The following is a 61632-nucleotide window of genomic DNA, read 5'->3' as shown; positions in this document are numbered from 1 at the left end:
ACAGTCTTGACTGTACATTGATGCACGTCGATTCGGGGAGGTTAGTTTGAAGGAGATACTAGTCTTAACCTTACATTGACAGAAAGTTGGTGTGAAGGAGATACTGTCATCTTCACATATCATCATCCGAAGTTGATTCGGAAATGTTGGTTTGAAGAGCTACTATGGTCTTCACCCATCATCCACGCAACTCTATGTGGAAAGTTGGTTTGAAGAGATACTACAGTCTTGACCTTACATTGATGCATGTCGATTCGGAAAGTTAGTTTGAAGGATATACTGTCGTCTTCACCCATCATCCACGCAAGTCTATTCGTAAAGTTGGTTTGAAGAGATACTACAGTCTTGACCTTACTTCCAAGTCGATTTAGCTTCTAAAACAATCAATGGAGCTAAGCTGCGGTTCATACTTCAATGCTGTTGGGGTTCTGTGATCTTCTATGATAACATTTTAGATTGTAAAATATATATTTCTCATTAATGATGTATTAATTCACACACCCACAACCCATCTGACTTTGGATTCAGAATACATCAAAATGATCATTTTTATGACTCAACTGTGGATATAACTGCAATCAGCCGTTGGGGAAGATATTTTTTTTTACTGTGCATTAGCCAACAATTGTAATTGTAAAGTCATTTTTACTTCTGGATGGAAAAAAGTGATGGATTGAAACTTACTATTTTTTGTTAACAAAATTAACACTGTTCCACCCTGTACTAGTCAACAGGCTCAGCAGAAAGTTTACCTTATATCCATTAATGTTGGCTATCCAGTTTTTTAGATATACTCTGCAGGACTAGGCTACTATAGTTGTAGTACGTTGTAGTATGTCTTTCTTTACTGTTAGTACCATTTCATGATGTGGCATCTTCTGCATTACAGTTTATGCTGGAACAAGGGACTATTTTCTTTCATGTTAAATTATAAATGACTTGACACAGTATTGCTTATCATTTTTGGATGATACACAACTCATCTTTCATTCAAACCCAGTGAGGTCTTCACAGTAACTATGCCCTTGGATTATGTCACTGCAATCAGTGACTGGACAGCAGTAAGACAAAGGTTCTTGTCATTGCACCTGATGAGTTTGTCCCTACGAGTGTTGGTCCACTCTCCTCTGCTGCTGAGAGGAGATGTGGCGCATGGAGTGTGCTTGGGACTTTTGCAACATTGGGATTTTTTTTGATTGATGTAATTTGACCCCCATATTAAGCGGCTGTGTAGATCACGTTTTTTCCACATCAGAAATATTAAACTCAGATCTGTGGTCTCAACTGCTGAACTTGAGATGATCATACATGCATTCATAACGTCACGCATTGATTATTGTAATTGACTTTTCTCATTACTTAATGTTAGCTGCTCTAAACCGTTTGCAGGTCATACAAAACGCTGCAGCCCGTTTACTCACCAGGGCAAGTTGACAGTCTCACATCGCCCCCATGCTCACCTCCATCCACTGGCTCCCAGTAGCGATCGGGATACACAAAATTCTCCACCCACGTACACAGCTTTACACGGTGAGGCCACCGCCTTTGTAACTGATTTACGCTTCCACTACACACCCGCTCGCACTCTCAGGTCTAACGGCTTCGGCCTTCGGTCTGTACCTCGTACCTGTGGTGATTGAGCTTTTGAGGCAGTAGCTCCAAACTGTGGAATGCTCGGCCTGCATCCCCACGCCTGGCAGATTCTGTGGACGTATTCACTCAGCAGCTCAAAACGCACCTTTTTAAACTGTTTTAACGTCTTTTGTAAAACCCATGTTTGTGGCTTAAGAACGTTGCTTTACATTGAGAATACTCTCATGTGTCTGTTATTTAGTGGCTCTTTTGTTCACACAGTGTTTTTCTCTTGCCCTGCAAAGAACTTTGAGATCTTGGTCTGTGTCTATAAATACATTTGACTCACTACTTACTTATTTAAAGGTTGTAGCAACCATCATGGAAACTGTTCTTCCAAAGTCTGTGTGACGTTCCTCAGAGGGCTCCACTTTACTTCCACAGTCCAAAGACAAACAGCTTAGATCAACTGGCAATCAACAATCAACTATTGTTTATCTAACTGCTTGAAAGTGTGAATGTGCTTCGTCTTTGTGAGTTTTTTACATGCCTTTTAAGACTAATGAATACAATAATCAAAAATATGTTTTTACTTGAATTAACAGGAGAGCTTGACAGCACTTGACAGCTGCTAATTGCTATGGTAATGAGAATTGGGAAAAACTTCAAAATTGGAAGAGGATAGAGCTGGTGACAAATACAATGGTTAGCCATTAATAACCGCTTGGGTTAATTGCATCTAGAGGGACAAGGGCATGTAACTAGGAGACCATCCAGACCTTTTTCAAAATGTCTGGATTCAAAAATAATTTTCTGAAAAAAAGGCCAAATGAATAATATATATATATATAATTTTCTTTCTCTGCGGCGCAGTGCCAAGTGGTTGGGGAACCCTGCGCTATTTGTTCCCTTTAATTCCTCTTTTCCCTTTCTTCACCCAGGACTTTCAATCTTGTCAATTCATTCAGACATCTCTGATCTTCCAGCCACGTCATTGTACTGTACCTCTATAATATCATCCTCATTGTCTACAACCGTTGATGAACCAATGCTGAATGTAAAGTATGATTGGAAGCTGGCTGGAGGGGCCTTGGGTGGAGTCGCATTCTGATTTCGGGCTGAAATGACACCAGATAGCAACAACAGAGAGAACCTCTTTAAAAGTTTGACAGTAACAATATGATTGGTTTAGAGACAGAGGGCTACATCTGGTTGTTGGTTGGTTGTTTAAGCACGGATGTCCCCAATATCAGCTGGTAGCATAATGCTGGGAGGTATTTATAAATGACCCATGGTGTAAAGACAGTCTTCCTTTGTGAAATACCGCTTAAGCTCCATTACATGACCATTGTGGTCATTAAGTTCCACATTAATTCCCAACAGCAATTTAAAAGTCGATACATATGTTTTTGTTTCAAAACCAGAATTGATTTCTGAATGTTTAAATGAGCCCTTTAACACAAACACACATCCAGAGACTTTGTCTCAAAGGCTCATCTAGCCTGTGGCTTGTATAAAGTTCCTGCTCAACAGGCACAGCTCTGAATATGTGTGTGCGTGTGAAGACAGCTTCAAAAGGCCGTCGTCCTTTCTGCTAGTAACGTGAACACTCGGGTGAGTTCACACGACTGCAGGTGACGCGTACAAACACACATGCACACACTCCCTCCCGTGGTGTGCAGCAGCAGGTGGGCTAGTTGGTGTTGTCAGAGGTGATCTTGCAATGCTGTTGGTGGATATTCACTCAGACATCCACTTCATCGCCTTAGATCACAACAGGAGACACCTGCAGCTCTAATTTAGGGTTGGGACCTTTTTGGAATGTGTCACTCCAGCGCTGCACTTTGTTCTCACCCAGAATTATCGGGAGGTGTCAGGACTGATAAAGGAACATGCTCATCTTCAAATGGAAATAAGCTGCAAGGTGAGTGTGGTTAGCTGGTACAAGTGTCACCAACTGTGCTAATTCATCTCCTCCAGGCAGTGATTTTTCCCAGTGACATGCCCGAATGCAGTCGCTAGAGCCGAGGGGAACCTAAGAGCTGGTGAATGTTCTCTGCAGGTTCCTCACCAGAAGCCAGTCTGCAAAAGTCAAGGAACATGAGTGTCATGCGGGTTCAGATGGTGAAAACTTGGGGACACGTGCAACTAACACATTCAGAAATAGATTGCAAACGGAGTTGGTCTGGTGAAAAGAAATCAGGCCAATCCACCAATTTGTTTTCGGAACAGCTGTCGTGAATTAAAACATTGGTCAGAAGGTCCGGTGGCGCTCTGACCGGTCCTTACATATGGAGTAGTGTCTGTGTCAGCACAGCGGGGAGGGGAGGCCCAGAGCTCAGGATCAGGACAGGCTGGAAATCCCAGATGGGGAACGCTCAGGCAGCACAGGCCGGATTATAACTGAACATCAAATTGTCTTATGTAACACATTGTATTGCGAACGACAGCCACCAACAGCTGTTACGCAATCCACTGACCTGGCAAGGAAGGGACATGCCTGCACATTTGGACTCACAAACACAGACCAGCAAAAAAAAAAAAGATGTTATAGTGTGACAATTTTAAAAAGATTATATTGCTGCTCTTTGTGTAAAATGACTGCTGCGACCGCACTCTCTGGTTTTGTATTTGAAACAGTACTTGAATTATAAAACCAAAACTGAGACGAAAAAACACTTCAGTCAAGGGGAAAAAATGTAAAAGCCTAATGCAATCATTCCAGCTAGTGTTCACATTAGTATACTGGTGATAACCTCACACGGTTAGAACACATAATTAGATGCTTGTTTAACTTCATAAGTTCTAAATATTTTTAGTTTTTGTTGGATTGGTGGAGACAGTGTGGCTTTTTCAAAGCAATGACTGCATCCTATCTGGACCTGTCCTCCTCTGTGGAGATTGTCTCTAGTGTGGAGGAATTGCAGACATATCTTCCATATGTGAATGGTTGAAAAGGGGGGCGGGGGAAGTGTGAAGAACGAGAATCGTGTTCCCGATAGCCATCAAATGGCGGTCATGGGTTCAATCCCGCCCAGCACCTTTCCAGGTGGAGTTTGCATGTTCTCGCCGTGCCTGCGCAGGTTCTCTCCAGGTTGTACCCCGTCTCTCACTCAATGGGGTTGACTCGAGCTCCCCTGCAATCTCAAAGGATCAGCCGGATAGAAGAGGACTGACTACTGACTTTCAGTCATTACGTGTGTTGCACAAGATTTGAGAGCACAGGAAGGCGACTTATATAACTGCATATAAGTTAATCACTGTCACAAGGTAAGAAATCAGTTATGTGGTACGGTTTACAGAGTAGGTTTTAATATGAAAAATGTTGTTTCCTGTGAGGAGAGTAACTGTTGCAGAGCGAGCCCCTCTCTGGCTGAGAGGCAGGTGTAGGTGCGTCTCCCAGGCTGGAGGCGGAGATTTGAATGCACCAGGTGGAGATGATCTGGAGGTCAGGGGGGTTGGAGGCACTCACTCACAGGGCAGTGAAGAGCGAGCAGTGTGAGAAAGCGACATTGAAGAGCTTGGAAAGAGGAGACTGCAGGAATAAAGACTGAAGAATTTTGAGTGGTTGACTAGTTATGGCATCAAATGCAAGAAAAAATGTTATATATTTAATGAAATGAGTGTTTTAAAAAGTATTCAAGCTAAATGTAATTGGATAGAATTGATTTGTGTGAATTCACCGAGTTAAAAGCTGCTAAAGTTTGTAAGGTTAAAATCATCATTAAATAGTGTTTTAAAAATGTATTTAATTTGCTTTTGGGTTACTTTAAATTTGGGTTTTCTTTCTACTTATTTTGAGGTTAATTTCCAGTAGATTTTAAATTAAGTATGTGATGTTAGGTATGTGAATTGATTCTGGTTTCTTGGGTTATATTTCTTTGACCTTCTATTTGTGTTTTGTATTTCAAGGTTTTTCACCTGGTTTGACCTGGACAATTTTAAAAATAAAAAGCAAGAAAGCAAAGTCCAAATCTTGGCCATTGAGTGGAATCCAGTCTACACTTCTTAGCTTAGTTGCCCTTTCAAGTGGGGAGCTGCAATTTGAGCCTCACAAAAGTGAGGCACTTGACCGTGAAAAATCACCGCTGGTGTGAAGTATCCTGAACTGCAACTGGCCAGGTCACTGGCTTTCAAGCCCAGGTAGCACTCTTCATTATGGTGCTTGCTGTTTAGCCACAAAGATGTGATTGGTATGGTGACACCGAGACCGACACTGTGGTAGTAACAAATCCTGTTCTCATGTTGAGACTCAAGTTCCAAGAAAGGAGATGGGCTTTTTACAACCATTACTGGATCATCAGGTGTTGCCACCATAGCATGGTGAAAATGATTTGCCTAGTTTCCCAAACATGTGGGCCTCTGTCAGTGTGAAGTCACACCCACAACTGAACAGAATCTGCAGAGCACCGGAGTGAATGAACGTTGTCTGTTTTCAGAATCCTGCAATTTAATTCCAATGTGTTGCAGTTCTTTGAGCTGTGACACAAAAGCAGTCAAAAAAGTACTGTATTTTCCTATAAACGGTCTGACTCCTTGGTGTCAGGAGAAAACTTTCGAGAACTGCTTCTCAGGCTTTGCTTTGAACATCATTTCCCACTTCCTTGATGGAAAAACTACTGTTTGGACAATGCTTTCACCAAAAGACAAGAGGCCTTTTTTCTTTCTCCCCCTTTTTTCAACCATCTTCCAATAGTTTGCTCTCTAGCTACTATCTTTGTCCTGCAACTACATATACCATTGATAATCGCTAATACTAACAATTCTTCTGATAGCATGAAGGTTGGAAATAACGCTGTCTCATTGAATGTAAGGTGGTTAAATGGACTAGGAAGAATTGTCAATCAAGCCAGATGAGACCGGCTAGCTTGTTAGACTCTAAGAATCTCTTGCGGACATCATAACTTGGATCACCAGCAACTTTCTGATAAACAGACAAAATTGATGTTATTTCATGAGGCCCAGAGCGCCTTCGAAGTCAGCTGTCTGGTGATAGTTTCTCTGGATGGAATTGCTCTGGTAACCAGCAGAACTGTAAATAATCGTATGTCCCTTAAGGCCTGCTTTTTTTCATCTACGTATAAAATCCGGCACTTCCTGTCTCAAAGTGACTTCTAGATTACTGCAATTCTTTATTATCAGGCTGCTCTAAAGTCTCTTAAGCCTCTCAGGTTGGTACAGAATGCTGCAGCATGTGTATTAACAAGAACTAAGAAACGGGATCATATTGGTTGTGTACCGCTCCCTGGCACTCTGTTAAATCGAGAATAGAATTGAAGGTACTGCACACCTAAAAGGCAGTTGCTGGTGAGGCCCCGTCTTATCTTCCATCGGTTTTACATCCTTTAACCTTTAGGATTGGAGCTGAGGGTCACACAACCTGGGACTGTTTCCATCACGTGGGCAGATTTTAAACGCCACCTAAAATATTAAATTCATCTAAAATCAAATTATGATGCCTGTATGGAGGGGGAACCAAGAACCCGGGGAATTACCCCCCAGGAGGAGTAGCCTGAACAACCTAAAGCTGCTAGCTTTAGGTTGTTAAGGAAATGAGATGTTACTGAAAATTAGATAGACATGTTTTACAGCAAATTAACCAAAGATTATGCTGGAAGTAAATAATCAAATGTCCAGGGACGTGAGCTGTGTGAGAAGAAATAATTACTTTAGAAAATTAGGGATTTTAAATAAAGTCCTTTATTACAAGATAATCTAAAAAGGTCTTATTAAAACCAGAAAACTAACAGAAAAAACCCCTCATGAAAATAATAGACGAGGGAGAAGGGGGAACCCGTCGTTCTATGGAGCATTTGAACCAAATCTGCAAATATAAAGATCGCCAAAAGACATGGCTATTTAGGATGAAAGATTGCAAGCAAACTAATTGTATGCAGAATTATACTAAAGGAAAGTCATAAACCTGATGATCGGCCCCTGAGGATGCAACGTAAAAAAAAACAAAGCATCCAGGGGGGCCTTACATTTTGGGCCCAAAATAAGTCCTTTTAAGAGTCAAACAGACATAAACGTCCAGAAGATCATCAGGTTTATGGCTTTCCTTTAGTATAATTCTGCATACTACATACAATTAGTTTAATTTTATAAAGATATGTTCAAAATACCAGTACCTACCAGAAGCTGAAAAGCGTTTTGACGTCCTCCGTTTCACACTGAGCTGTAAATAAATACATTAGTTCTATCTATAGTGGAAGGATGGGATCCACTGTAAAACACCAGGATGTGGCTAGATGGGATTTCAATTTCATGAAAAATTGTGGATGTAAATATTACTTATGTGGGGGGGAGAAAAAAATGACCGCCATGTGCACGGCAGACAGAATGAAATCAAAGGAGCAAAAGCGATGTTAAAATCCCCCCACCTCTTCCAGAAAAATACATTCAAACCTTCATCGAGCATCACATGTTCAAAGTCAGGCGTCACAATACGGCACGCATTCCTGTAAACAAGGGCGGAGCCTCCGGCATGTGTCGGTACATCTGGCTGTATGGTGTGGTGTGATCGGTCCTTATTGGGGGTTACTGGGCCCCCCATTGGTTACAGTCAGTTTGCTCCACCTCCTCTGACTGAGAAGTTCTCTGTTCTGTTGAACTTCCACCCGAACATCAAACACCTCCTGTATGGCTTTCTTGAAGCAGTGGAAGTTGTAGTCGATCAGTCCTGTGACGGACAGAGAGAAGATACTAATATTTAAGACCTTTACACCTTCCTGAAGACCAACTGTCTGTAAATGACACTTTTGAAGAGGAAGACCGACCTTATCTGACAGACTAGGTATCGCCAATTACCAAGAGCGAGGCTGTAGCTTTGAAAGAGTCAGTCAACCACGGTTCGGACTGACAAGATGTTCATGGTCCTCAGAGGATGATCCTTACTGACCTTGGTGATCCTCTGACTTTTTATTCAAATCAGGACACATTTTCCTTTGCTTAGTTAAGACAAAGTATTGGACAAACCACTGGCAAAGGGTTTTTACATATCAGTCTGTTGTACTCATAGCTGGCGAGTTGGGGAAGGTGGGGAGATTACTTTGAATGTGTCTTGAGTGCGTGGGCCTGATGTAATAAGAAAAAAAGCAAAAGATAATCTCTTAGACTGTAAACTTTGTTAAGAGTGTTTAATTACTTAATGCTGATAATCACAATAATGAATATGTGATGAAATTAGTACAATCTGAAACACCGTTTGTAAAATCAGCTTCTGATGGGGACAGGATGCAGGAAAGCTTTCAGCTATTTCATACGGTGTCCCTGAACGGCAAATAGGAAAACACAACAAAATTAAATCCTAACGGAAAGGGTAGGGCCTTATAGCAGAGGACGGAGCCTTCTGATTGGACAGACGGACTGTCTGTCTGTCTTTTAACAGGAAATGATACAGGGCGCTTTGAGCGTGAGCAGTAGATAATATCTAGAAAGCGGCATTTCTCAGCTTTCACAATCCGATATATAAGGAGTCACGGCCATTTGAATCCTTCGTGTCACTTTCCGTCGCTCAAATTAAGACAGACAGTCCGTGGGGTGCAGGAGGGGGTGCGGAATGCCAATCATTGCCAGAATTGGCAACCTTCTCACTAGATTTAAAGATTTTTGTTTTAATGCAGGCTGCTGGCTTCTTTCACTGGAGTTTTTTTTTTTTTCTAGATAACTAACTTTGAAGGGATTTTTGCACCAAATTAGAATAGTTGATTGTTTGACTAGCAAGGGCATTTGTTTTGTTGTTGTTTTTATTGTATTGTATTTTGGTTTCTGAGGTTGAAGCGTTTCTATATTAGCAATGTTTTTATTCTATATTTTGTATGTTGAGTTAAAAAGATTTCTCGCTAGGGTATATAGCATAGTGACATAGAAGTATGTGTGTGTGTGTGTGTGTGTATATATATATATATATATATATATATATATATATATATATATACACACACGTAGTTGGCTTTTTATTGTTTACTGACTTACAACTGTAAATGAAAGTATAAGCAGTTGCCTGTTTGGAGCCGGTGGCTCTGTAATACTCACTTTGACCTTTAACATTATGTCTGTTTGTCTCGAGTTTCCAACATAAGATTCTGGGAGAGCAGACAGCTCTGTGTGCCCCACTGTAAGACACCGACTGTTCCAGGCTTCTCAATATGTATATATGAGCTGAGAGAACCGAACTGCTGATAGGTGTAACCGAGCAAGGATAACTACTGAAGCACACAGCAGCCAGCAGACATACACCCGTATGTCTGCTGGCTGCGGTCGATGAGGATAACAAGTGGATGCGGCTTCACACCACCACTCACACACAGTGAGACACGGGAGATGCTATTCATCTTTTGAAAAGTGCTACTTTAGGTTGTTATGCTGCAGAATTTGTGGCTCGGAAGTCAGTAGCTACAAACAAACCATTGCAATATAAGCCGTTAACTCATTGTAAGTATTTGCTGCTGTAGAGGTTGACCTGGGGAGAATGCCTCAGCCCGTGTGACAATGCTGGGAGTGAACACTGTCCTTTCTTTCATCAGCAGCCAGTGTGTGAGTACCCTTGAGAGAGGCAGGGAGCGCCCTATTGCTCCCAGCAGCTGACCGGCCCGCTACATCATTATAAAGCATTCTGTGTAATGGCAGAAGAGAATTCACACAAACCCACTGGGTGGTGCTTCACTTTGTCGGTTCGTCAGGAAACCTGTTGTGCAGGAGACCATAAAAAAAAGCATAAAAAAAAATTGATTTAAGTTCATATCGTTTTTGTAGCCTTCTTGTCAATCAGCCATTGGCTTTGCCAATCTGTTCTAATATTTAGTGCTGGTAGTACGTCAAATACTCATCCCTTCGAATGTTGACATGTTTAAGAAGTGTCTGAAAAAACTCACCATTTAGTCTGTATCAGGAGATACTTCAGTGCAGAAGTGTCTGAAGACTTGGCCATCAGGTGGCGACTCGTCTTTTCATATTCAAGTCAATGGGGGAATTATGCTACGTCTCTCCTAATTTACTCCTTTAGTAAACATTGTAAACTACTACTGTGCTACTGTGACTTATGGTCAGCGGTTGCAAAAAAGCACCGGGCTTTCAGCTACTTCCAATGAAAAACCACCTGTGTTATTACTATACACACAGAGCAATTGACGTGTGATAAAGAGCAAGGAAATCCACTTCAGGAGGGAGAGAGGACGATGGGATGAACAACTTTCACCAAGGAGATCGCCACTTGTGTCCTTACTGGAACTATGACTTATTTTACAGTAGTCGTATAACATAACTAAAGTTTGTCACGTAAGAAGTGCCTTTTTGGCCTAGTTTGAAGAGTATGACCACCTTTGTTTAATTTTAAGATTTGGATAATGTTTCTTTCTGAAATGCCCCATGTAGTCGTAGTTGACATCTTATATACACAAGGGTACACAACAGATATTTTTCTATTTTCAAATAGAGCTCAATCTTTCCACAGGAACACTCAACCTGTAAGTCCCATAACATTGCATATGCAAAGAAAATAACGGGCCCTTTGCTTCCCCAAACGGGGGCTCCCTCCTCCGCTCCTCTTAAGTCATCACTCCATGCTGGTTTACCTTTTCTCTCAAAGCTTTCCTTACGGACAAAGCAGACGATCGCAAGGAACTTGGTGACCTCCTTCAGGTACATGACCGTGGTGTTGTTCAAGTGGATGATGGCCATGGACTCCTCGTCGTAGGGTAAACCAGCTTCACTGTCCGTCAGGCTGGTGCAAGGGAGACAGGAAAACACACTTCCCTGAATTCCGGTAAGGAAAGTCATTGTGTCCCTATTTCAGAAACACTGAGGAAACAGTCCTAGGAGGTTGCATGTGTGCAGATTGAAAGGCTTTGTGTCAACTTTTTTTTTGGATTATATAAAATGAGTTGAACATAATGTTTATGATGAAATGGAAGGAGATTCTCTATTTCACGATATATTACACAATTCATAGCGTATTTGTCAAGGTTGGGTAGGAAGGCAGGACTCAAACGCAGACTTGAAAGCAAAAAGACTTTAATAGTCATAAACTCCAACAAAGCAAAAGGCCAACGGGCAAAAAACACATACAAGTACCGGGGGGGACAGGACAAAGGACAATGACGTGACAAACGACGCACTGCGTAAATACACAAGGGAGGTGCAGGTGATTGGACACAGGTGGAAACAATCCGACAATCACAGGGGATGACAGGACAAGGCAGGAAGTGAAGTTACCCGGGGACACGAGTGGCAGAAAACTACAAAATAACAGGAAGTGAACCACAATGTGACTGTATTTCAGTTTGTAACTGTACTTGCTTTTGATAGTTATTAAATCCTTTTTGATTTTTAAACGCAAGGCGGTTGATTCTTTTGGCTTTGCATGCAAGTCTTTGTTTTGGAAAGTTCGACCTCATAGAAGGGAAGATAGAAGAAGTAGAAGATACAGAGAGGGAAATGGTGGCGGTTTGAAGGAAGAGAAGAGTCTAAGAATTTACAACAAGTGAGCAAGAGGAAGCAGCTAGACGCTGAATGCTTTAGATGTGGAGGACATGCTGTTCTCTCTTGCTTTTCTCTATTGCAATTCATTTCGCTTCTGGAGTGAAAGCCAACAAATAAGGAATACTTGTTTTATTTCCTCCATTTGACAAATATGTTGTTTTCCTGGTTCACATCTAGGGGTTTACTTTTCTTTTGAAGTTAAATATAAGTACACATCTTGCAAGTTGCCACAGAATCCCCCCGCCCCCCCACAATCCCCCAGAATTTCTAAATCTGGGTCAGCACTCTGACAAGACTAATTTGCAAGTGTGAAGAATTGTTTTTTGCCGTGAAGTAAAGCAAATATAACCTGATGTCTTATTCATTGTTCACATCATCAACTGCTTTTATTCTTTACAGGCAAAAACATGACGTCAAGATGTAACCCAAAACGGTACCAAGGTCGCTAAACCCTGTCCAAACAATACAGCATTTCTAAACGTGTGTGCTGCTTTTAAAGGACACTTTAACCCCCTAATCACTGCTTTAGGTTCTTTACTGTGGAACTCATCAAAAAGTGGAAGAGGGAAGGAGCTACCTGGCCCAGAGGACGCCCTGGGCCCCCTGTGCATAGGGGCTTACCTCTATGCACTTCCTCGGCTCTAGAACCACACTCCTGGATAGAGGATGGACTCTGGAGTGGCCCATGGTGTGAGGTGCCAGGTGGGTGTGGGGATACTCAAGTCCCTGGCTGAGTGCTGCTACATTGGAGTTTACCCTGGTGGACAAAAGGGTTGCCTCTATGCCATCGGGTGGTGGGGGGAACTCAAATGTTGTCTGTGCATAAAAGACAGACAACATTCGAGTTCCCCCCCTGCCACCCGAATAGTTCCCCCCCAATAGAGAACATGGCTGCTCAGTGACTGCGGGACGAGCATGCCTCTCTGAATCTACACTGCTAAAAATCAAAGACATATATGTACCTAAACAGTACTTCTAATATAATTTGAAATGTGAACTTGTACTCTTACCCTCTCTGGTGTACCCACACTTTTCCAGCCAGCTCTCTAGAGAAATGTCCTTCCTGACGGATCACTTCATTCCAACACAACAGTCAAAAAGAAGAGTAGGTGGAAGATGATCTTTGCCCCACAGTCCCGATGATCAATTTTGTAATCGTATTGTCTGATCTGGACACTCTGGTAAAGAGAGTGGCAGAGCTGTCAACTGATCACCATCTGGTGATGAGCTGGGTCAGAGGATGGGGGAAGACTCAGGACAGACCTGGTAAAACCAAACGTGTAGTGCGGGTGAACTGGGAACGTCTGGAGGAGGCCTCGGTCCAAAAGATTTTCAACACACATCTCCGGTGGAGCCGGCAGTTTCGCCCACCAGCGAACACAGAGCGCGCGACTACTACCCGCCCCCCCGTCGGACCTTCTCGACCGGTCCGCGAAATATTGTCTGACATGAAAACGGTCCGTGAGGTAAAAAAGGTTGGGGACCACTGATGTAATGTGTTTTGTGGAAAGAAAGCGTATGACCGGGTCTGAGTGGGGCCTTATTTGGAGGCATCCAATCCCCGCACGGCCAAAGCGAGAGCTGTGTTCGGATGCCGTAAGACAAAGGCGTTTCCGGTGAAGGAGTTCAAGTACTTCAGGGTCTTGTTCACGAGTGAAGGGAAGATGGAGTGTGAGTTTGGCCGGAGAATCGGAGCAGCAGGGGCGGTATTGCACTCGCTTTACCGCACTGTTGTGACGAAAAGAGAGCTGAGCCGGAAGGCAAAGCTCTCGACCTACCGGTCAATCTTCGCCTCACCTATGGTCATGAAGGATGGGTTATGATGACCGAAAGAGCTAAGTCACGGGTACAAGTGGCCTAAATGGGTTTCCTCAGGAGAGTGGCTGGCGTCTCCCTTAGGGATAGGGTGAGAAGCTCAGCCATTTGTGAGGAGCTCGGAGTAGAGCCGCTGCTCCTTTGCGTCGAAAGGAGCCAGTTGAGGTGATTTGGGCATCTGGTGAGGATGCCCTCTGGGCGCCTCCCTAGAGAGGTGTTCCAGGCATGGCCAGCTGGGAAAGAGGCCCTGGAAAGACCCAGGACTAGGTGGAGAGATTATATATCTGCACTGGCCTGGGAACGCCTAGATATGGCCCAGGAAAGGGAAGTTCGGGGCCCCTGCTGGAGCTAATGCCAGCGACCCGACCCCAGCCGGTAGTGTCATCTTTTTCTCTCTTTGATGCAGAGCTGATTACCTTCACCTCCACTCTATCGAATTATTCACTGAATCGATTAATCGATTTATATTCCTGCGATCCAACTGAATCGATCCGTGCTCCGCAAATCGGCATTCCGGATGACATATATCGATTACAAATCGATTGAAATGGTACATAATTGATTGTATCGATACTTGGAAAATGCACATTGGATTTAAGCACAAAAACTGTATGGATGTGTTTGTTTGTTTGTTTGTTTTTTAGCACTTTAGACACGTTAAACGTTACTCGATTCAGTCTGCCTGTCTGTGACGTCATCAGTACGCAGCCGCGCGAAACTCAACAAAACACAGCGTGGAGGAGACGACTGCGAGCAAGACATTTACAAACCAACTTATCGATCCAGCATGTGGAAACATTTTGGCTTTTGCAAACACGGAGGTGTTCTAAATAAGTCGGTCGCTGTTTGTAGAATATGTAGAAGACAAATAAAAAACCGACGCCGACAGTCAGGACCTCTAGCAGCGTTACCGCTGCAGCAGCAGCAGGTAACTCCAGCTCTGCAGACACCTCAGGCCTCGCCAGCACCAAACTCAACATCACAGTAACAAGTTCATCTGTAAAGACCAGCGACCCTACAATGTGGTTGAAAATCCTGGGTTCTGTGAATTGATCCAAACATTGTGTAATTATTGTGTAATGTTTACATTGAAAATGGCTGGATGGATGGATGGATGGATGGATGGATGGATGTTAAAATTAATTGTCACACCCCTACCTTTTACCCATGTTCATCCCAACAAATTACCGAGTAGACAGTCTGCTTTTTGGTTCACTTCCTGCCATTGGGTGGCCTTATATTCTCACTGCAGTGGAAGGGCACTAGGCTTTGCTTGGACATGGTTGATTATCTGTGTCTGCACCAGAGTACGATAACTGTGTTCACAACTGCCCCAACAATCCGCAAGGGAGTTGGATTAAAACCAAGGGGTGGTGTTACAATGACTACATCCTCTTCTTTTTAGTCTGTGATTAAAACATTAAACCATGTAATGGTAGGGAAGACACTGCAATCTGCCTAGCTGTCACGCCTGAAACTGGGAATCTTAGGGGAAATTCTTGAGAAAGAGATCCTGCTGCTAGTGGTTGCGGAGGAAGCAAATTTTCAACGGGTGGCGCGCAGGACGCGAAAGACTGGGTCAGAATCAGGAATTACAAAGTTGTGTTCACACTGCAGCATTTATTTACAGACTAAACTCAAAGTTCACAATGCAGGGACTGAATAGCATGACTTCCTGATGATACAAGCTTACATTTCTTTGCATTTTTTGACATTAAGCCAATCGTACTGTTTAAAAACTAGGCTGCAGATTGAAGAGACACACAAAATAGATCCGAGACCGACATAATGAAGACTAGATAACAGTCAAAACACAAATGAGCCATATCAGACACCATTTGTGACCGGACCGGTACCCCCTTTACAACAATGTCTTGGTGTGTTTTTTTTGGTCAGCTGTAGTCCGAGACCACCAGAGAAAGGTGAAGTATCGCAGCACTTTGAGGCCACAATGCACTTCAACTATGTAGCTGGACAGGTCCATCCTTCAGTGGGAGAATGTACTTACAAGATAATTCTCCCCCATCAAAGTGTCAGAAGTAATTCATGGATTATTTGGTTTAAAGGGCAAAAACACTCACTCACCTGTGACTTTTGGCATACAAAATGACATTTGGCATTGGCAACAAAACCAGGCCTCTGGCCTTGAAACAAATGTTGTACTGAACTTGAAAAAAAGAGTTAGGCATGAATAAATATTTTATATTCTCTTAGAAAAATATTTGAATGCCAAGAATTTCTCTTGTTTGTGCTCAATGTTTCCTTTTATCAAGTCAGGTCTTATTTTCACTGTAGTATGGAATGATTGATTAAAGGTTGTCGCTCTCTTTCGTCAGAGGATTTGCATGACCTTAAAATTATCTCTGAGGACTAAATCCCTTTGCTGTTAGATTTGCAGATCTTCCATGACCTCTTCAGTGCTTTCTTGACCTGATACCACCACGGAGGCTGAGGCCGATTAGTATTTTATTATAGGCTGGTGAAAAAACTGAGTGAAATGAGCCAGAAGTATCTAAGTAGCCACCATGACAAGAGCTGTTCAAATGCCCGATCCATATCTGCACTCTTACAGACAAAGACTTTGAGGCGCGCTCCCGCTAACTCCGCGAGGGTTTAGGTCTGTCCAAATGTCAAATCGTGTTCGAGGCTCTCTGGTAGACATTTTGAGCTCTTTCATGAACCCTTTCCGTAAGTCAGCATTGGATGCGGACATGGCCTGAGGGAATTACCCACAAGTCATTGCAATGTGAAAAAAAGGGAACACCAGTGAACGCATGAAGGTGTAAAAAAAGTTAACAAAAAGGACAGCAAATGTGGGTTCTGACTCTCAAAATAAAATGCATACATTTAAAATGTTGAGGATCAAAGACGGAGAAAAAAACACATTCATTCATGAAATAATTTAGTCATTGAAGCAATTTTGACAAAAACTACACAAAACATCAATTGTAACATAATGGTGACGTGACCTGCGGCAGCAAAGTGCTGTTCCATTCACATTTAAAACCCTCACTCTCAACCACTTACCAGGTGACATCAGTTAAGACCTAAGTCAGTTAACAATATTAATACACTGTGCAATAATAGTTATTACCTGTTATTACTCTTTTGCTAATATTTTTAAATGTTTTTTTTTCAAGTGTACTTAGTAAATTGAAAACCAGTTGCCGGTGTTGCAGAGATGAGATTCCAATGGTCTCCTAGCATGAAAGTGTAACACATACACATGAATGCAATGAAGAATATCATTGGGCAAAGCGAGGGAGTCCCCCGACCCCTTTAAGAGTCCAGACAGCGCATCTCCTTAAGTCTATAACAGGATGACAATTCCAAAATAAGCTCCCCTTTTTATGGGGTACAACAGTTAGTTAGAAAGCCAATCATGAAATATTCATTTCACAGGTAGAGGAACACAGGAACACAGGGCTAAACAGCTGGATGAGATCCGCAGGTTTGACTTCTAGAAGCAAATAATTCAACACAGGTGTCTAGGAACCGACCTAACAAAATGAATTGAATTGAATTGAATTCAGAATAATTGAATTATTTAAGGATCTTTTTATCTCTTTATTAATATTAAATTAGTCTAGTTTGTTTTGGGTCCATACAGCTGTACAGCTGTTAACCAGCCAGCGTGGTGTGGTTTGCTGGATTCAGCAGATGTGTTGTCAGTCAAGACAATATGGTGTTTGGTTTAAGGGAATATGTAGGACATGTACACAAAAGCAAATTGAGGAAACTTCAACACGGCGTGAGGCCCCACTCCTCTCCAGCACCTCTAGAGTAAGTGATGACAATAGACCGATGATCCTGCCATCAAACTTCAGCTTTGTGTGAACAAAGCACTAGACAAGCTACCATTACAGAAAGGAAGGGGGTCTGGGGTCTCTCTGTTTGGTTCAGTTCCCGTGTGATGACGACACAGACTGTGAAATGTAGCATTGTGACTCCTCTCGCAGTTGCAGATCGGCGTAGAGAATGCTGGCTGTCACACTCAGATTTGATCAATGAATCAAATTCTAGCAGTGACATGGTCAGTTGGTGGTAGTGTGTCCAATAGAAAACATGGCTGCTCAGTGACTGTAGGAGCATGCATCTCTGAATCTATACCGCTAAAAAGCAAAGACATCTGTACCTAAACAGTACTTCTAATATAATTTTAAATGTGAACTTGTACTCTTACCCTCTCTGGTCTACCCACACTTTTCCAGCCAGCTCTCTAGAGAAATGTCCTTCCTGACGGATCACTTCATTCCAACACAACAGTCAAAAAGAAGAGTAAGTGGAAGATGAGTCCCGGCTTTGCCTCGGTATACCAAATACTTTGGTTTTCCGTTATGAAAATGTTTGTCATTATTTAATTAATTTTGTTATGTTGTTGCTACTCAACGACCATATAATTATTATATCCAAACCCCACAGTTTTATTCTCTAAAGTCTGGTGGCAAATCAGACCAAAATGATGCAGGTATTGTTCAGTGTTACTGTCATAACCACACAACATGTGACCCTCATCACACAGTTACGACGGCGTCGATATGTTTTTGTTTGACATGGCGCCTTCCTGAAAGCTGTTCTGGGACAGAGATTAGAATCTAATTATACTCCCAGCTGGAGTGATAATTGAGGGGAGACCCGAGTGGAATGGTGAGGATAGGCTGTGGCATCAGTAGCACAGACAGTGCGCTTTGGGCTTCACTTCACATTTTGCTCTGGACTATTACATCCAGTAAAGCAGTTCAAAGAACGACTGTGTGTATGTCCCCATGAGGAGGAAAATGATTTCAGCCACTTGAACAGCTGAAGCTTTATCTGTTGAGGGAACCCGGGAACCCCAGCTGTGTGGGCTGCCACTACAAGTATTCTCTTCCAACAATGGAAATACAAGTTCCCTGATGCGTTTGAAAAGCAGTTATAGTATAAACATACAAAGCTTTTAATACCTATGAGTCTTTGATCCATCCACACATCTCACAGAGTTACCTCATGTGTAAAGCTTCAGATAGCAAACCAGAAGGGACTCCATCATTCTGTCTTTCAAACATTTTCAAACTCTTTATTTGACTTAAGGACGTGGAGAGTAGGGTAAGTTTATCTCACCAGGTGTTATCTGCTTCAATAGAATACCCTTTTAGAGCTGTTACAGCACATCACTGTGAAGGCTTTAAGAGATTCACATCCTGTGAGTGTAGCTGGTATATATTTGGACTTGGAGGGACGTAGATGTTGCATACATCTCTGATAGGGTAGCAGCCTGTCAATCACAAGGTATCCCCTTCCTTAGTGACTTACAATAAGTACATTTTTAACCATAAGGATACAAACTCAAAAAGTAGAAGAAACAAGTGCAATTTCATGAAATATGCCCGATTTAGAACTTGCTATAGATAAATTCAACTTGTAATGGCTTTAACTGGTACAATTTGTTAGTGTTTTTAGTCAAGGTAGAGTCTGAAGAGGTCTTTAAACTGCGTCGGAAGATGTGAAGGCTCTCTGTGGTCCTGATGTCATCAGAGAGCTCGTTCCACAATTTAGGAGCAAGGACAGCAAAGAGTGGTGATCTCAGTGAGGAGGAACAAGCAGTTTATCAGATGCAGAGCGAAGAGTGCGGGTCGGGATGTCGGGTTTGACCATGTCCTGGAGCCCAGTGGGCTCCTGGACCAGTGGAGCTGCTGCATTCTGGATGAGCTGCAGAGGTGGAATGGTGGTAGCAGGAGACCTGCAGGAGGGAGTTACAGTGGTCCAGGAGGGAGATGACAAGAGCCTGAATCAGTACCTGCGCCGCCTTCTGATTGTCCCAGTAATCAAGTGTCACACTGAGGTTCCTAGCAGTCAAAGTGGGCGTTAACATGGAGTTGCCAGAGTCTTTTCCAGGAAAGAAGTAGTTCAGTCTTGTCGGGGTTGATTTTTAGATGGTGAGCGAACATCCACTGAGAGATGTCAGTCAGACAGGCAGAGATCCGTGCCGCCACCTGGGTGTCCGAGGGAGGGAAGGAGAGAATTAGCTGCTGTAGAGAGAGAGAAGGGGACTCAGGATGGAACCCTGAGGAACTCCAGTAGTAAGAGGACAAGGTTCCAACACAGATCCTCTCCAGGTTACCTGATAGGTGCGGCCGTCAAGGTAGGATAAGAGAAGCGAGAGAGCAGAGCCTGAGACACCAAGTTCCTGAAGGGAGGAAATAAGGATCTGGTGATTGACTGTGTCAAATGCAGCAGAGAGGTCCAGAAGGATGAGGACGGAGGAGAGAGAGGAGCGCTAGCAGTGTGGAGTTGCTCTGAGACAGCAAGGAGAGCAGTCTCTGTGGAACGGCCTTAAAGCCTGACTGGTGGGGGTCAAGGAGGTTGTTACGATGGAGATAGGAGGAGAGTTAGTTAAAGATAACAAGAGGTGAGATGAGACAGGTGAGGAAAGGAAGGAGGTCAGGAGCGATTGTAGAATATGGGATGGAATGGGGTGAAGAGGGCAGGTGGTCAGACGGGCAGAGGTTACTAAAGGTAAGAACTTAGGAGACGGGGTGAAAAAGAGGGAAGCGAGGGCGATAGAGGTGAAGTCAGTGGGACACAAGTAGTAGGAGATGGGTTTGAGAAAGGAGTGTATGTCAGCTTTTATTTTGGTGAAATAGTTGAATAGTAGTCTCCCGGAAGAAGGGTGGAGGGGGAAGGAGGACGGGGGGGGTTCGAGGAGGTTGGAGGAGATAGAAGATAGAAAAGAGTTTTTGGGGGTTAGAAAATGAGGACTCAATTCTGGATTGGTAGAAAGAGCTTTTGGCAGCAGAGATAGAAGCAGAAAAAGAGGACAGAAGAGATTGAAACACAAGCAGGTCATTGCAGGTTGTTTATATTTACGCCGTCTCCTTTCCGACGCTCGCATGGTGGCTCTCACAGCACCGGTTCAGACAGACACGGAGCCGGAGGGGATTTGCCAGTCCGTCGTGTTGTAAGAGGAACGAGAAAGGAGGACATATTTGAAAGTCTCTGCGGCAGCAGAGGATGTACGAGTGAGAAAGAGTCAGTTGAAGGGAGAGCTGATAGAACAGAGGAGGCAGCGAATGTTGTCCAAACAGGTTCAGAGTCAGTTGATGGGATCGTTAGTTATAGAGAACGGAAGAGAGTAGGAGATGAAGAAGTGGTCACAGAAGTGAAGTGGAGTTACAGAGAGGTTAGTGGTAGAGTAGTTTCTGGTGAAGATGTAGTCAAGGTGATTGCCGGGTATCTGAGTGGGAGGAGAGGGACTGAGTGATAGAGCGAAAGTAAAAGGTCAGATGACTTCTCTGTCTGGATTTTAAAGTCGCTCAGGAGGGGGAGCGGAGGGCCATTTTCAGGGAAGTTGGACAGACGGTCAGGACGGACAATATTTAATTGTACTGGGTGAGTAACTGTCACAGCATGAAATTCACCGTAGGCTGGAAGGTGAAAGCTCCATTTGGGTTAGATGAGTAAACCTGTGGCACCACAATTCTGTTTGACTAAATGCACCATAATTTACTAAATGAAAACTGCTGTATTAAAGACTAATTTTCTTTGTGCATTCCCTACAACCATTAGAGTCACCCCCTGTTTGTCCGTGGAGAGAATGCAGGATTTAAGACTCCATCCTCCCCCAGAACTGAGTTTTTGTCCTGAGCAGAACACTTGCTGACCGTACTGGCTGACATTTATTCCTCTTTATTGGCAGAAAACACAAATCCCATGGAGCCTGCCGATGATTGTGCTGTATCCTGAGCCACACAAGATATTCGAGGCTGACAAACAGCAACGTTATCGTGAGAAGCAGCAGGGGGGCCGATAGTGTTGTCACGATACCAAAATTATGACTTCAATACTATACCTGCCAAAATATTACGGTAACTGAAACTTACGATGCCACCAATAGGATACTGGAATATTTAACTATGATAATAAATAAAACATCTGTAAGGTTCCCTTTTTTTACCAGATTGTTCCTGCCCAGCTAAATGGATAAACAATAAAGCATATAAAGTTTAGTTCACATTCATATTTTATCTTAATTCATGGAATAATTATTTTTCCTTAAATAAAAAGAATTAGGTCAAGATCCACCAGCATGTAGCCTATTGCACCAAGTGTGTGTTATTTGGTACAATTCTGTGTGCATTCTGACCTCATGATCACAAAGGCCCACATGAGTGAAATTGTAGGTTATTTTGCATGTATGTATTTCTGAGGGACTATCCAGTAACTTATTTGCGGTCTTTGTCTTGTGTTGCTCGATGTTTGACTGTTAGGAAAGTTGTCGTCAAGCTAGCCAACAAAGCTACATGGCTGTCAACTCTCATGGTTTCACCGTGTGACGCATGTGTTTGCATGTTTTCACGCCATGCATCACACTTCTTCCACGCTGGTTCAGCTCCAACCTCGCCGACGGTAAACGGCGCATCTGTAACCCGATTCGCTGCAGCTCAGCCCGCTCAGCCCCAACTCAGGGGCCGTTAAAGCTCCAGCAGACTGGGGTCTGACAGAAGCCTGTTACTACCGGTTGGCCCTCAGGGCACCCTGCTGGGAGAGGCTTTATTTGAACCCAAAACATGGTGTTTTGCAGAAATCAAACAGGTTTGTTCCTTAATTTCTTCTTTATTCAGTTTTTGAGAAGCGTACAGTTACAAGAGGGATTTAATATGGAAAAGGGAGCGGACATGGACTAGATATAAGAAGGGGAAATGCATAGTAACGCCACCCATTGGTTGGCGGACTGATGTTTTTTTGCAACTAGTAAACAGAAGTGATCATAATTGAACCAAGAATGAGTGAAGTAGAGACACGGTATAAGTCGCTGGTAGAAAGAAGTCCCCATCGTAGTTGTAACACTAATTCTGACGTTTTCCGTTTTGTGACGGTACAGAATTCCCTCTGGCTGGTAAAGAGAGTCTTTAGGCTTACCCGTAGATGCAGGAGATGTCGATGACCACATCAATCATGTCACAACACAGCTCGTACGTCTGCATGTCCACTGGGCTGCTGTCCGTGGCAATGTTAATCTTACTGACCACGTCGAACAGGAAGGCCTTCTCAATGCCCGAGTTCTGAGGACAGACGCAGACACAAAGAGAAGCATCACCAGGAGCAGACCCTGCTGCAGGCAAGGACATGACTTTACCCTACACACGGCAGACACAATGTGTCTAAAACATTGTCTTGTACTTCTAGGAGGATCGGGGAGGGTAGACACATGTTGAGACATTTTAGGACACGTTGTGTTTTCATTTTCAGTTGACCTTTAACCACAACAGTTCTAAAGCTGGTTGAAGATATCAGTTGTGAGTGACAATCCCATGATATTCAGTAATGTACAGTGGGTACGGAAAGTATTCAGACTCCTTTAAATGTTTTACTCGGTTTTATTGTAATCATTTGCTAAAACAAAATAAAAACAAATCTATTTCTCATTAATGTACACAAATTTTTGCAAATTTCTTAAAAGAAAACCTGAAATATAAGTATTCAGACCCTTTTGAGCTAGTACAGCCATGAGTCTTCTTGGGGAGATTGTCACACCTGGATTTGGGGATTCTCTGCCATTCTTCCTTGCAGATCCTCTCCAGTTCCCTCAGGTTGGATGGTGAACGTTGGTGGACAGCCATTTTCAGGTTTTCAGCATCCAGAGATGCTCAATTAGGTTTACGCCAGTGAATGGTCAGAGTTGTTTCGAAGCCACTCCTTTGTTACTTTAGCTGTGTGCTTAGGGTCAATGTCTTGTTGGAAGGTGAACCTTCGCCCCAGTCTGAGGTCTTGAGCACTGGATGAGGTTTTCTTCCAGGATATCTCTGTACTTGGCCGCATTCATCTTTGCGGTGCAATTGAAACCTTGTCGTCCTGTCCCTGCAGCTGAAAAACACCCCTATAGCATGATGCTGCCACCATGTTTGTATTGGACAGGTGATGAGCGGTGCCTGGTTTTCTCCACACATACCGCTTAGAAATAAGTCCAAAAAGGTCTCAGACCAGAGATTTCTCATAGTCAGAGTCCTTCATGTGTTTTTTGGCACGGTCTTATATGCACTGAGGAGAAGCTTCCGTCTGGCCAGTCTGCCTTTAAGCCCTGACTGGTGGAGGGCTGCAGTGATAGTTGACTTTGTGGAACTTTCACCAGTCTCCCTACTGCATCTCTGGAGCTCAGCCACCGTAATCTTTGAGTTCTTCTTTACCTCTCTCACCAAGCCTCTTCTCCCCCGATTGCTCAGTTTGGCTGGACGGCCAGGTCTGGGAAGAGTTCTGGTCGTCCCAAACATCCATTTAAGGATTATGGAGGCAACTGTGCTCTTAGGAACCTTGAGTGCTGCAGAAATTCTTTTGTAACCGTGGTCAGATCTGTGCCTTGCCACGATTCTGTCTCTGAGCTCCTTGAGCAGTTTCTTCGACCTCACGATTCTCATTTGCTCTGACGTGCACTGTGAGCTGTAAGGTCTTATATAGACAGGTGTGTGCCTTTCCTAATCAAGTCCAATCTGTTTAATTAAACACAGCAGACTCCAATGAAGGAATTAAACCATCTCAAGGAGGATCAGAAGAAATGGACAGCATCTGAGTTCAATATGAGTGTCACAGTAAAGGGTCTGAATACCTATGACAATGTGATATTTCAGTTTTCCTTTTTAATAAATTTGCAAAAATGTCTACATTTCTTTTTTTTCTGTCAAGATGGGGTGCTGAGTACTAAGGAGAAAAAAAATGAATGGTTCAACTAAGTCGATCAACTGAACAATGATCAGGCTATCTTGGTTCCTCAAAGGCGGATCCGCGCTCAAACTGTCTCGTTAGTTTGAACCAGATGTAAATCATCAGGATAATCGCACATGCACGTGTACCTCATACATTATTATTATATCATACATTAGAAGGCGGACGAGTCGATCACTCGGATTTTTAACGGTATAACAGCAAATAAACTTAAAGGAAGAGCATATTTTTTCTTTGCTGACGAGCAGGAGATGATCATGAGGAGATAATATGTGTATTTGAATCACTTCACTCCACTTTGGCAACTCCGTGTTAACGCCCACTTTGACTGCAGGAACCTCGGCGTGACACTCGACAGCCGACTCTCCCAGACTCCCAACATCACTGACAACACGTCCTCTTCTCACTCAGGAGGCAGCGCAGGTACTGATTCAGGCTCTTGTCGTCTCCCACCTGGACTACTGTAACTCTCTCCTGCAGGTCTCCTGCTACCACCATTCCACCTCTGCAGCTCATCCAGAATGCAGCAGCTGCACTGGTCTTTAACCTTCCTAAGTTCTCCCTCACTCCTCCACTCCTCCGCTCTCTTCACTGGTACCGGTGGCTCATCCAGTTCTAACCACTGGTGCTCACGTACCGTGCTGTGAATGGATGGGGTCCAGCTCACATCCAGGACCTGGTCCAACCCGACATCCCGACCCGCACTCTCCGCTCTGCATGTGATAAACTGCTTGTTCCTCCTCACTGAGAGCAAAACACTCGACTAGATCACCACTCTTTGCTGTCCTGCTCCTAAATGGTGGAAGGAGGTCTGTGAAGACATCAGGACCACAGAGAGCCTTCACATCTTCAGACTAAAGACACACGTCTTCACACTCTACCTCCACTAACACACTAACTGTAGCACTTACATTGGACTTATAATGGTTCTCATCTACAGCAAATTGTAACTTGGCTTATTTGAGGAAATTGCACTTTCTTGTTTCTTGTTCTTCTGAGTTTGTGTCCTTATGGTTGAAATGTTCTTATTGTAAGTCGCTTTGGATAAAAGCATCAGATAAATGACATGTGATGTAATGAATAATTTGTGTTTATGTTTATTACGTTGTTGATTCTGTACGTCCATCGCAGTCTCCCAGGGTGGATCGTCCTCCGTCTCTAAAATTTTCTTCCCTTTATTCTCCCCATCGAAGGCCTTTTCATTTTTTAAGGGAGTTTTACTTGTGCGGGTTTCTGGACAGAGGACGTCACATGTGTACAGACTGTAAAGCCCTCTGAGGCAAATTTGCGATTTTGTGCTATAGAAAATAAAATGAATTGAATCAAATAATGATGTTAAAGACTGACAGCGCCCCCTGGAGGCTACAAGCCCCACAGTATCACACACAAGTTGAATGTGCTGGGAAAATGTAAGTGCCTCATCAGGCAATCCGATTACATTTCTTTAAATGTGTCTGCTTGGAGAAGGCTTCATTGATGCATCATCATCCAATGAGAATAATTATCCTCTAATCTTTCAGAATGTGTATCATATGTGTGTAGATGACCATGTAGAACTAGGAGTTGTATTACATGTGTGTGAATGTGTGTGTGAGAATCATTATATATCTGTTACGAATAACATATAACAGCAGTGAAACATGGAACATCCAGAAGTTTATTAAGCGCCAAATAAACCAATAGAACTTTACGAAGAGCACGACATGCAGCGGCTTTCCAGATGTTCTCTGCATCGCAAGACTGTCACACTCTGTACATGTTTGTACAGAGTGTGACAGTATGAGAGAGTTGGAGATGTCTCTCCCTATAAAACATTAATCTAACTGCCTTTTTTTCCGGGGGAGTGATGAACCTGCGCCGGAACATTTTGCTCAGGGACACTTCGACATGGGGCATGGGGCAGCCGGGATCCAAACCACCAACCTTGTGGTTCCCAGCACACCTTCTCTAACCCCTGCGCCACGACGCCCCCCAGACTAGAAGATCTCTCTTTGGACCTGAATAAGCCCTGGGTCCCTAGCAGCATGCATGCTGTTGGTTCTCATAGGGAGGGGCCGGGTGAGGTTGGGAGGGGGTCTACCAAACCTAATGCACTTGGCTTTGAGTACCAAGGTGGTGTTAGATGCATTGCTACCAGCATTCTGTTATGCAGCACTACCACCTAGTGGTTGGACATTATACTGCCATTTGTGGCAATTCAACGGGATGATTAGATTGTGCGGTTTCTATAGAGACTTAACTAAAGACTGTGTACATTTTCAGATTAGTGGAGTAAGCAGCAACCCTTGGTTCAAAGGTACGGTCACCCTGGTTGCAGTACTCACAGATATGAAGATGTTGAGCAGGTTTTCCAACGTGGGCAGCTGTGGAATCAGCTTCTGGACCACTTTACTGAAAGCCTCAAATATGGAGTGATCGTATATACTGGTTAAGTAGAAGCTGCAGATATCAGGGAGAAAGAACGTCAGAATGGATTCCAATTATAAACTGCTGCACGATTTGATTGTTTCCTATAATATTTACACAGATACAGATTGTTGGTAAGATGTGGACCTCTTTAATGTATCATGAAAGGCTGCTTTATCTGACTGCTTGTGCATTGATGAAGAGGTAGTGTAGTGCGGACACATACAGAAGCATCAGGAATCAATGAATTCTGAATGTTCGATGGGGGTAATAACGAGGCCAGTGAAGATTCACACCTCTAGTAGTGGGTCTATAACACTCATTGTGGATCCCTGTATTATTTTAGCCTTATTATGGGACGTCTCAGCATGTAATCAACACCGGCACCGTCCATTCATTCAGGTTCTAGCAGCCAGCATGCTCTACATATCCATAATATCTAGAGAATAAAAGAGCTCGTAGAACACTATCCATTCAATGGGGAAGCCCACCTCAGGTGTATGTGCTCCAAGGCGGCATCTGCCAGGTCATCGCTGGCCCGTTTCTGAATGTCCCGCTGCTTCTCGATCTTGTTGTCGTCTGACAGGCCGTCCACTTTGTGGATGAACACCTCGAAGTTGATCTCCGGGTTGACCTTGTAGGCCCGGGTCACGGTGAGATGCAGCCTACTCAGGGCCTCCACGTAGTCGTCCTGCCGCGACAAAAGGAAGGGGGTCACACAGCTTCAGGTCTTTCATGGGTTCTGGTATCACGACACATGAGTTTTACTCTTCGGAATCCAAGTTAACAAAAGACACTTTTGTGACCTGCGTGAGAAGAAACCACGCGGCCCCTCTACCTCTTGTCTTGCACCAGCTGGGATTAAAAGATTGACACCTCTCTCATATCAGTGCCGTATTATTCATCATGTTCCATGTTAGAATAGATTAGCATACACTCTGAAGGGAGGGTTACGGGGGCAGCTTGTCTCTTTTTTGTTAACAACAGTGTTGCTTGTGGCTGTGAGGGTTGTGCGATACGTTTACAATGTGGATCACAATATCTCATTTCAAAAGATATGTGGGCTAGTGTGCGTGTTTGTGCTATGAGAGGTGTGTATTTAATATGAATACTTGATTTTAAATGCTCCATCGGAGAATGAGCCTAACTTTAGTCGAGGATTCCTCCAGTAATTAAGTCTTGCTATCATGGGGAGGAGTTGTGGTGGTGAATAAAGAAATAAAAGATCTGGTGCAGCAGTCTACTGCTGTGTGGGCCTACTCCGATTTCCTTACTACAAGGTTAGTACACACTTTTTGAAGACAATGGAGAGATAAAGATGGCGTAGTTAGAGGGGCCTCGCTTTCATTCTTCAACTGAAGCACAGGACCAACTGCAACCGAAGTAAGTGAAGTGCAGAGGGTTTTTTACAGGTTGCGTTCCCGCTAGTCTTCTCTCCATTGTGCACGCATCATATCATCATATGAGAAAGTCCGACTGAATCTTTCAATGAAATGCTACAAATATATGGAGAATGATCATATTACGCTCATTTACAGCAGCCAATGTAGCATTAGAGCTCCAAGATTATCAAGCTGGCTAGCTGGCTGGATGACCTTCAGCTTTAATGCTAGACTGACTGAGAAGAATCAGGCCCCCAGCAGGCTGGTAGGTCTAATGACCCCTAACCCTAGATTCTTGCTGGGGCGAGCTAACTAGCCAGCCATCCGTCTCTGCTCTTATCACGGGGAAGCATTTCCTTTTTAACTACAACTGAAAACACTTTTAGTTTTCTATCGGCTCCGTTCCTGACGGGTGTGCAGGCTGACCTGTGAGTCGATGACAAAGATTAGCGCTCCGGTGCCTCTGAATATCATTTCATAATCAAAGGTGGGGTCGAAGAAGTCGATCTGGCCTGGGAAGTCCCAGATCTGGAAGCTGACAAAGGAGCTGCTGGACACGTCCTCTCTGCAGATTTTGTTGGTGCTCTCCAGGAACAGGGTCTCGTTGGGCGACATTTTATGGAAGACCACTTTCTGGATGGAGGACTTCCCGCTCCTCCTCATGCCCATCAACAGTATACGAGGTTTCACCTCTCCATTCAGAGAATCGCTGAAGCCCAACACTACGCAGCAAAGGAATAGAGACATGAAAGAGTCACTCAGTGCGCCTGCTCATCAGAGGTGGAAGATGTGGTGACATCATGATGTGGAATATCCATGACAGACGGATTAGTTTACAACCAAACGAGACCAGATCTTGGCGTACCAAGATGTCTATGTCCCCGTCTATTTGTGGAATGTGTTTGTGAGCGTGTTTCACATTCTTGCTACAGCACTAATGTTGAGTAATGTCAAAAGGTAATGCACAACAAGTCAATGAAATGTTTGGTTTCTCTACTCCAGCAGACTCCCTGTTAGTAGAAATGACAAACTGTGGTTTAAAGCCTTGTCCAGCTGTTTACTGATGTTATTTATGTTAAATGAAGAGAGAGGGAGACAGACAGAAAGGCAGTTTTACTGCTCTACAGATTAGACAAGGTTTAATTTGAATTCAATTATTGAAATGAAAGGTCTGGTGAGGTGTATTATTAGTGTAATGCTGCTTGTGCTTCAGTATTGATTGATCTCATTCACATAATTAGAAAGGGGACACTCAGAAGCAGAAGGACAGGGACCAGCAGTCATTTCAGTCTTTAGCGATCGCTGAAAAATCCCCGCAAACGCCGCAAAAGGTTTCGGTACGGACGGATGAGACGTGTGAGGAATCACTGGCGATCTCCGGCTCATCACCAGCAAACAAACGCAACGTCCCCGATGCAGTTTCCGTTGCCTGGCAACAACAACTACTCACTATAAATAGTACGTTTGAAGGTTGTCACCCAGATAAGGTCCAGCGTCTCGTGCCTTACTGCTAAAGTACAACATGGCCTTGTTTTGTCTCTTTTTACCGTTATTCATTTAGTTATGCGATTTCAGTTGGTTTGTCAACATAAATAAATAGGTTGAACATATCCTAAAGTGTTTATTCGGTATTATTATATTTAATGCCATGAATCATTTTGCGCACGTGCCTGGTGATAAGTCTTTCAAACTGCTTCCAACTGGGTCAGAGGAGTAATGTCAGCTGACGCGCACCGCCTACCTCCGTCCTCACCGCCCGGCGCGTCGTCGCAATATCCCGCCGCAGCCGAGTCCTCGTCCCCGGGCTCCTCCGCGCGCAGCGCTGCCCCGCGGCCTGCGGCTCCTCCTCGCATCGTTCGCTGGGTTTGAGTCCGAGGCGGCTCGCTGGCTGCAGCTTTGCCCACGTTGTCACCTGATACGCGGGAGCCATGCCGGTGAACCTTCACCCGCCGCACGCGACCGACCGAATCACGTGTCTCACGTTGTTGTTCAAAGGGAAAGGCCCCTAAACGTCTCCCCTGGGTGCCCACGTGCATTTCTTACCAAGTGCTGACTGACATCGTGCTGAGGTTATGGCAGTTGTATAGAATATAATATAGCGAACAGAAGTGCATCAAAGTGAGCTTAAGTAGGCCAGTTAGGAACCTTAAATACTGACATATCAGCTTCTAAGTCCAATAACGTTATACATGTTGTGAATAACTACAGAAATAAAATTAACTTGTCTATTTTGCAGTTTTTGTAGTGTGATTATAAACTAACTAAAATGTCTTTTAGGGATCCAGGGGAAGGAAGCTGACACACAAACATTCATCTACTGTCTCCAGGTGGCAGCTTTCTCAGGTTATAAGGCCTTCGGGCTACAAGCGCCGCAGGTTGCTAGGCAACGGGAGCAGAAGAGGAAAATGCCCCAAAAAGAGACTGCTCAGCTCAGCCATGGCGGTCTTCGAAGGACACGGCCCACGTGGGCTGCAGAGTCTGGACCTTCCAAAAATCCAGCCCTTGGATTGAGACACTGGTCGTTTTTCAATACCTAGAACGCCAGAAACGGTCTGGTGTTCTTGGGTTGTGTCCTCCCGTCCCAGGGATTTATATAATGTGTGTTTCCCCAACTGGAACAGCAGCCGAATCACCCAGCAGGCAGTCTTCCTTTAAGCACGTACGCGGAGACATGTAAAAAGGCAGCGGTGTTAACAGTGGTCGAAGGTTTGTGTGGAGAGGGCGTTAGTATGTAGAGATTGAGAAGCTATAAGCAAAGAAAAGCATGAAACAAACATATCGGCATCATTAGTTCATAAAGAACATTGCGGTTGCGGCCTGCAAACTAGCTGAAGACGAGGCTGCTGAACTCTGCAAATCTGCCAGAGAAGCGGCGAGATGAGACGTGCCATAACAGCACGCCTCTCTGCTTTGTTGGTTTAATGCAGTTAACTTGTTGATTTACCGTTTACGTAATAAAACTACAGATGTTACCAACGACAGGGCTGTTGTAACATGCATGTATCACAGCTAGCTTAATCCTGCAGGGTACAGGGGAGGTTTGGGACAGCAACAGCACATTTGGACATTTGGATTGGGCTACTGCAGCGTGTGGATCTTGTCACTCTCCAGGACCAGGAAGCTGTGGGGGAACGAGAGAAGCTCGCAGCCCATTTTGCTGCTGCTGCTGCTGCGGAGGAGGAGGTTTACTGTTCAATGAGAGCTGTCAGAGCTGTCAATAGATTAACTAATGAATCTCACATTTTTAAATTCATTAATCGTGATTAAAAGTTTTGTTTTTCTTTTAAAGACTAAATCTGATCAATTAAGAAGAAATGACTTTAGAAAACGTGTATTTTATGCGTTGTTGTTTACTTTAAAATACCAAACCTTTCACATGTGATCATCTTGGAGGAACATGTTGAACTAATGACTCTGCTGTCAACTCTCCTTGAAGTGCCAACAATCTCCCCACATGTTCCGGACACCATCGGTGCTAAAGTGCTCCGTTGCCTCTCTCCTGTTTGACAGGCGGAGGAATTCCTCTGCAGAATGCAGAAGCCTGTTTGTTTTACTTCCAATGCAGAAGCTTCTGTGTCCGTCTCTCCCGTCTAACTCACGTTTGGTGTCACCGGAAATAAAGTTAAAATATTTTATCACATTAATCTCAGCCACAAAATGTTGTAGATTACCACGTTCATTTTGACAGCCCTAATATATGCATATATATATATATATATATATTAGTGTTTATATTATATAAACACTAATATATATGTATTATTATAATATAATATAATATATTCTGCATACCAATTCAATTCATACAAACCAAAATATGAAATACTCTTGAGTAAACATGTACAGCGATGCAGTGATGATTGCTGGGTAATTTGTGTGTATGTTGTCCATTGCCTCATTGTTTGTTTGATGTCTGAATGTTGTTATCTTCTTTGTATAATTGAGGACACTTAAATTATAAATTGATCCAAAAAGGAAACTAATGCTAAATAAACATTTACAACAGTACAGGAAATCAAATAAGTAACAGTTTGTATTTTGGGTGAAGAGGAAATTGTATTTGCAATATATCGGTATGAACGTAACCCCCCATGTATGCGACAGGTTTCGTGGGGATCTGAGGGGCTGCGGGTACAATCATGCGCTGCAATCCCCCATCGCTGTGTGGTTTGGAGGAGGCAGGACTGCACGTGGCCGTGGTCTGCCTGCCCTCCATGCAGGACGTAAACACCTCCAGACTCAGGAAGCATCACTGCGGACACCTCACAACCTTTAACGACCGGCGTCTCCGCCTCGCCCCCTCTGGGGGGCGCTGCACAACACTCAGTGAACAGTCTGTCCTCCACCAATAAATGATACATTTCTGCTCTTAAATACTCGCTGTTACTGCAGAACATCGTCCAATACAAATACAAGCATCACTGCATGCATTGTCCGACCTCTTGACCTGCGTAAAGCGCCGCGTTACGTCCACCAGCCCTCCTGCACTCGTCTCGTTGTTCATGGAGTTAATTGTAGATGTCTACTTACTACTCACCTGTGTTCCTGTTCATGAAATCAGTGGTCAGACGTAAAGTAATAAGAAATTAGTGAGCCTGAACTTCAAAGATAAAAGGTGTAAAAATCCTTCAGAATATTTATTTATTCTACGTGATATCTAGTATATCGAGTACTCAAACCACGTAACTTAAAAAAGACCTCTAAAATGTAACATGGCTCAGCCACAATTAATAAACGCCGCCTCACATATGGTCCGTTTGTGTTGGTACTTCTTAGTTGTGTTGTGTTCACTCACTTATATCATTGCGGGTGTTGTTGTATTATAGTATTGTAGTATAATATAGTATTATAGTGGACTGCACTATGAAAAAAAGTGTCTCTGACATCTTCATGAACACATTATTCAATTATCTGATCTCACAGTGTTGATTAGAATATAAACATTATTATTATTATCCAAAAATACGTTAAATCACTAAATTCTATAACATTTTACGTAGGTTTCCGTTTGATGTATCATTATACAAGTAAATGAAATCTGTGTTGATGCTTCAGGCCCTTGTTTACTCACACTGGTCGGAGGACCCGGTGGGAACGAGTATGATGCTCAAACCTAATTTTGCAATATGTCTTTTTAATTGTGTTGTTTTCTGGCCGTCGCCTGTGACACCTGATCCCTCAGCCTCGTGCGCCTCCATCATGAAAAGCAGTGCAAACCAGATGGTAGCAGAGAATTAAGCTGTTGATTGAAGCCTTAGAGCGTGTTAGCGAGCAGCAGAATGAGGGAGATGTCACGTTTGTGCAGCGCTGCTGTTTTGTTTTGGCCGCTGTGTGAAGACGCTCAGCGCGCTCTCCTCCCCTCTGGTCTGATGAGACGCAAGTATTGAAATGAGGTTTTGGGCGTCGGAGCGTCGGGCGTGCAGCACAGGAACAGTGGGAGGGGTGGCACATAATTAAAAATATCATTTCAGCTCCCACTCGGCCTATTTCCATCCAGCATTACCGCTTCTCCACAGGTGAATTGCTCCCTGTACTCCTGCGCCGATGGTAATGAGCGGTGGTTAGGTCTGACACCACGTCCCTTTGATTTAACCTAAATGAGAAATGTGCCATCAACGGGGGGACTCAATCATAGCGACTTTAAATGTGATAGGAGTGCAGCTGAAGTAGAGGGGGGGAATCACAGTAAAAGTATGATATTAGGCTGACTGATGGAACGGGATCCCCACAGCAACCGGTGTTTGCTGTCGCCTGAGTCACGCCGACTGCTGGAAAGGAAAACTATTATACAGATAATAATGTGTCAGAAACACATCAGCTTTGCCGTCTGCTCCGTCCTCGTCCCTCCTGGACTGCAAGCTGTCTCCACATATCACTCACACTTTCAATTAATTGTGCTCTTCACTCAAACGCCGGCAGCGATACAATTTGATCTCCTCCAACAAGAAGTGTGGGTGCATGAGACAACGTGGTCACACCGTCACAATGAAGAGCTGCGCTCGAGGGAACCAACCAACTCGAGGACAAGACATTGGTACAAATAGTGGAGTTCAACTTATTTAATAGGTTCATTAATGCAATTTGCTTCTCAAATGTGTTCACTCCGGATCTGGGCATCAGGATCTGTTCTGTCATCCATCCTGTAAATAAATACGAGTTGTTTATTCTCATTGTGACACCACAACCGGCTGGAGTTCCACAGCTCCTCACCTCCCAAACACAAGAAGACACGAAGTTCACTGCTACGCTATCGATCACGTCTCTGCAGGCAGCGTGATCTACAAAACATGCTCGTAAAAATGTATACGGAAATCTGGAACATTCGTAACAATACATAGGAAGTGGCGGTGGTTAACCACGCCCCCTGAGTGAACAACATGGCGGACAACGTCTCTCCGCCATGTTGGATTTTTTGAGGGGGTTAGGGTTAGTATTCTATTCTTACAAGCTAACATTGATTTCTTGTTATTTTACATGGTTAGACTTCACAAAGGGTGTCTCCAACGTGCAGGTCCCCGTTCACTCTGAACAGGGTGACGTCATCAGTTGCAGTCCGTATTTATTTAATATGTATCACTACAAATTTGTATGTTCAAGATTTTCGTACACATTTTTACGAACATTTTGGGGATCAGGCTGCTGTCGGGAGCACAGCCCCACACTTCCACTGTGTTATTAGTCACTAGTAACTGGAGAGCAAAACGTTATCCGGGCCGGGCCTCTGTGATGGGGACAGTCTAAGTTGGTTGGTTGTTTGGGTCAGACGGCGGTCCTCAGTCTGGGGATAAACGCTGCTGAAGCACGCGGAGACGCGGACTGATTGATGAACGCAGTGTCGGACTTTGAGGATGAGCACTGAGTGCAACAGGAAGAGAGCGTCGACGGGACAAGTGGAACACGCTCGTTCACGCCGTCGCCGACTGGCGTAAGAACTGTAAGCTGTGGAGGGAAGCAGTCAGACTGCATTGCTCTGTGAAAACGCCCCCATGGCCCCGTCGCCTTTAAGCTAAACGTCTTATTTCAGAAAAGTGAAAGAATCTCCAGAGTTGGTGATGGACATGGATTTATTTAGTGTGTGTGTTTTACACTTTACTAAGATGAAGGAGCTTACAGGTCGAATGGAGAATCTTACCACATATGTGAAATGCTTTCCAGAAAAGGGAAAAAACCCAAATAAGCAGCTAGAAGAACAACCAATTAATCCAAGCGATACCGAGAAAAGGCAGAAAACGCCATCAGACACGACCCTGAACCACATCACATGACGGCTAAATAGTCAGCTACGGGCTGGTGGAATGTAGTTATGTCCCTTCACACATACAGTATATATGTCTACACACACACATATATATATATATACACATATATATATATATATATATATATATATATATATATATACACATATATATATATATATATATATATATATATATATATATATATATTGTAAATCGTTGCCCAATACTACTATACAGTAGGGTTAGGGTTTAAAAAACCAAAGATCTGTTATTTATTGAACTAAATCCCACACGCAGAGATGTGATTCGCTGTTTGAGTGAAGCTGTCCTCGTCCACACGTCGGCTGACTAGTAGATCCAGTGGGATTTTACGCTGACTCGTTACTTTAAGTGTGAGATGTACCATGAAGGGAAAGGAGAAGCGCTGCTGTTTTTAACCTTTACATCTGAGAGCCGAAGGCAAAGCCCTGGAATCTGCGCCACGCCTCTGAAGATGAGGGGGCGGTGTCGGCCCACATGCTTCCGTGTGCACTGCCATAGATACACGGCCACAGCCTCCCCGCTGCAGCCTGCGTGGAGCGGGTGTGATTGGTAATACGGCCCAGCTGTGACCATAAAATCAGGATTTAGTCTAATTAGTCACTTTGAAGCAGAGATTTAATACCAAAATACCAGGGGATCTGGTGCTACTTAATGATAATCTGATATCCAAGTCTCTGCTCTCATATATTTTCCTTCCTAACAACCGTGCTGTGCTGCAGTTGAGAGATGGGACCTGGGTTCCATTTGGAGCGTCTGTTCCCGAGCCAGACACAAATGCCAGGGTGCAATACCCCCTGTTCCCATTGGTAGGAGGGAGACCAATGCAAAATAAGTATAATATTACAGTGTTATTAGGGAGCCCCCCCCCCCTGCTCTAAATACCTCTGTAGGCTCCATAGGGCCTTAGCGCTGAGTGGATTTGTGCTGGTGTCCTTCCATGAAGCTGTTAGACAGACTTACGGGCCCTAACGTATCTGCTGTGTTTCCTTGATGCGTGTGTTTATAAAAGGACCAGCACATTTTATTTGGAAACGTGTGAATTGTGAAACAAGTGATGTCTTTTTACATGAACAATGGATTAAATGACTGCGTGTGATCAGACCGCATTCAATCAGATATTTATAAATGTCCAGTCCAGCCTTACCCAGCCCCTGCGCTGGCTCTTTCATGCCGTGGTCTCTGCTCGGGGGGCAGCAGCTCGTCAGGCAGAGACACTGCAGGTCGGTCAGACGCCACCAACGCTGCTCCCAGTAGACATACAGGCGCAATGACGATGCATCTCAATGTGCATATCACATCTGCACTAATCTGCATAACAGTGTATTATTTGCTCTCGTAGTTTTTTGCCATTGAGTTACATCTTACACCTTTTTCGGTTTGACTATTTATTTACTACTTATTTTCTTGTTGTTATGTTGCACTGTTGACTTCTTGCACTGATTACTGGGACAAAAAAGGGTTATCTTTATTTTAGCCGTTTGAAAAGGGGTGATTTTATTTCTAAAGATGCTCACCGAGGTTCAGGCAAGGTCACAAAATAATAATCAGGCATCTCTGTAAAAGAAACTTTAAATACAAAAGGAACTTTTGCGTCCTGAGGAAGGGGGGCACGGCAGGTTGTGATTTCATTCATGGGGAAATACGCAGACTGTGTATAAGAAGTGTCCTCGTCGGGACGTCCCCCACTGCTTTGCCCCTGATGGTCTGAGACACGTTTTAAGGCACTTGATGTTTAAAACTGTTAGCTAACTCTAGCAAGCTCCATTCACCACAAACTAGTTACATCCAGGGCAGGCGAGATTGATGCATCTGCAGAGGTTGTTGTGATGTTGTTGTGACATGTTGACGGGTTGGATGCATCTTGGGTTCAGGGTCATCACATCATTGTGGTACTTCACACACACAAACACACATACGACAAATGTCAAACCTCTCACATCTAACAAAGCATCCTATTTATAACAAAGCTGGACTTTAAAGAATGTGCATCATCAAATTGCCTTATTATTAATAATAATGTTATGATCAGTCTCCATTTGATGAGTAGACAGGAGATAGTTCTGATATGTATTGGGGCACACGTGGCAGACCTGGTTTGTTAGTTGGAGTCCGGGGGGGTCGGGGGGGGGGGGGGGGGGGGGGGGTTGCATGTTGTATAACTGTGACCTGCTGTGCTTTCAACACATGCATGCCCAAACACAGAGCGCAGAAACACAGAAACACAGAAACAGAAACACAGAAACACAGAAGCACAGAAACACAGAGCGCAGAAACACAGAAACACAGAAACACAGAGTACAGCAGGCAGGAAGGTATTAAAGCTGCAGTCCGGGCTGGAGGCCAATTCGGTTTTCTGATCTGCAAAGTGCTAAAAATGAAATAAATGTAAAGTGAATCGTACATGATATTTCAATCCAAGGGCTCCTTTTGAAGACATTATATTAAACGTGTCATCCTCAGGTGTCACTGATGCTATCGGCATGCAGTTTAACCGACGTGAGTTCAATAATATTCAGAGTGTTGAGAGAAAATGACTGAAACTATACTAAAACAAACAAAACAACTAAAACTAAACTTGAAACATTTTATTTGGGTTACCATACAATACAATATTCAAAACTTTATAATCTTAATGTGTAAATGACTCGAATATGAACATCAGGAAGGTGTCAGATGTATAAATGAGTAGCCGCTGTAGCTTTTATTAGACAAATATTTGTCTATTTGTTTTTTCAGCCACAACAATCCCTCCGTGCCTCTCTGCTCCTCAGCACTTCCCTCTGTTACAGACTATCAAGACAAAGTAATCCCTCCAAACTCAACGCGCCTCAACTCATCCAGAGCTCCACCAGCGGCGTGAGCCGAGACCCGATGAGGAGGCCTAGATGGACCGAATCAGGGCTCCACGTTGGGCTGCCTGGGCCTCCACGGGGGGGGGGGGGGGGAGGCCCTGAACGAAGTGCTTTTACTAAGAGAAACGCTCTTTGCTCCCAGAAATCTCCGTTCAGAGGAGAATAAGAGATTTAGCTAAACCTCGTCGCAACCCCGTCCTAAACACCAAACTCACAGCCCAGTCAAATCCCCCGACCCCCCCCCCCCCCAGCACTACCCGCCTCTAATGAAGCTGTGATATATTTATGGCCAGCCAAATCCTGCTCTAATCCCACCCCAGGTAATAACAGCTCGCTAACTATTTTCCTTAAACATGCCTCATGAGCGCTGGCTGGAGGCCGCGCTCGGGAACCTAATCTGCACTTGCTGTGTGTAATGCACACCGACGGGTGTGGGAGTGGGGGGGGGGGGAGGCAGGTAGCCGCACAGGTCATTGTGTTTAAAAAAACAAAGAAACAAATGGGGTCCGGTTTGCGTCACCAAACGGGCACCTCGGGAGGGTGAGGGGGCAAAGGCAACGGCAGGGCCACCTCGGCGAGTAACGAGGTGTCGCTGGACCTGTTTCTCAGAGTCCAATTACATCAGAGCTCTGCAAACACGGACACGGCGCAGCCATATTTGAGAGAAAACAAGCATGAGCCTGTACGAAGGTGACGTAAGAGGTATTAATACTGTGTTCTAAAATGTCTGCTGGCAGAGAGAGAGGTGGTTCCATTCTTTATTCTACAATATAAACTAAGATGTAATGGACATAAACGTGTCGCAGCTCAGCCAGCGCTCGCACTCTGACACCACGCAGAGGACGTTCTGATGGACCTCCAGAGTCACGGTTCAGTGTGTAATACCACATCTACTACGCGTAACGGGTTACCTCATTGCGTGAGGCGTCACCTGCATCGAGCGTGTCATTGAAACTAACACACATTCAAGTGGAAGCGTCAAAGCTGAGCTCGGCCGGTTTAGTCCGACAGATCGGACTGTTGAAGTTTTTGACGTACAGGACGGACGGAGGGTTGGAAGGTCAGGGGTCAGGGGGGGGGGGTGCTCTTTGATCCTCCGAAGGTGAAAGTTTCACACCTGAGCTGTCAGCAAAGTGGCGGAGAGAGCCCCCCCCCCCCCCCCCCCTCTGTCAGTGGGGTCGCCTGAGAACTCACAGGGTCCCTCGCCGTGGGCCGTTGGTGCCACTTCAGGCGTGCTGTTTATTTTCACCGTTTCACACAAGAATTTTAATTCATTTCATCGGCCTTTCATTTCTGCTGGCCGGCGTTGACCGTTGCTGGAGGATTCCTCGGCTCCCCGGCCAATTAGCGTGTCGGGAAGAGTGAGCTTAAACATCTGCGGGCGCTGGGGGAGATTTAACTCCCAGCTCCTTGTTATGTGAGCAGAGATGGACTGATGATGAGTTGACCTGGTGAAACACAAAATGTTGGCACTGCAGAACAATTCCTCAAAGGAGATTCCGTCTGCAGGCCTGTTATTTATCTATTTACCGTCCGTCAGGCCAGAGACTGAACTGGGATTAGCATTCTCAGCCGAGAAAAACCTCCCTATTACCCTCTTACACCGTGACAATTTCGGAGGGCAATGCCTTTGGAGTATTTCTTTGTTTAAGCTCTGCGCCTCTACCAGAGCGATTCAACCCAACGCACATGGGCAGTGTCAGCCCTAATTAGCTTTGACAGCGGCATTTAGTGGTTGTAATTCAAATCTAATTCAGAACATCTTAACCCTGAAGTCTGTCAGAGCGCTGGAACACTCATGGTCCCAATCAGGCCCGTGTTTGTGTGGCAGCATGCTGATGTGTCAACATTATAAGAAGTTCTCTACAGTAGAAAGCTGGACGGCGGAATGTGGACCATCTGAACAGAACTACTGATCTATGTGCTTCAGGTTGTGACCCTGATGCAGGAGCCTTTGACCTTCATGCTTCGCCTCACCTTTTCAACTTGTCCACAATGCAACACCGTGACCTTCAGCTGAGGGGACTGCAGTCCTTGAACGGCTCAGAACTTTGTGGTCTGTTTGAACTGCCGATGCAGCACTTAACATTCTGCAAGGAACACTTTACAGTCAAGGTTTGAATGTTTTACTTTTGTTCCTTTTTCTGTAATCTTCAAGCCTCAGTTGCAAAAAAGTCACAAATATGCATCAACATATAAAGTGTTTATTTTATCCACTCAATGTGTACAGCTGGATGATGTGAGATGAAGCATAGTGCACAATCTGCTTTAACTTTTAGCCTCGGCTGATTTTGAATGAACAAACTGCATAGCAATTGTATGGAAGCCGAGAGAGGCTCTCAGGAAATAAAAGCCCGTAACAGATGAAATAATCATACTGGCAATCGCCTCCTTTGTGTTTTTTCATTTCAAACTTATTCCGTAAAACAGGAAAATGAGGGGTCGCAAACTCAATTACCTGGAGGCTGCTGGAGGTAAAGTCTGGGTGAGGCCGACCAGCTTTCCCCATCAGGAATACCCCCAAAAAAACAACAACTGATCCGATCTCCTCAAACTTCACTAATAATTTATTCTGAACCTGGGCGGTTCTTCAGAACCTACGTGGCTGCCAGAGACCTGGAAGCGCTTCCTCTCACACAGCTGAGCCACGTTTGGCTCGAGGGAGGAAGCAGTTGAGACCCTCAGTACGTCTTGAAGATGCTCATCAGTACGTCTGGACCTGTACTTTGACTTATTAAAGTTCATGGGGCAGAAGAGCTTTTGCCACAGATATGTGCACCCAAAAAGGAGCATGGTCCGCTCGAACATCCTGGAAAGCTCGGGGAAGGTGGGGGGCAATTCTTTCAAAAGGTGTCTAAGCTTGTCTGCTACTTTCTCCACTCACCTCCTTGAACTTTGTGTTCAAGGGGCATCGTGCACATTGAAGGAGGACGCTCTGCAAACATGTGACCAGATTCCTCCTGTAGCTGTACGATGGCATTAGCACACTTCCTCATCCACCAGTGACTTGCATGCTGGGAGACGGCAGAGGTTTGGCTAAGAGAGCTCCATAGTACGTTTTGTGGCGCATGCACTGACGTGGTCATAGGCAGCACTGACAAACGCCTTCACTGTATTTAGCTCCCGTGTGTCATATGCGATCAGTCACTCAGCAGAGGAGCCTCCCGTCCTTCTCCATGAAGGCTTTAACGTTCCCCTGCCGAGCCAACGTACCTCGGTGAAGTAGAGCACATCCTCACACGCTGCCGACTCGACTTCCTCGCTGCTTGCTGCTGCTTTAAGCCTTTGGATCTGACACGGGCTTTTCGTGTGTCAACGACAGGCATCACATTGTCGAACCACAAGCATTTGCTCCAGAGGGGCTGCTGATGGGTAATGCAGAGCATCGATGACGGCGCTTCGTCGGTTCTTATTCCAGCAAACGTCTTCAATGGTAAACCGGCATCACACAGCTGGGACGTCTCCCGTCTTCAACCCCACGGATGCACAGTGCGCGCTGCGCAGCATCGCTGATGCCTGAGGGGTACGTACAGAAACATTTGGCTTTCTCACACAGCTGATCGCTACCTGAGAGGTCAGAAATGCGCTCTGCCGCTGTGTTGGCTGCAAGGCTGCTGTCGCTAAGCTGACGCTGCAACGACAGGTATGCGCATGTAACAGGCAGAAGTTGCCAAATGGTCCCTGACAAGTTCAAATATATGATATAATAATACATGTGGGTGTTTCATGCTTACAATGTTTATCTACAAAGATAAACTCAAACCCCAGTTAGCCTGACAACAATGCACTGTGTTCACGTCATTACTTCCCATCAGCTCTGTTCTCCTCACCCGAGTGACACGTGTCACTGAGCATCTGGCTCATCACATTGGTCTCGTCCTTTCTAATAAAGGCACAAAGAACAAGAAACACCGATAACTGGGTGACAAGAGAACCCTCACCCACAAGTCATTGTAATGCTTGTAAAGGGCCTAATGTTGTATTCTGTATTGTTCTAATAATGAACGTATGAGAAGGAAGAGGTGACTACATCTCAGATGCTCAACATGTCATCAATCGACGTGTCTTGTTTTTTAAGACATCCTCCGAAAATCACATCTTTTATGTTCAAACTAAAAAGAAAACTGTTTTTCTGCTCGAATTACTTTCAAAGTAATTGTTTCTTCCAAGGAACCTCAGTTCCTGCACATTACAGATCCTTCCCTGTGTTCTGATCCGTTCCAGCAAATATCCAAACGACGTTGAATGCCAATCCACATCAATATTTCATGTTTGCCTTCATTTCGGACTGACTACAACATCCATAAATGTCCGTCCACAGCATCTGTCCTTTTTAATGAAACCAGCCTTCATTGATGCAGGACAAACCCTCCGCCTGATACTTTCTTTACAGTGCAAACGGTGAGCAGAGAGGAGGGAGCCAGCTGTCGGACAGCATGCATTTAAGCCGGCGTATTTGCATTTCTCCCCATAATATAACACTTCTGTTAAGTGACAAATGATTGATGACGGGGAGCGAGGTGGCTTTTCTAACCCCGGTAAGTGCTCTAAAAACAAATTAAAGCTTTCATCATTGTAACGCGTCTATTACAAGATGTGGTAATAGCCCCTCGTATCAAATTATTTGTGTGTCTAAATAATTTTGAAAAATTAAACTATTAATCATCGGCGAGGGCGTCTGACAAAAGATCAGGGCGGAACGTGCTGAGCCTATATTCACAATACACTCAGGAGGTGTTTATGGCTTACTTTGTGAAATGGCTGTAATTGCTTAATTGCTCATCTGTCGGTGGCTGCTGTGTCTCTTGGAGTAAAAGTTACCGCCTGTATTTGAGTTTCAGTGGAATTATCCAAAGTAAAACCAAATGTTGGCTTTGAGCTTTTCACTGCTAATTTGAAAATGTGAATGTGTTTGTAGGCTTTTTTTTTTTACGGGCCACATAGGGTATCGTTCAAGGCTGAGGTGTCAAATAAATAAATAGCCCATCCAAAGAAAATAAAACGGAATTCACTACTAGATTTCTGTGTCGTAACTTTCTTTCCCAGAAACGTGGAACTGGCTGGATGGATTTCATGCACAGGCTTCATTCCAGCAACACTCTGCTATGATCCAGTGATTCATATTTTCAACTTTGCTCGGAAAGAACACAAGAAGAATGACAAAAGTTCACACATGGACGTGAGGTGAGGTGTCGCTCTTCATGCCACGGGGCCTTCTGTCCCTGTGCTCTTTGTTATTAAGCAGGTCTAAGCTAAACACAAAGGGATACTGTGTTTTTTATATGAGTAATGCATTAACCTGCTGGAGAAAAGTTCATGTTAAACGTATGGGCTCGGACAGCATAAGATTTATGACGATGGCTGCAGAAATTATGCTTTTCTTCCCCCCCAAAGGCACTTTAATTATATAATTATTGCCAGCTGCTTTTCATTTGCGGTCACCATTAATTGGGGGCTCGGGGTCCGCAGTTCAAGTGCTGGCTCTCTCTCTCCCTCTCTCCCTTTCTCTCCCCTTCTCTCTCTGATAAGTCCAGTTGTCCCGGGGCGGCCTGAGATGATTAGCCAAATCCTCAACAAAACTCATTCGTTATTCAAGCTCTGACCGACAGCCTCCCGCTGGGCCCCAGAATGAAGCTTGGCGCCCAATTTTCCCTTTTCCCTTCAGCTCATCAGCAACAGTTGTCATGAAATAAGAAGCAGTGATATCTCTGTTTACTTTCCGTATTAGGCCCCCAGATGCAGAGAAAACATCAGAAGTGGGGGAGACCTGATACTGTGAATGAATCCGATGGAGGGAGACAAACGAAGCCCAGGCTTATTTTTCTAATTGTTTTTGAAGACGAATATTAAACCATCCACGTTGGGTCCTTCATTTTCCATTTGAAATATGAATGTGATTTGTTTTTTATATGTTTTTCTGAAGGTCATTTTGTTTGGTTCTGGGGACAACAACATTTTTTTGTCAATAATAATGAAAATAAGAAGTGGTTAAAGTGAAAAGGTGCTTTTAGGTTGATGAATTATCAAAAGAGGAATAACACCTACAACCTACAACCATCTGTGGTTGTTGTTTTGTGTCGAGAAATTTGGGGGATACACTCCATTTAAATCAAACAGTAGAAAAGCAAATTAATTAAGTAAAATATTAGGATAAAATATAAAATATTAGTGTTAGTACTCAGTACTCCTTACATCCTTCTATAAAACCCTGCACACAACTCAGAAATGAGTTGTATCAAATGTCTTAAAATATTAAATATGTGAAAAAGGTCTGTACAACGCAAACCTTCAAATGTTGTCAAAACTACCGGCGGCTGGCCACTGAATTGGGTTATGAGAGTTATAGAAACGGCTTTATATCTGAATAATCATCAAAGACTAAAAAAAGAAACAAAAAAGGAGTAAAGGAAAACAAAACAAATGAAAGTTGTTTTCCACAAACCTCTTTAACGGACAAGGAATCTGTAAATTGTGCTAACTGAGAACCAAATGACCAGAACGGTTAAGTGCTGCCATTTCTCAGCGACTGTTCAGGCCGCCGGCCCACAATGCAACACTGAACCGAGATGAGTGTCGGCCCCTCAAGTGTCACACATGTGAATACCAATATTTCCTTTTCTTCCCGAGAGCTATTGCATCCATTTGACACTCAAAACGAAAAAGTCAACAATGGTAAAAAAAAATACATATCTTTGAGTTTGAGTGCACGTGTGCGTGTGTGTGTGTGAGTTGACATGTCTGACAGGGGCTTGATATTTTACTCATGGAAATGATGCCCTCTCCCAGCCATCAGTGTCAGGCAGTCTCCCTTGGTGTCCATCACGGTCTTCGGGAGCAATATAAAAAAAAAAATTCTAAAGGAAAAAAGGATGGGTTTTTTATGTTTGGAGTGGCCGACCGATTGGCCTGTCAGGAGGTGGAAGTGGCAAGAAGTGACACACATGTGATTACCTATGCATTAGGGGAGATGATGAGGGCCTTACAGCTCAGGGAAGCCTCAGAAGAGCTGTGAAATATTAAGGCATTCTGGCATCGAATGCATTACAGTATTGGACTGTTTATCAAAAGCTTATGTATTCTAGCTTTTATAATGCTGACTGAGATGCCCGCGGTTGCAATTCCTCGATGCAAGTGAGGCATTCAGCTTTTCTGCTTGGCTTTTACACTCTACTGAAATGGAAGGGAGGATTTCCTACACTGAAAAAATACATCCTAATTTTATGGAGTTTTTCTGTTGACTTTTTCTGTTTTTTTTTATTTAACATAAAACACATTATTTACATTACAATATACGTAAATTAACAACTGTTCATTTAGCTATTACGCCAAATTTTACGGCAACATTCCTGCATTATTTATACTTAAATTACATACAAATTCATGTAAAGTAAAAGTAATTATTTGTAATTTAATAACCACCTTATCATATAAAGGTCCATACTAATACGTTTCTTTGTAATTTCAAGGTAAATCATATTTAAAAAACTTAAATTAAATGAAATGTGTGCAATATAAATTAACAGTACAGTAACAGTAAGTGAATCAAGCTAAAGCTAAAGTGCAGACCAGTTGTGAATTAGGTTATAGAGTCCTCTCAGCTGTTGATGGCTCTAATGGCAGTGGGGAAAAAGAGTTTTTCAGTCTGGTGGTCCTGCATTTGGCACTTCTGTACCTCCTGCCTGAGGGTAGAAGCTTGAACAGTCCATGTTGGGGTTGGGTGGGGTCTATGAGAATGGAGGCAGCTCTCCTGTGAACCCTGCGGTGGTAGATGCTCTGCAGAGAGGGCAGTGGGGTCTTGATGATCTTTTCCGCTGTCCTCACCACTCTCTGCGGTCCATTGTGGATGTGCTGCCGTACCACACGGTGATGCAGCTGGTCAATATGCTCTCGATGATGCAGCTGTAGAAGTTGCTGAGGATCTTAGGAGACATCCCAAACTTCCTCAGCCTCCTCAGGAAAGTACAGCCGCTGTTGAGCCTTCTTGACCTTGATCTTAACTTCAAGCTCCTGGATGAAAAGTGGTTGATGAGGTCTCCTCTCCTTCCTCATGTCCACTATCAGCTCCTTGGTCTTGTCAGTGTTGAGGCTGAGGTTGTTATCCTCGCACCATGACACCAAGCTGGCCACCTCCCTCCTGTATGCCTCTTCGTTCCCCCCAGTGATGCGTCCTATCACTGCAAACTTCAGGACGATGGTATCCTTGTGGGAGGCGACACAGTCGTGGGTGAACAGGGTGTAGAGGACGGGGCTGAGGACACAACCATGTGGGGTGCCGATGTTGGTGAAGATGCTGGCTAAAGTCCTGTTTCCAATCATGACAGACTGAGGCCTGCCAGTGAGAAAGTCAAACAGACAGTCACAGAGGGTGGGGTGCAGACCGACTGTGAAGAGTTTATGGATGAGTTTGTGGGGGACGACCGTATTGACAGCGGAGCTGTAGTCGACAAAGAGCATCCTAATGGAGGGGTCCTTGTTTTCTAGGTGGGAGAGGGAGTAGTGGAGGGCAGCAGCTGTGGCGTCTGAGGTGGACCTGTTGCGCCTGTAGGCGTACTGCTGGGGGTCCAGGGTGTCCGGTAAGCTGCTCTGAATGTGGGACAGTATCACTCTCTCAAAGCACTTCATTATGATTGGAGTGAGTGCTACTGGCCTGTAGTGTTATGGGTCAGCTGCTGTTTTCTCCCCATCCTGTGTATTTGTACCTTCCTTTTCCCTGGTGTGTCTGTCTATGCTGTTTGTCTCACCTACAAGAGGCGTGGCCGGTCATCCCCACACAGCTGATCTCCATTCCACGATTCACTCCTCCAGTATTTTAACCGGGGCTGTCTGCTTCTCCAGCCCCAGATCGTTATACACCCCTTTGTGGTAACTTGACTTCGTATCCTGGCTCCCCAAGACTTTGAGTATTCATACTGTTCTTGTGTCTATCCCTGATTCCTTTGTCCAGATTCTGCTGTCTCTGGCCTGCCGTGCCACCTGCCTCCGTCCCTCTGGCGTCCTCACCTGGCTTTCCCCTTCCATTGAAATCCCCCGTCATGGGTGATCCCGGTGTGTGTGTGCCTCTCTGTGCTGGAGCTGGAGGTCTCGAAGCGGGTGTAGAAGGCGTTGAGGTCCTCCGGTAGGCTGTCTGTGGCGCTGATGGAGCTGGTGGTGGTCCTGTAGTCAGTGATGTGCTGTAGGCCTTGCCACATCTGCCTGGAGTCAGCAGTGGAGTAGAAGCCATCCAGCTTCTCTCTGTACTGCCTCTTTGCCGCTGTGATGGCTTTTCTCAGTCGGTACTTAGCAGCTTTGTACTCAGTCTCAATGCCTGATCTGAATGCAGCAGAGCGAGCACGCAGCATCTGACGTACCTGACCATTAATCCAGGGCTTCTGGTTGGGGAACTTCCTGACCTGTATGGTGGGCACAATGTTGTCTACACAAGTGTAGTTGTACCCGGTCACATACTCTGCGTAGTCCTGTACGTTAACAGAAGAGTCCTCCCTTGTGGCTGCAGCTTGAACACATCCCAGTCTGTTTGAGCAAAACAGTCCTGCAGGATTCCCTCAGTCTCTGTGGTCCAAAGCTTAACTGACTTTGTGACAGGGTTGGATTGTTTCAGTTTTTGTTTGTAAGCTGGATACAGGAACAGTGTGTCCGAAGTGTGGGCGGGGAGCTGCCCTGTATGCACCGCGTATGTTGCTGTATACATGATCCAGGGTGTTCTTATCACAGATGAACTCTTCTGGACGGTGCTGCTGGATACCTGAGCAAATCCATCCATAAAAACTGTATCACGTGACAGCTGGCTTCGAAGGCGCTCTGGGCCTATCAAGATAACTTCTGTTTTTAGAGTTTAGCATCAGAAAGTTGCCGGTCATCCAAGTTTTGATGTCTCCAATACATTCTTGAAGTCTAACTAGCTGGTCGGTCTCTTCTGGTTTGATCGACAGATACAGTTGAGTATCGTCTGCATAACAATGGAAGTTTATGTGGTGTTTCCTCATAAGATCGCCCAAAAGAAGCATATAGAGGGTAAATAAAATCGGTCCAAGTACAGAACCTTGTGGGACTCCGTGACCAACATTGGTGGTCTTTGAGGATTCACCGTTTACAAGCACAAACTGGGATCGATCCGATAAGTAGGATTTAAAATGAGAGAAGTTTCTTTGATACCAATCAAATGTTCTAGTCTCTGCAACAGGATACAATGGTCTATGGTATAAAATGCGGCACTGAGGTCCAGCAAGACAAGAAAAGAGATGAGTCCTTGGTCCAATGCAAGTAGAAGATCATTCGTAATTTTCACCAGTGCTGTTTCTGTACTGTGATGCGCTCGAAATACTGACTGGAAATCCTCGAACAAAGCATTGTTTTGTAGAAAGTCACATAATTGATATGCAACGGATTTCTCAAGGATCTTAGAGAGGAAGGGAAGATTAGAGATAGGTCTGTAGTTAGCCAACACCTCTGGAGCAAGAGTAGGTTTCTTAAGAAGAGGTTTAATTACAGCTACCTTGAAGGACTGTGGTACATGTCCTGTCAACAAAGACAGATTCATAATATCTAATAAGGATGTGCTAAATAAAGGAAAAACTTCCTTAAGCAGCTTGGTCGGAATCGGATTGAAGAGACAAGTAGAAGATTTAGACTTTGAAATTATAGAAGTCAGTTGATCAAGGTTGATGGAAGAGAAGGCATCTAAACAGGGATCAGGGAACACTGCTGCATCCAAGGTTCCTACATCGGAGGACAGGTCGGCACTGTTCGAAGGCAGGAGACCATCAATTTTATCTTTGATAGTCACAATCTTATTATTGAAGACGTTACTACTGAGGTCCAAAGGAATACACGGCCTCGACGGAGGTGTGACTCTGTCAGTCTGGCTACAGTGCTGAAGAGAAACCTGGAGTTGTTTTTATTTTTCTCTAACAGACTGTAGAAACAGTCGGCAGAAGGAGGAGATTCCAGTGGTAGAAATTCAAAGGTTATCAGACAATGGTCCGACGAGAGGTTTCTGTGGAAAGATGTTCAATCCCAATCCCATGCATGCAGTCAAGGGTTTAGTTAAAAAAATGAGTTGGTTTATTCACACTCTGACAGAAACCAATTCATGTCCATCATATGTAATACTTTGTTACTTTACTTAAGTAGAAATGTGGGGTATCTAAACTTTACTAGAGTATTTATTTTTCAGACGACCTTTTACTTCTACTCCTTACATTTTTACGCAAATATTTATACTTTTGTACTTACATTTTAAAAATAGCCTTGTTACTTCTGGCTTGTTGTCGTTCAAAAACACACACACAAAAAAAACCTATTTAGATAAATCGCGCCATCCGGATAGAGTGAATTTCATTGTGGTTGGATGAGAAGTAAAAACATATACCATTCCGTGTTGCACCTACAGACACATGACACAAAGCAGAGTGACGCCGGGTGTGAAAGGTGGTCGGTGAAAGTCTCCTTTTTCACAACGGCACAAGCAAATCTCAGTTGGGTATTTAGCGACATGGATCCGTCTCCTCATTAAAATTCCATGTAACTTTAAACGAGTATCTATCTGGGTTTAAATATTTTTTCCTAAGTTTCTTATTGAGAATCTGGCACAACACAGCGACTTGCATGTAGCGCAGTGCCTTAAATGAAGTGATGTGTGTCTTTATGCGGCTTTAGAAATCAACACAAAATATTCTGTATTTCCTCATAAAGCCTGAAAAAACGGGTTGTTTGGCCCATGTTTTGATAACCGACCGCTGCCAGTTCAGTGTTTCCCATCCTTAAAACAGTGGTGCCCCCCATAAAAAAGTAAACCTGTGGGTGCAGTGCAGTCTACCTAATCAATGGGAAGAACGTGTACGTCCTCCGACTCGTGTCATTTAGCCCTCACTGGAAAATGGGTTCTGGTTATATCTGTTTAAGTTATATACCATGCACGTTGATACATTTGTCCCTTGGTGTTTTTGAATGTGAAAACGTTTGACACCTCTGCATACGAGTAATCTCACTAGTATGTATACATGAAATCTCACAAGGTCATTTGACCGATGTTTTGATAACCGACCAAAGCCAACAGACTTACTACTACCCCCCCGATCCCCCAACTGGTGGCGTGTGCGGCACCACGTCACGCATGTACCACCTAGCATAGCATATCGTGTCATATTTTTAAGGCTTTTTTCAGACCTTTTCTTCACAATGGGTGTGTATTGTATAGCTCAGAGCATGTAATGTCATTGCCTGAGTGCACTGTCAGTACTGTCCATTTCTGTCCAATAAAAGTATTTAATTCACCGGTTGTCAAGCGGTTAGATATACATTATAACTAGTAGATTATGCAGTTTAAGGATTTTAGCCGTTAACATTTTTCATAACGGTGTTTCGTTGTTTCTGTATTTTCAGCAATTTTTTAAATTAATTTCAGCTTTTCTTTTGTATTTACAGCATTTAAAAATTTACCTTTCCAACCCTTTTTCTGGAGGAAATGCGTTTTCTAGTTATTTAAGACATCGGACAAATGCATTAGTATATTGACGATTAAAATTTTGTCTATTGAAGCATTTTCTTAAAAGCGTCTTAAAATGCTGTGCATTTAGCTAGCTGAGTGTGTTTTTTTAAGGTAGCCTGGCAATTTACCGTTTGTGAATGATGCTCAATGTTCCTTCCACTCTACCATGTGAGAGGGCAGAAATGAGGAAATTCATGTTTTATTATCCAAAATATATAGTGGACGCTGTTAACACTAAACTGTCAGCAGTTCGGAGCGTTTTAAACAATCGTTGTGTGTTGTTTGTTGTTGTAACTATTGATAAAATAATTCCTGTAAAAATGAAAAAAACTATTTGCTATTTTCATAAATCCCCTTGTGAACCTTGGTCACAAATCACATACAGTCTTAAGGTAACGTAGTGCTGAAGAATGTAAAAAAGGTTATGCATTAGCTCCATAATGGAAAAAAGGGATTAGGTGTTGTATGAAAAACTGGTCTGGTCGAAAACAGATATACGATAGCTCTCGTTGGGATTTTTCTATCCACTCAGCCAAAGCTTTTCAACGAGCAGAGTTATCAGTGGTAGTCCACATGTCATCCTCTTTACAGTTGCATTGGGGATGTGGTGTCATTTAAAGGCACTATTAATCTAATGGAGGCCGACTTGTGCCTGATAGCCATTTCGAAAAACCTTAACCTTGAGATTCCTCCATTTTAGGGGGATTTTGACTTGGGCACATATGTTTTAACATTTAACCCGTTCAAAATTGTGAGCGTTGCTTTCCCTTCAAATGGCAGATTTTTCATAACACGAATTAAGTACAAATCTGCCTTTCAGGCTCAGTGCTCCCAAGTAGCAGCTCGGGACTCAATAGTTGTCCGGGATATGTTTTCACACTTACATAAGTGAATCAGGAGGGAAAGGGCCTTTGGCTGTTGCTTTTTGGGCAAGATACTTCCCTGCCAACGAGCGTCCATTAGTCAGGTCCTCTTTGGAGGAAAAATACTTTCAATGAAAGGACAACTTCACTCTTCACCATGAGCTAAGGAGTCTTGTCTTGCTCTGCTCTCACTCAAATAAAAAGTACCATTGTTGGGAATTAAAGTTTTTCTTTTTAGACACTGGGGGGTGGAAAAAAACAGTGCGCATGAAGGAGGAAGGGGGGTTTTGATTTTTACAAAGTCCAGGACTCCAGAGCTAAAAGTTGGGAGAAATACCCTTGATACTTTATTTTATGAGGGGTTTTGAATTCCCTGTCTTGTAATAATATATAATGCCTGGGTCATCTGCAGTGAAGCAGGCGGCCGTGACCTGGGGCCAATTACCGACAGGCATCAGCGAAGCCTCCCTTTGAGCCCCATCACGATTGAATTCTCCCGACAGAGCGTATTACTCTGCTGTCAGGGCAGGGCCACGACAAGCCTCTCACCGGGCCATGAGCTTGCAACTTTGTTAATGTTTGGCTCTCCCAGAAACTGTAGAAGATTATAATTCCAATAGGGAGAAACACTTTTTAAAGGAGGCATATGTCATACAGCGCACTCTCTGGGGTTTGACTCAGGGATACAAGTCCAGGGAGATGGAAGGGGTGGTGGAGTCTTGCTGGAAATCTGACAAAACATAGCGGGTTGTTTTTACTCGCAGGCCTGTTTTTGCTTTGTAATTTGTTAATTCACCTAACACTCTCGTAAAGTATGTTACGGTTTGCCAAGTCGTATATTGGTATTTGGAATGGAGCGGTCAAAGCGCTGCCTTTTTCCTACTCTCTTTCTATTATGCGTTCTTATTTCTGTTGGGAGCCTGCGATAATGGTTAAAATCCACACGTAGCTGTCCATATCTAGCCGGCCTGTATAATTGACGCCGTGCAGCCACCCAGCGAGTGAGACAGAGGACACTGCCGACTTGTTCTGACAGTAAACGTATGATCTCTGTTTTCAATCCTAATCCTTGCTGATTTATTGGTGCCGTCCCCTGTGTTCATCCTGTTTCTTTTTGTTATACTCCCCATTCTCCTGTTCACCCTCAGGCAGGAACTAATAAAGGTTTTAGAGGGTTCAGAAGCCGTTTATTAGCTCCAGCTGCCCGACTCCATATACTTTTATGGGATAGCAAGGATCCTCATCCTCAGGTCGCCGTGTTCCCGCAGCAAGGCTGAGCCATTAGTGTGAAGGTTATGTAACCAAAACCAAACCTAAATAAAGCGTTTGCCTAAGGTAGAATCAGTTTCACTTGTAGTCTGTAATAGTTTGGGTTTAAATATGAACCAGAGCACTGGGAGAGGGATTCAGACTGAAATCCAGTCTTTCACAACAGACCACAAACACTGGAAATGTTTGTTTTTACTTTTTAATAACAGTGAAATTGATTTTAGTTGCATTCGTACACTGCTTCAAATATAGCAACACATATTTAGCCCTAACCGTGTTGAGAGCATATCTCTGCTGTATCAAGGGCCGCTTTGCGCCAGTTATTGTCTCCTTTTAATGCGCTCAGTTAATAAAAAATGCAAAACTTCAGTGGAAAATATAAAATTGTTGAGGATGTTGGGGAGGTGGATGCTGTGTAGGGGAATGTAGTGTCATCTTATGCATGAAATCAGAGGTCAAGTTTGATCCCATAGCCACATTTATTGGCCGTTTTTTTATACCATAATTCATCCACTAGCTCAAAGTTAAATCTATAAATAGAATACTTTAATAATTTAAATCTCAGACTAATTTTGTTGCCAAAACTAAATAAATAGTTTCTTGTGGAGACGGCAGTTTAATTTGAAAATGTAAATGAATGCGTTTAACAAGCAGAAATTGATACATGTTGTTGGAAAAGGCACACAAATTTTAACTTCTCCGAAAGTATCATCATACAAAGCATTTAACCTTCGTCTTTTTTATGTTGGCTAATCATATCTCTACTACTCTACAAGCTACCTTTAAGCATAACTTAAGCAAATGTGTATGTTCCATAACGATACTCTAACCTAAATTACTGCAGATGAGCACAGGTGTTGTAGGGAAGAACACAACTTTTTTTGGAACATAAAAATCAACATTCTAACTGTTGACCCTCAGCAATCTCTGGTCATACAGACTGTATTTTGGAGGTTTTTAACATCACAACAAAGTGTATTTGTGGAGAACACCGTTCTTTCATTGTATTGGGGAAGCACCAGAACTCTCAGAACTGGATACCTCAAAACCCAAACTTTCTGTATGGCTTGTAGAGGAAGGTAGGTGGACCTTTCAATATTGCATTTGGGAGAAATTACTGAGCTTTCTAGTACCACAAACTCGGCTGAGAGAAAAATGCTTCAGCTGTTATACTATCAAATGTATCAGCAATCTGCACCACAGTTCTGTTAAAAGGAGTTCTGTAAAGCACAAAATAATGCACAGGCATTGCGTTTGCAGTTATGCTGAGTGACATTTTGCTGAAGAATCATGTAGCGTTGGATATATGACAGTTGGGCATTTTGGTGTTGACCTCCACTAAGTTATTCCAACAACAAGGTAATTTAAAGGGTTTCACATAAAACCGCTAAAACCATCAGAACATAAGGCAAAGAAAAGCAAAATTAAACAATTAAGAAGATCGATTTAAAAATTCAGAACAGACATTGACACAATAAACAACTTAACGAGAGGGTGTTGACTGAAAACGTTTGGGAACCACTGAATTAAAGGCAGACACAACAGAAAAGTCTTTACTAACTTTGAAGCCACTGAGAGTCTCAGCAGACCTGCAGCTTTCTGGGAGTTTGTTCCAGATATGTGGAGCAGAGAAACTAAACGCTGCTTCTCCATGTTTGGTTCTGACCCTGGGAGCAGAAAGGGGTTGGGATGGTTCGTAAGGTGGCAGCAGGTGAGACATGTATTTTGTCCCTAAACCATTTAGTGCTTCATAAACCAACAGAAGGGTCGTAAACTCAATTCTTTGTTGGAGAGGAAGCCAGCGTAAAGTGATCCACTTCCTTGGTCTTAGTGTGGACTCGAGCTGCAGCATTCTGACTGACTTTCTAGAGAGACCTGTGAAGACACCACTACAATAGTCCAGTCTACTGAAGATGAATGCATGGATAAGTATTTACCAATCTTATTAAGACAAAAGTCCTCTAATCCTCCATATACGCGGGTGATAATTGGCTGATTGGCTTTTAAAATAAGGGATTCAAGCTGAGTGCGGACTTTCAATCGTTCCCCCCTGGCCCCGAAAACAATTCAGTTTTTCCTGTGCCGTTGAGAGTATTCCGGGACAGAGGATTTTTCGTAGTTGTAGCCCCATGCCAAAGCATACCCAGCTTTATGGTCTAATTGACACTAATTTGACCATAATTTGCTAAGTGAACATCATGCTGTATTGAAGAAGAATTGAGATCATAAACTCGTGTTTACAATGTTCATTACCGTAGACTTCTATGGGACCAGAGGACTTGTCCCCTCATGGCCTGAAGACAATGCCGGTATAAAGGCACTTCCACTAGTTAATCCATTATTTGGCATCTGGTCACATTCATGCTGCATCAGACTCCACACAGAGAGGCCAATGGGTGGAGTCGAACGCTGGACCTTCTTAAACATACTATTATACTATTTTATGAGTATTTTGAATCTAGGGTTTGTACAAAAAGCCAACCACAGATAAAACCAATTTCCACAGTGAACAGTGCCCATGGTAAGATGAAAGCTGATGGATCAGACCTTTTACAGAAAGTGATTGAGCCACAGGTTCTCCATGTTCATGATTATGTGTTTATCCGTTTGTCCCGGGTCTCGCTCTGTGATGATTGTATATTTATATGTGTACTTGTCTGTAATCTGGCGGTGGATTACATCACACCCCTGTGGTTCTTCAATTAGCGCAGTGACAGGCTGGGCAGCGGTAATGACCTGTGAGCGCTTGGTTCTGCTTTCTGGCTACACCGGCCCTCCGTAAACCAGTTTGACTTTGGGTGTCCGTCAGAGCCGGCCTGTATTTACAGAGAACTCAAACAAGTGGGGGTCTGCACCCCGTGTGAGGTATTCTGGCTCTGGCTGACAAGACCAAGGTTGCCTATTTTGCCTCGCTCTCAGCCTAGACATCCTAATGTCAGGAGGCTACGCTGATGGAAAAGGATAATAACGCAATTTCTTTGTCAACAGCCATGTGCGGATGAATTTGACCCATTGCATTTGGAAAGGAATGCAGAGCTATCGTTCCCTTTTTCCTCATCAAGGCTAACGGCCCGGCCCCTCTGCCCCCAGAAAATAATTCTGCCGAAGTGGTCCCATTTAGAGGCTATCCATCCACTCACATCCCCGTCCTACTGATTTGTAGGTAAATCATTGCTGTCAGTATAGTAGCAACCCTGATTAAAGTTCAGGGGTTTAATAGATCATTTTAAATAAACCCAAAATTACTCTCCGCTCCCCAGCTGATCCACCTGGACCACGGCTCTGGGTGTATGGCAGTTTTCAGCCGTCGCGGGGCAAGCCAAGTCCAGCCTCGTCGGTTCCTGCCTATTCCCCCAGGATGCTGCGCTGCAGGCCTACACCAACATTCTCAGCTGTGTTCAATCTGCTCTGAGACAAGCTGGCTATGAGAAAATGCAAAGGGAAAAGGCACTTATGCGCACACACACACATACAGGAGGAGAGACATGGAAAATCCTGGACAGTTAGCGCACTTTGTTCACTTGGTTCAGCTGGAATCTGTCTAGAAACACCCTGAAACACACACACACACACACATGTGCACACTGGCACACACAGACACACACAAACACACGCATACAAACTGCCTCCAGCTCCCCGGGCGACTGGAGTCCGTTCCAATTAATCGTGTTTAACCATTCTAATCACACTTTAGCACATTAATCCTATTTTCAGTCCAAAACACATCTGAGACGGCCGGGACGTGGCCGACTTTTATTTTTTTTTTGTATTTTTTTTTTTATTGCCACCGCAAACCTGATGAAACCCAGCAGCGGCTGCAGGCCCCTCTTTCAGCCTGCACTCTCACTGAACTTGGACTTTCAATCTCTTTTTTTTCTGTTTCTCCTCCTCAACTCAGTGGTAGAATTTATAGCATGACGCTGATGCCTTCACTCAAAATACGTCCCTGCAGAATTGAACAATTACCTTAGGTGAGGTAAGTAAAAGCCTCGGTATGAGGAAGTGTCTTTTTTTGTTCCTTGATTAGGTCATATTATTGCGTATCGTGTAGATACGGTTCGAGTATCTTATCAGTTTGACGTCCTAAGTTACCAAGACAGCCGGATAACTTGAGCCCAATCCATCTGCCATGGGAGCAGCCCTGGAGGGCGCTCACGATATTTTATCTACGCTCTCATTTAATGCTCTTGGAATACATTTGAGCGGCTTCATTTCACCGTGGATCATCTGGAGGCCAACAGTTATCAAGAAGACGGAGGTTGTTGTTGGGTGGAAAGTTTTTAAAAAGAGAGTTTTTTTGCCTTTTTTGTGTGCATGGAAACTTTGGCAGCAGTGGAGGTGTTTATAGCGCCTCGCAAGGTTCCTCCTGGAAAGCCCGAGAAGAATAATAGATCTAACCTCTCCTGGAGCTCTTAAAACCTTACAACCAGGGGTCCTGTAAAAGGTGCTGGAGCATTGATAATTGAGCTGTGTAAAGCAAACAAAGTGTCAGAAAGGGCGTCTTAATGGGCACTTCTTGGGGGCTCACGGCACCGCCGCTGGAACGCTAGAAACATTAAGCTAATTGGGTTTTAGAGTCCATGTAAAACTGGCAAAGACTGATATTCAAAATTATAAAAATAAACAAAAGGGCTACTCATAGGAAAACAAATGGCTTGGAAGCTGAGTAAACCGAGTGACATCACCAAGTCCCCGCTCAGCATGTGGGTGGAATGATGTAATGGGAGCCGGAGCTGCTTGCCTACCATTGACTCTAACCTGAAAGACATTTAACTCCCCCACCCTGCACATGACCCGGCCATACAGCCAGCGACATGTTTTAATTAATCACATGGTTGATTAGAGCAGAGAGGCAAGCCTTTAAATGGGACTATTAGACACGGGAAAATACATGAGTTTTCTCCTCTTAATGTGGCTGCGTAACATAATGGTAAGAAAACAGGACATTAATCCACGAGGAAGTGGGGGAGAAGTGAGCCACGAGCGTTCTGCATAATCTCTTGCAAACACACAGGAGTTAGAGTCCTCTGTCTGAGGTCAGACTGAGGGTACGCATTAATGATCACACTGCATTCTATAAAATACATTTGTATTATATATATTTCATGAAAACAAACTGCATTCAATTCCATTGAATTCATTTTTCCCAAAATCACAAACTTAAAAATTGACCTTGGAGGGTTTTAGAATCTGTACACATGCGACATCATCTGTCCTGGAACCCTCACATTGGCACAATAAATAAAGGAGATATATATATATGTATATATGTATATATATATATATATATATATATATATATATATATATATATATATATGTATATATATATACAGATATGCATTAGGCATATAGTGCACCGTGCACTTGGTGCAAATATTGAAAGTAGAAAAGGTGACAGTAATAGTTCAGTATCTGTATGTCTGCGTGTGTCCCAACCAGACAATTTCAAAACCTATACTTTCTCATTTCAGAAATGGTGTGACCATTTATATGCTAACATTAAAAACCATAAGGCATTGGTCTGGTGTGACAGTTATCCCATGTTCATCTAATACTGCAAGACAGTTGCAGACCTGCTATCCGGCACCATTACACCCATAGTACTGAACTAAGTTAAATTGCATGTGAATACTGTCCTGTTTGTCTTGATTGACAAGGACGTTGTGAGCATTATGAGATAAGTTATTGTGACCTTAAAAATAAAAACGTTGATCACCTTCGGCCTCTGGATTTTCCACTTCAATTTATACATTTTACTGCATCCCTGGAGGCACAGTGCTTAAAGGAGTACACCGAACTGCGGCCAAATCAATCTCACTCCGTCTTGCAGACTGAGAGGGATTCATGCAGAACATTACTGACAGCCTGGATGTCTACGGCCATTGAAGGGGATGATGTAAAATGCTCTGCAGTTCCTCAACTTTGACTCTGTGAAATATGTCAGCCCTCAAAAAGGCTGAAAGCGTGCTGGATTTTCCCACTATACAGCGGAACAGTTTGCAAAAGGTTTTCTATATTAACTTAACACATGGTCTGAGAATGACTCTTTGTTTCCTCCCTTTTCCACAGCCCTCACTTAAAGCTGTGCAGAATAAATAAACTGGCAACACGAGGAAACACTAGAGAGACAGCGTGTGTTCTCTGGAGTCCTGCCACTGCTTGGTTGTCAATGCGATTGTAAGTAGGCCGCAAGTGTGAGCATTCACTGGAAATTATACGCTTTTAGAGGGATTTGATATAAAGGTATTAAGCCGGTCTGAGATGTTTGGCAGGCCAAATCGATGGGAATTATATTAATGGAAATGATACGCAGCACAACTGGGGTTTCTTGTCAGTTCCACGGTGTTGCACATTTTCCGACAGTCTGTGAGCGTATGAAGTGGATCCCAGCAGATTGGTATAATGGGATAAATGCGGCTATGAGTGGGCTCGGGTCCGGCGAGGGCACCGCATGGTAGGTGGGACGGAAACTTTACTCCTCAGCCATCTCCCTTTCCTAGAGCCTCTTCCTAACTCGTAGCGTCATTGGAAACTTGAGCGAGCCTGAGGGGCGACGGTTCGAAGGAGCCAGATCCGTCTTCATTTTAGACGAATCAAGAATGATGTCTGCTGGGACGCTTTGGTTCAGTCTACCATCAACTTCCAGTCCATCGGAGTCAGCACACGGCGACGCAATCAGGTCCAGCCTGGTTTACCTGAGCTGGTTTACCAGCGTTTTATGACCATACACTCGTGTTCATCGGGACAGATGTAACTGAGATCAACCAGGATGTCCATGTGTGTGTGAGTGTGTGTATGTGTGTGAGAGTGCCGCACAGCTGCATCAGAGATCCGCTCCTACCGCTTCAGGTCGGGTTATAACTGGTCCACCCGGATACTGAAACTCAGCAGGCCTTTGGTTCTATGTTTTCTGAAATGCCTTCTCTGCAGACCGGATCCTCCATCTTTACTATTTACTATTTCTACAAAAAAAGATGGAGCATAAAAAGATGGCCATTAACTGCACTGTGTCCCAGAACATCTACAGTACGTTTTTTAATTCGTTTGAATGAATCTGTGTGTGTAGGGTAAATTAAAGTGGGTACGTATAATTCCTGAAACAGATGGAAAGAGGGGGGGGGGGGGGCAGAGGCTAGACATACTAAACACAAAACAATATCTATATCACTTTAAGTTTCAGATCATTGCTTCACCTTGACGTCAAACCAATTTTGGCAACATGTAAATGAAGCTGTTATGCATATTATCAATTCGATGCTTTGACAAAAACACTGAGCTCTGTGCTGATGGTGTATTTATTGGGAACAGCGGACAGATGAAACCTCTGTGCCTTTTTTTACAATAAGAGTTAAAATAAGAGAGAGGAAGTTACACTACAGTGTATAAAAAGAAATGTTTTTAAATATACAACGTAACGACGTAACGTAAATTAACAGGCAATTAAACGATGCAGCGTAACGGGGTAAATATCTCAAATAAGAAAAGCCATTTACAAGAAATACAAATAAAGTAGAAACTGTCTCAACCCATCAGTGTGGAAAGAAGTCATCCTAATCTCTTGGTGTCCTAATGTCTTATATGTATAGTCCAACAATATTAATCTTTACTAGTAATTCTTTCATACCAGCAACCCAGAGGTGGATGAAGGCGTCAGCGCAGTAAAGCAGGTGCACTGGACTCTTATAGGTTGCTGGATGATTCTTTTTCTTACCCTCATGTACGCCGCAGAAGACAATCTGCATAAAACAAAGACTTCCATTTAAAATCTATTAAATAAAGTCAAGAGGGGGGAACCAAATGAAACTCTGACCCCATGAATGTTAATGTTCGTATTGATTATGTATTAGCTCTCCTCATCAAAGCCAGTCATGTTAGGCTCTATAATTATTTTCAGATGTACTCTGAAAAGCCAGGTTTCATCAGCCCTGCTCATCTGTCACCTAAAGCAAGACAAATGAGGGAGCAGGTAACGGGCATGTGCGTTGCTGTGCAGACTACACAAAGCCCATACATCAGGCCAGCTAGGTTCACTGGAAAGGCTAGCGCTGGTTTCCTGCAGTCTGAGATCAGATACACCACTTTTTTTCACGGGTAACACACCCTGCCAGTTGCTGAAGCCGGTGTCAGAACGGCTTAATTCCCCTACAGGGGAGAAGTGGTGAATTCGGTGGAACACGTCACGTCACAGCTCAGTTCATTTGAGAACTTTACAGGAGACGCTGACACGCCATGTGTTTTTATTTAGATGGAAATGATCCCGCCTCTCTCCGACAGCACACACTTGACTGTGGACGACTAGATGTAGATAAAGACTCACTTTCCGACGTATTAGCTCAGATGAATGACTGCGATTACATGTAGATACATACAGAGCGGTTGGGAGACGTGCAGATTGAGTTTCACATGTAAGCTTTATTAAAGACAGACAATCAGAAGATATTTGATAAGAAATATAGTATATATGTACATATATTCTTTTATCCTCTTATTAATTCAGTTCAATTCAGACGAGCCTGAAAAGTC

General features: G+C 43.8%; 1 protein-coding gene across 2 annotated transcripts; it reads right to left on the bottom strand.

Annotated features, from left to right (window-relative positions):
* Positions 1-7252: 7252 nt before the first annotated feature.
* rragd (ras-related GTP binding D) lies at positions 7253-30403 on the bottom strand. 2 transcript variants are annotated; one of them, XM_040200350.2, is made up of 7 exons: positions 30094-30403; positions 28779-29074; positions 27462-27661; positions 26889-27003; positions 22768-22910; positions 11148-11296; positions 7253-8254 (listed from the first exon to the last, which is right to left on the bottom strand). In XM_040200350.2, the coding sequence occupies exons 1-7, from the start codon at positions 30386-30388 to the stop codon at positions 8103-8105; spliced, it is 1350 nt and encodes a 449-aa protein (XP_040056284.2). In that variant the 5' UTR covers positions 30389-30403; the 3' UTR covers positions 7253-8102. The 2 variants fall into 2 exon arrangements, with proteins under 2 accessions (XP_040056284.2, XP_040056286.2); XM_040200352.2 differs by lacking the exons at positions 7253-8254; positions 11148-11296 and adding exons at positions 18901-19841; positions 19970-20035.
* Positions 30404-61632: the final 31229 nt, after the last annotated feature.

The sequence above is a fragment of the Gasterosteus aculeatus genome, chromosome 15, assembly GCF_964276395.1.
Source record: "Gasterosteus aculeatus chromosome 15, fGasAcu3.hap1.1, whole genome shotgun sequence".
In the NCBI taxonomy this organism is placed as follows: domain Eukaryota; kingdom Metazoa; phylum Chordata; class Actinopteri; order Perciformes; family Gasterosteidae; genus Gasterosteus; species Gasterosteus aculeatus.
This window is presented reverse-complemented; position numbering and strand designations above follow the sequence as displayed.

Bases quoted from the DNA above. Each gene is read 5' to 3' on its own strand.
- rragd (XM_040200350.2), bottom strand. From the start codon at position 30,388: ATGCACGTGGGCACCCAGGGGAGACGTTTAGGGGCCTTTCCCTTTGAA. The intron at 29,075-30,093 runs GTAGGCGGTGCG...TTTGCTGCGTAG, and splicing joins GCCGGGCGGTGAGGACGGAG to TGTTGGGCTTCAGCGATTCT. The intron at 27,662-28,778 runs GTCAGCCTGCAC...TTGTCGCGGCAG, and splicing joins TCTTTGTCATCGACTCACAG to GACGACTACGTGGAGGCCCT.